Source organism: Scaptodrosophila lebanonensis, unplaced genomic scaffold (genome assembly GCF_003285725.1).
Source record: "Scaptodrosophila lebanonensis strain 11010-0011.00,11010-0021.00 unplaced genomic scaffold, SlebRS2 tig00000043-arrow-pilon, whole genome shotgun sequence".
Classification (NCBI taxonomy): domain Eukaryota; kingdom Metazoa; phylum Arthropoda; class Insecta; order Diptera; family Drosophilidae; genus Scaptodrosophila; species Scaptodrosophila lebanonensis.
Window position 1 is genome coordinate 11,520,038 of NW_022060545.1, and position 69,863 is coordinate 11,589,900.

At 39.1% G+C, this 69,863-nt stretch overlaps 8 protein-coding genes and 2 non-coding genes across 12 annotated transcripts; 7 read left to right on the plus strand and 3 right to left on the minus strand.

Moving 5' to 3' along the window:
- The first annotated feature begins 3,320 nt into the window (after nt 1-3,320).
- Nucleotides 3,321-7,795, plus strand: LOC115622489 (claspin). Its single transcript, XM_030516435.1, has 7 exons — nt 3,321-3,993; nt 4,062-4,309; nt 4,787-5,413; nt 5,468-6,724; nt 6,797-7,049; nt 7,105-7,443; nt 7,507-7,795. The coding sequence occupies exons 1-7, from the start codon at nt 3,322-3,324 to the stop codon at nt 7,624-7,626; spliced, it is 3,516 nt and encodes a 1,171-aa protein (XP_030372295.1). The 5' UTR covers nt 3,321; the 3' UTR covers nt 7,627-7,795.
- Nucleotides 7,796-8,279: 484 nt separating this feature from the next.
- On the plus strand, nt 8,280-9,936 carry LOC115622244 (peroxisomal membrane protein PMP34). The gene is made up of 3 exons (XM_030516141.1): nt 8,280-8,646; nt 8,724-8,784; nt 8,966-9,936. The coding sequence occupies exons 1-3, from the start codon at nt 8,575-8,577 to the stop codon at nt 9,781-9,783; spliced, it is 951 nt and encodes a 316-aa protein (XP_030372001.1). The 5' UTR covers nt 8,280-8,574; the 3' UTR covers nt 9,784-9,936.
- LOC115622243 (THUMP domain-containing protein 1 homolog) lies at nt 9,919-11,014 on the minus strand. The gene has a single exon (XM_030516139.1). It carries the CDS (start codon nt 10,958-10,960, stop codon nt 9,965-9,967), a length of 996 nt encoding a protein of 331 aa, XP_030371999.1. The 5' UTR covers nt 10,961-11,014; the 3' UTR covers nt 9,919-9,964.
- Nucleotides 11,015-11,109: 95 nt separating this feature from the next.
- LOC115622475 (bifunctional peptidase and arginyl-hydroxylase JMJD5) lies at nt 11,110-12,534 on the plus strand. The gene is made up of 2 exons (XM_030516419.1): nt 11,110-11,400; nt 11,451-12,534. Exons 1-2 carry the CDS (start codon nt 11,110-11,112, stop codon nt 12,378-12,380), a joined length of 1,221 nt encoding a protein of 406 aa, XP_030372279.1. The 3' UTR covers nt 12,381-12,534.
- A 127-nt stretch (nt 12,535-12,661) lies between these two features.
- LOC115622627 (B-cell receptor-associated protein 31) lies at nt 12,662-14,373 on the minus strand. The gene is made up of 3 exons (XM_030516634.1): nt 14,270-14,373; nt 13,556-14,136; nt 12,662-13,146 (listed from the first exon to the last, which is right to left on the minus strand). The coding sequence occupies exons 2-3, from the start codon at nt 14,057-14,059 to the stop codon at nt 12,964-12,966; spliced, it is 687 nt and encodes a 228-aa protein (XP_030372494.1). The 5' UTR covers nt 14,060-14,136; nt 14,270-14,373; the 3' UTR covers nt 12,662-12,963.
- A 104-nt stretch (nt 14,374-14,477) lies between these two features.
- On the plus strand, nt 14,478-15,212 carry LOC115622730 (protein DPCD). Its single transcript, XM_030516771.1, has one exon. The coding sequence runs from the start codon at nt 14,525-14,527 to the stop codon at nt 15,182-15,184; it is 660 nt and encodes a 219-aa protein (XP_030372631.1). The 5' UTR covers nt 14,478-14,524; the 3' UTR covers nt 15,185-15,212.
- On the minus strand, nt 15,197-16,040 carry LOC115622731. Its single transcript, XM_030516772.1, has 2 exons — nt 15,906-16,040; nt 15,197-15,853 (listed from the first exon to the last, which is right to left on the minus strand). The coding sequence occupies exons 1-2, from the start codon at nt 15,927-15,929 to the stop codon at nt 15,245-15,247; spliced, it is 633 nt and encodes a 210-aa protein (XP_030372632.1). The 5' UTR covers nt 15,930-16,040; the 3' UTR covers nt 15,197-15,244.
- Nucleotides 16,041-16,394: 354 nt separating this feature from the next.
- On the plus strand, nt 16,395-23,397 carry LOC115622623 (splicing factor 3B subunit 3). 3 transcript variants are annotated; one of them, XM_030516626.1, is made up of 12 exons: nt 16,395-16,508; nt 16,784-17,049; nt 17,305-17,670; nt 17,889-18,363; nt 18,426-18,760; nt 19,417-19,724; nt 19,986-21,966; nt 22,155-22,273; nt 22,464-22,521; nt 22,740-22,854; nt 23,049-23,105; nt 23,233-23,397. In XM_030516626.1, the coding sequence occupies exons 2-7, from the start codon at nt 16,824-16,826 to the stop codon at nt 21,963-21,965; spliced, it is 3,690 nt and encodes a 1,229-aa protein (XP_030372486.1). In that variant the 5' UTR covers nt 16,395-16,508; nt 16,784-16,823; the 3' UTR covers nt 21,966; nt 22,155-22,273; nt 22,464-22,521; nt 22,740-22,854; nt 23,049-23,105; nt 23,233-23,397. The 3 variants fall into 3 exon arrangements, with proteins under 3 accessions (XP_030372486.1, XP_030372488.1, XP_030372487.1); XM_030516627.1 differs by lacking the exons at nt 16,395-16,508; nt 16,784-17,049; nt 17,305-17,670; nt 17,889-18,363; nt 18,426-18,760 and adding an exon at nt 18,948-19,051; XM_030516628.1 differs by lacking the exons at nt 19,417-19,724; nt 19,986-21,966; nt 22,155-22,273; ... (2 more) ...; nt 23,049-23,105; nt 23,233-23,397 and adding an exon at nt 18,948-19,051.
- LOC115623295 lies at nt 22,001-22,084 on the plus strand. Its single transcript, XR_003995395.1, has one exon. It is a non-coding gene; the product is annotated as a small nucleolar RNA Me28S-Gm3113 (small nucleolar RNA).
- LOC115623296 lies at nt 22,585-22,668 on the plus strand. The gene has a single exon (XR_003995396.1). It is a non-coding gene; the product is annotated as a small nucleolar RNA Me28S-Gm3113 (small nucleolar RNA).
- Nucleotides 23,398-69,863: the final 46,466 nt, after the last annotated feature.

A 69,863-nucleotide genomic window follows, 5' to 3' on the forward strand; every position in this document is an offset into this window, starting at 1 on the left:
TATATTTCCTAAATATAACGCTTTTCCAGATATACATGAATTTAAAAATCTGATGAAACAAATATCTTAGGGAATTACTTCTTACAGCCTTTTTAAAATAACACTTATTTGTGGATAAATACATTCCATTGACCATTGTAAGTAGAAGATACAAAGTATAGTAGAAATAAATAAATATTAACCGCATATTAATCAAATACAGCAGCCGCACGGAACTAGAATCTCCCTAAAAACCACCCAATACAAATACTCTCAAGCCCCACTATATATAAAATATAACTAATTATAAACTTCCAAAAGATACAAAATTAATATAATAATATACGCGGATTTAAAGAATACCCCTTAAGTGTATAAATTACTCTTCGAAAACCTTTGTCGCTTACGGCTTTAATTTCTCTGTTAGCCCTAGGCTAGCTATAATAACTAAATAAATAAATAGTTCTATGTTTTGATTTTATAACAAAAACGCCGCAAACACTTCATTACATAAGAAATCTTTTCTTAGATTGAAACACATACCGTTTATAACATTTTTAATAAAGCTAAGAGCACAAATGAATTAATAGAAAATTAATCAACTGTATTGAATTCGCAAAAACTTGTAGGAGTCTATGAAAATGAAATCGAACTAATACAAAAGCTGTATTATTAGTCTTTGGAGAGGGAAACGAAAATTCGGCCAAAACTCTTGCTTGCTTACTTCTTTCTTTTTGGCAAATGAAAGAGAAATTTTCGCTCAAGTTTTATGCTAATTGATCAACAACAGAAGTTTACACAAAACGCTGCCTGTTTGGTTTATTAATAAGTATTATATATAAATACAAACATATACATACTTGTATGATAATAGTGCGGAAACTATAAAATCTATGGACATAATCGTCGCTTTCTATGCATATATGCATCTCTATAGACATATTTGGCTTAGTTTATGGCAAGATTGTGGCAAATGTTGCGCAATCTGTGCGATAAGCATTTGTCTCCGAAACTCAAGAAAGCAATGCGATATCATTAATCATTAATAGATCGAATAATCGACTCAGAATGGATAGCTCTACAAAAGTGAAATGCCCATGGAATTTCTGACTGACGCCGACGCCCATAAAAACGATTCGAGCTCAGCTTCGGTTTTCGCTTTCATTGAGAAAATATATTCTTGTATATGTGTATTGTTAATTAAATATTAAGGCTTAAAATCGCTTAGTTACACCTTAGCGCGTAAATATGAACCTAATGACGGCATCGTATATTATTTTGGTTTGGTTTTCTGTTTGTTTTTGTTTGTGTTACAGCTTTAATTGCATTTTAATGCTATTTATGGCTTTTAAATGGATACGTCATTAGGCAGCGCACGGGGTTATTTAATGACCCTAAACCGAAAACCAAAAAGCCAAAAACCAGAAAAAAAAACCTTTCAGCTGCCAACTGTGAACTGTGAAAGAGAAATGCGCATCATGGGCAAGAGAGAGAGGCGGAGAAAGCAGATCCACCAAATCAAACGAACTGCAACAATTCGCTAAGATGCGAGACAGAATAAATGTTCGAAACGCTGCACAGGTGGAATACACCTGAGCTGGCGCCCTCATGTCTACATACATACATACTGATGCATGTACATATAGTATGTATGTATGAATGGATATTTAAATGCGTTTGTGTGATTACTTTCGATTGTGCTGTTAAAAGGTTGTTGTTTTTAACGGTCAAAATTAAAAGCGCAGACAGACAAGACAAGTGAGCTTAGCGAGCTATGCAGCGTAAGGTGCCGATGGCTGCAGTGGAAAAAATTCTTCACGGTGCTTAAGTCTGATGAAAAATATATGCATACACTCAGCAAAAAAGTGCACCAAAACGCACTGAAGTTTTTAAAATACAACTAAATGAACTTCAATTGAAAAAGATTCTATCTTAGAACAAGTTTTGTTTTGTTGTATTAATATATGCGCATACATCAGTAATGAAAAGAGTATGAGCATATCTGACCAAAAAAATCTAAAAATCTTACAAATTTAATGAAACGACTGAGGCTGGAAAATGGGTAGGCAGAGGATATTTAAAAATCGGACTAGCATTAACATTTTGCTTGTTTATGAAACATATACACTATCAGCTCTATATTATTTTAAAATGTTAATTTTTCATGGCTTTTTTTATTTTTGTGGTGTTTTTGTAATTATTCTTGGTATATACGAGCATTTCTCCTTTAGAATCTGTAAACATGTTACTCTTAGAGTTCCGAACTCGTAACATAATCAAATTTGGATCGGTTATAACGACTTTAAATGCCTATTTTCAAAATGTATATTTTTGTATCTTGATGTTTCCTTTTATATTATTACTTATAAGAAGCACTTCTTCTTATTCTCGTACTTACAAGCGACAATATAATATGCTTGTAAAGCTTATTTAATATTAATGGCTAACAACTGTTATATTGTTACAACGTTTTTTTTTTAAATGCAACTATTTATAAGAATAAGAGAAATTGGTTCATTATTGCTTTATACGTATAGCCCTTAACAACTAATGTTCTTTCCTACGATCCATAATTATTACTACCAAGTTGACACTTAATTTTCATCAAATAAAAAGAAAAGATCCTAGAAAGAAAAATATACATACATATACATATGAGAGCACAACGCTTCAGATTTGGAAAAATAAGACTTAAAATGATAAAACACCCACAGCATCATTTTTAGCATCTATTGTTGGTTTGAATCATACCATAAGCGTACTTATTATTATTTTTTTAATATTTCAAATCCACATTTCATGTATGTATGTATATGATCCAATGATAAGTAAATTAAAACGAACATATATACATACATACTTCCAAATACTTATTATATACCTTACTGTAATTGGAATTCGGTAACTCACATCTCGTCCTTAATTTTCCAAAATATAAATTTTTTTTTTTTTTTGAGTGAATACCATTTTTATCTGTCTTTAAAGTCCCAAACACTGCTGTCTTGAGAAAGTCATAAAAATACATACGTATGCATTTAATGAATAGAATAGACATATGCAGTTTAAAAAATAAAATATTTCAAGTATTATAATATTTGGTGAGCGTTGAGCGATTAACTGCTATTACATTTTTTATACGCACTTCGTTACATTTAGCCAAGACACATACCCATTCACAATGGCTGCAATTTGTGATCTCGGTGTGGCAACGCTGTCGCCCAGCTGTGCCTTTCGCGCCATTTACTGCATATTATACGTGCAAGTGTGTGTTCCGGTGAGCGTTCAACTGCAGTTCATTTTTTTGTGTATTTTTTACAACGCATTTGACCTAGAAGTAGAAAAATGAGCGGAGAAGTTGCCGCAATGGACGAAAGTGCAGCGAGTGCAGAAAACCATGAGCCAGAAAACGACTCAATGGAAAAACTACAAGTCGATGAGGAAGGCGAAGACGAAAAGAACATTTCGAACGAAGACTTGTTAGGTGGCAAAAGTCTGCTGATGTCGGACGATAGCGATGGAGACGAGGTCACAGGCACTGCGTTCAGTAAGAAAATATCACCCAGGACTAAAAGTCGACGGCTGTTGGACAGCGATGAGGAACAGGACGCAGAAACAGCAAAAACAACAGCACAAGTGGATGCTAAATCAGAGCCTGAGGCTGACCAAAACATCGACGTAACACCAGTTAAAGTCAAAAAGAAGAACAAGATTTCTGCAATTATTGACACAGACAGCGAGGAAGAAGAGCAGGCAAATGCCGGAGCAGGCGAGGAATCAGATGCATCGAACACACCAAAAAAGCAAAAGAAGAAAAAGCTTTCAAGGAAAAAGAAACAAATTGTGGACAGTGATAAGAGCGACGAGGAAACTGCAGTGCAGAGAAAACTTAAGGGCCTTATAGACTCGGACTCCGAGCAGAGCCATGCCGAAAACTCAGGCAATGAAATGGAGCAGGAAGATGTAAATGTCGAGTCTATGGCAACGGACAAACCCCACAAAGCCAAGCCCATGAGGGTAAGAAACTATACACATACATATTTCTCCCCTTGATCTGAAGAACTATATGTGTATGTACATTACAGGCCTCTGCCAAGAAGGCACTGGATGAGATGCAGGTCATACAGAGCGAGCAGCAGCGTCTGCATCGCGAGGCACACATCAGTGTGCCTTATCATCAGCCCAAGCCGCGCACGCTGAAGGAATTCCTCAGTCGTCGGACTGTAAACAGACCAATGGCCACTGCTCTGGCTGGTGGCAGTCCCATGCCAGCCAAAGAGCCACGACAATCGATACGCCTGCGCATGAATAGCGAGGAGTTGCAAGCATATGCGTAAGTAAAAATAACAATAACAAAAATAAATAAAGTTAAAATAAAAAGAAGTTAAGGGAAATAGATTCTGAACATTTCTTTAAGCACAAACCTAACGTAATTATTTCCGAATTTTCGTTTTAAATAAAGAGGGATTGCGTTTTATTGTTAAACTTTATTGAAGTCTATTATTAAACTCTTATTGAGATTAATATTTTCTTAAAATAGAAAATTAGAAAGGCAAAAGAAAACTCAACCAAAGAGGAAATACATTTTTAAGAATATCTCCTTTTTCATAATCGTCCTTGGTCCATTGCTCATTGCAATATTCTCGACTTAAATTCTGAATTAAAGAAAATAATTTATGATTAAAATAGTAAAACTTTTTAGTTCTTCAATATGTTTCAAAATTCAAACAATTCCCTATATGCATGGTGAAATAAATACATTTTTAAAGTAAAGAGCTGAATCTAGTTAACAATTTATTGGTAATAACAGAAAGCTGATGGAAGAACGTGCCAAAGAAGCAGCAGAATTTTTCAAATCTGAATCCGAGAACGAGCAGGATACAAATGATAGTGATGACGAGGATGTTGATGGAGAAACAGCACCATTGGAACTAAAAGATAATGCAGCTGTATTTGATGATTTGCCGGCTATCCAAGACAATGATATTGGAAATATAGAACAGGAAAATCCAAAAGAAATAAAGGCTTTAAAGGCAAAAGCACTCGATGTAGATCCTACAGTACAGGGTCTTGAATCAATAACTGAACATATTGAAATACCAATTGAGCAAACAACCGAACCGGCACCGGAGATGGTTTCTCCCAAAATACCGATGCTCGTTACAGAAATTGTTGAGCTTCCAAGACTAGATTTGAGCACGCTAAGCATAACGCCACCCTCCAAACCCGCCACACCGCGCATTACCGAAGCCTTACGACGACTAAAGGAGGAGAAGAGCGCTGATATAAGTCCATCGCTCAAGGGTGATCCCAATATGGTCATAGATTTAGAAACTGGCGATATGTTTGCCAAGAAACCAACCGGCGTTGACGACTTACTGCTGCGTCTGATGAAGACACGCGAAGCTAAAAAGCACAAAGCCACCGAAACCGTAAAGTGAGTAAACTAATCCTCCACAGCTGACAATTCTAACTGAAAGCTTGTATTTAGCATTCTCTCCACCGATCATGGTAAATTGGAGGTATCAAAAGTCAACATACATCTGCACGAAGAGGAACCTGTGGCCAAGGAGCAAAAACCAGGGGCCGCCTACATAAAATTGCAACAAGAGCTTAAATCGCTCATCACCAAAAAGCGCTTGGAGGAGTTGCGCAAAAAGAAAGCTGAGAAATTGGAGGACGAAATGGAAGAGGAAGGCATGGACATAGACGAGGAATATGAGCCAGAGGAAAAGCCAAGCCAAGTCAAATGCTATGATGAAGACGAAAATGAGGTCACCATAAACGAAGAGGAGGAAATTTTGGAGGACAAAGAAGGTGATGCTATAAAAGATGATGATGAAGAAGAAGTAGAGACAGCAGTTGAAGCTGTAGAAGACGCTGAAAGCGAGCAGGACAGCGGAGCAGACCAAGAAACCGAATCAGACGACGAAAGTGAGGCTGACGAGCAGACAAGCACGGAGAAAACTAAACGTAAAAATCGCATAATACGCGCCTTCCAAGACGACGATGATGACATAGATTTGCTGCAGACACCCAAGACAGGAACCATTGCTCCAATCACGGCCACTCAGCTACAGTTATCGGCCCACAAATTGTTTGATGAGGAGGTGCAACGGACAGCCAGCGATGAAGAGAATGAATTGCTCGATCTCTGTTCCGGAAAATTCACGCAAACCCAGAAACCAGGTGCCGAAACGAATGCCATCATCAGTCAAATACCGATTACACAGCCTAAGGAAGGTGGTGAGATGACCGAAGAATTGGAGGCCCTCTGCTCTGGCAGCTTTCAAACACAACCTAAGCAACCTCCCCTGCCTATCAATAAAATACTATCCAGCGATGAGGAACAGCAATTGGAAAAGGAGAAGCCACGCAACAAAAAGTTGACTAAGAAGCGAAAGAAAAGAAAAGCGCTGGGTTTCTCCGATGACGAGGAGAGTTTGGATGAAGAAGATGATGATGTCGTTGATGGTGAAGAAGAAGATGCCGACGAACAAGCTGAGGAAGTGCCTGAAACATTTGTTGACTACGATTCGGAGGAGAATGAAATTGTTGTAGAAATGACCAAAAAGGATCGCAAATTACGTGCTGCGAATTTTCTGGAGAAAGAAGCTGAACTCTCTGAGTCGGAATGGGGTTCGGCAGACGAAGATGAGCAGAATTTGGATAAATACGATATCGAACTTGGAGATGAGGATCAGTTCGATCGCGAGCAACTGCGTAGCGAACTAGAACAGATACATGCGTAAGAAAAGGATTCTCGAGAATTTAAAGTACGAATTTTAAAACGCCTCATCATTTATATTTTCTTTTAAAGCCGCAAAATGCTTGATCAGGATATACGCGAGGTACGCAAAATAAAGGAGATGCTCTTCGAAGATGAGGAAGCGGGTGTACGTCAGCGACAATTTCGGTGGAAAAATTCTGAAAGCGGTTTCAGTTTGGAAGATCAACGCAATGAAAATGCTGGCGAGCCAAACGAAGGCAGTGGCGACGAGGAGAATGAGCATCTGTGGCGCAAAATACGCTACGAACGTGAACAATTGTTGCTGGAGAAGGGCCTAAAGGGGGTGAGCTACATAGTTGATTACAAATGAGCAAATATACAAGATTTTATTCCACTAGGAGGCATCTCCAAACAGCCTGCCACTTTCACCGGCTGTGGCCAATAATAGCACTCTGGGCGCTGTGCGAAAACTTAACATAATTACGGCTAAGAAATCATCGGTTGAGGTAAAGAAGAGCTCACCCTTTTTGATCTCAAAGACTGTCACCACAATGCAGCAACAACAAAAAACCGTGCGCGGCTCGTTTCTGGTGCGCGACAAGGAAACGCTCAACAAATTGGCGGGCATGACAAAGGGCGCTGGTGACGCTGGAGATGGAACAGCAGGAACTGTGTCCGTAAAAAGCGCCAAGGCCAAGAACTTTGTATTTGCCACACTCACAGAGGAGGAGCATGAGGTGCGTTTGATTCTAATTATCTTACTAGTGCATGAAACGTAATTAAACTTTTAATATTGACAGCATCAAAAAAGAAAAGCAGCAGATTTGCTGAACAGTAGCAATGAGACCGGCATTAATTTTATGAAAAAACCTCGCTTGGAACCGCGACGGGATAAGTGCCTTATCGATCAGTTGCTTTAGGGACTTATTATACATACAATGTTACACATTTTAATATTCATTTAGGATTAAATAGGTTTTTATTTTTTAAGTTAAACGCTAGCTAAATCAATCTTATCGGGAACAATTTTAAACATTGTTGTTCTTGTTATTGTAAAGAGATTTAATTAATAAATATTTTTTAAAACAATTAGAGTATCTGTTATTTTTGTTATTTTCTGACCGTTTCGTTCTTAGCTTATCGGTTGAGCATTTTTTAATCGTTTTATTTTAAAAGTAATCTTTAAAAAGATTTTTAAATATAATTATTATTATAATGTTTTTATAATCAACAAAATTGTCTGAAATAAAATGTACTTGCTTTTAAAAAATCGAATTATACTTATTAATACATAGGCAATACCAATATTATTAATTTTTATTTTATTAGTACACGGCAAGATACATTAGCAATTAACATATTTGATCCTAAATATCAGAAAACTTTGTTAACTTCTAATCGTGTTTTAATGTCGGCTTTTAAAAATTTGAATTTTTGCGCTCCTTGCTTCGTCCACTTCTTCACCATTTGTCAACACTCGCTTCACACATGTTGCTCAACACTGTGAAAAACAATAACACTTTTCTAGTAGCAATAGCGTCATTTTTGTACATACATACATAGTATGCATGTAGCAGTTTGCGTGTTACAAGCGTTTTAAATGGATTTCAATTAAAAGTACGACTACAGACTAAACTACATTTGGTTACGGTGGCGTCGAGTGGACGCCAACTTCGTAGCCGTAATCTAATCAAGCATCAGCGTCGACTGCGCTGTCTGCTGCACTTTAAACGCGACTGGTCAAGAAAACCAAAAAGCCCGTCCAGATTAGTTGAAACTTTCTCAAAGACCGCCGTGGGCAGAGCGACGGAGGACGGTGTGGCTAAATAAACAATCAAAACGAGACTAATTGAACAACAATAACAAAAATGGTTGCCCATTCAAAACTAAATCAGATATTTAGCTACCAAAATTGGGTGCACGCCGTCTCTGGAGCAGCCGTAAGTTTTTTTTTTTTTTTTGCGAGTAGTGCAAAGGTCAGGAATGCTAATATTGCAAATTTACATTTGACATACAGGGTGGTTGCATAGCAATGAGCACATTCTATCCGCTGGACACGGTGCGTTCTCGTTTACAGTGTAAGTTGTTAAAAATTCCCAACAATACACAATCACCTTTGATTGCCGGCTAATCTGAATAAATTGATAAGCTAGCTGGCTGACTGGTCGGCCTTTTTGGGTGTTAGTGTTGCGTATATGCAGATAAAATGCGGCCCAAGTTCAAACTCCAGTCCAAACTAATAGCCCTTAACTTTTGCAGTGGAGGAAAGCGGCGAGGTGCGCAGCACTCGGCAGGTTATCAAAGAGATTGTGCTTAGAGAGGGCGTGGCTTCATTGTATCGTGGCCTGGGACCCGTTCTCCAGAGTCTCTGCATTTCGAATTTTGTCTATTTCTACACATTCCATGCTCTCAAGGCGGTTGCTTCGAATGGCTCACCGGCACATCAAAGCGCCTTTAAGGATCTGGTGCTGGGCTCCATAGCTGGCATCATAAACGTATTTACGACCACACCGTTTTGGGTTGTCAATACACGGCTGCGCATGCGGGATGTGGCCGGCACCTCCGATGAGATCAACAAGCATTACAAAAATCTTTTGGCGGGCCTGAGATATGTTGCCAAAACTGAGGGTGTGAAGGGTTTATGGTCCGGCACCATACCTTCCCTCATACTGGTCTCAAATCCAGCACTACAGTTCATGATGTACGAGATGCTGAAACGAAATGTGATGAAATTCACGGGTGGGGAGGTGGGCAGCTTAGGATTTTTTGTAATTGGCGCCATAGCGAAGGCATTCGCCACTGTCCTGACCTATCCACTACAGTTGGTGCAGACGAAACAGCGTCATCGCAGTAAGGAAGCGAATGATGCTTCGACTTCACGCCAGGCGGCAAGTAGGAAGCAAGATGTTGGCATGATGGAATTAATGATCAGCATACTACAACATCAGGGTGTGCGTGGATTGTTCCGTGGCCTGGAGGCCAAAATATTGCAGACAGTGCTGACGGCGGCGCTAATGTTCATGGCATATGAGAAGATTGCGAGTACTGTGGGTTTGCTTTTGAAACGCAATGCATAAGAGGCTGGCGGGTAATTTTATAACCTACGTTTAGCTTTAAGGCACGGATAGGGTAAAAGACACACTACACTCCAAAGTTAGTCAGTAAGTTATAACAGAGAAGCTGTTGTGTTAAAAAAAGTGAACAAATATATGTAACAAAATTATAAGGAATTTTATTCGTTATTTTTAAACGCCAACTTCAATCAATGGCTGCATCCTTCTGATCCTCAGATTTGGAATTCTCAGACTTTGCATCTTCAGCATTGGTTTTGTTGACTAATTCGTCGGACTTTGCAACTTCAGCTTTTCCTTCGGGCTTCGAGTCTGCGTCTTCAAACGATTTCTCTGATTTGGAATCTTCTCCATTTGACTTCTTCTGCTTTTCAGTTGGATTTGCCAGCTCTGCCAAATTAAACTTCTTGCACTCCAAATAGTTGTCAATCACACTGATTAGACACCAACCACGAAGGACCTCGACAATAATGGACTTCTTAGCGTTTTGTAAATCAACCTTATTGCCAATGTTCTTCGAATGCACAAGATTGGCCAGCTGAGTAATGACTTCATCACGCTTGAGTTGCTGATTATAGCGATGATTGAAGATAATCCCATAAGAAGTGGGTTCTTTGAGGAAGTGCTTGTCGAAGAGCGGTCCGGCCGCATTGACAATGTCCTGAACATAGGCTTTGCAGACAGCCTCGATGGGTACCAATCGCAACACAAATCGCGACATAGACTTGCGGGTAGCGGTAATATCATCTACTATGTGTTTGCCCAGCTCCACAGGATCTTCTAGTAGTGTGCGTATGAATACGCAGTTGGTGGTTCCGGTGTCAACGTTTTGGAAACGCAGCTTCTTCTGAACCTGCACTTCACGACACTTGGCAGCAGCAGCTTCGAGATCATCGCTGTCGGACTCGGCATCGGGTTTTGTAGCAGCTGCATTCTCTTCTGATGACTCCTTTTTCTGCTCGGGCCCCTTTTCCTGGCCTTCAGGACCGTAGAGTATGTCAGCGTAGTGATTGAGCAAATTGTAGCATTCGCGCACACAAGCCTTCTCGTTGATGTTGCACGTGGCCAGAAAGCCGCGCTGTCCCACCTGGAGCACCTGCTTCTTGGACTGAAAATATTTTTTTTTATTCTGTTTAAATTTGCTGTGGTTCGTCATCCTGGCTTTTTTATTGTTCGGTTCCATATGACAGGATAACTGTAGCCGGCGATTTATAGTTTTCAGGGGGGCTGTTATCGATAGTATCTACATAAGTGTTAGCAAATATAAAATATGCTGTGACGTTTACAGCACTGCTCTCTTGAATCAGCTGCTGCCGCGCAAATATAAATAATATGACCGCCATTGCGGATACGCGCTTATTGGAGTTGTCTAAGTTGTTGCCAACATTTGAAAGCATTGAAAAATTGTTGCAAAATGAAGTCGAAGCTCGTTATATACTTAAAAGCGCAGCACAGCTTATGGGAAAACTGCAGGTGACAGCAAATCTCGGGACAGACACAGAACAAGTGGCTTATTTAATACGCGCGCTAGTGGAAAAATATTGGGAACGTATTCACAGCGGACATTTCAGCAAAGTTCCATTGACTACTCGCCAGATTTATGCACTAGGCTGCTACTATAAGGTAAAAATATTAGCAATATGTATTTATTTGTATTAATTGTTATGCTTTAGATATTTTTTTTGCTGTTCGAGGGCACTGACCCCTCTCATCTGGATCAGTGCAGCGCAATCCTGGACGAGGCTCAGCTTCTGGGCTGCACAGAGAATTTATATGAAGGGTCCGCTGTATTGCAAGCAGCGCTGATGCAGTATTTAGACGCCGGATTGGATCAGAACTTGAAAACTTTGCCTATACTGCCTGTATTGGCGCGCCGTCCGTGTCGCTGCGATATAAAACAACTTGATGGACCGTCCATAAGTGACTTTAAGGAGCAATGCTTTCAAGCGCTACAACCGGCATTGCTGCTAAACACGATCGATCACTGGCCTGCTAGGCGCAAATGGCGGGATCTGAATTATTTGATGCAAGTGGCCGGCAATCGCACAGTGCCCATAGAGATTGGTTCCAACTACGCCAGCGATGAGTGGTCCCAGCAGTTAGTCAAGCTGCGAGATTTTCTGCATCGGCAATTTGCTCAAAGCCGCGCTGACCGGGAAATTGAGTATCTCGCTCAACACGAACTCTTTGCTCAAATACCCGCTTTAAAGGCCGATATTTGCGTGCCTGATTACTGCAGCTTAGGTAAGAAAGCCACAAGCGAAGTTGACATTAAAGCATGGCTGGGACCACAGGGCACTATATCGCCCCTGCATTACGATCCGAAGCATAATCTGCTTTGTCAAGTCTTTGGCTGTAAGACCATTATTCTAGCCAAGCCAGAGGACACTGAGAATCTTTATCCCCACCAAAGTGAATTCCTTGGCAACACATCGCAAGTTGATGCTGTCAACTTGGATCAGGAACGGTTTCCACTGCTTGAAAAAGTTAAGTTTTATAACTTAGTTTTACAACCTGGCGATTGCCTTTATATGCCGCCCAAATGGTGGCATTATGTACGTTCGGAAACGCCAAGTTTCTCTGTTAGCTTTTGGTGGGAATAGCTTAGACTGATTTGAAATAAAGCCGTCCCCGGCACACTTGAAGAATAGCCTTCTACCGGGCCTCCTTTCCATTATTTCTCAACCTTAACTTCCTAAATAACGTTGCCAAACTAATCTGTCTGACGTTAGTTGTATAAAGGTGCAGATCATACTAATCCGGTTAGCTACTATAATTGTTGTTTAGGTGTGTACAGATATGACGTCATCCAGCATAGATAAGCATTTAACATGATGTGGACTTAAGTTGTATGGCCTTTAGCCTATGAATCATCGACAATGAATGTTTTTGAGTATTTTATGTGTGTTATATTTATTAGGAAATTAATTGTTGCTTGTTTGGACAAACAAAAGATTAATACGAAGAGTACAAATATTCGCCATTTTTTTGCCATAGAAACAATATAACTTGAATAACGACGACTAACATTATATTAAACAAACCGTTATCAGAAGGCGTGCAGACACTAAATGGTGATTTAGATTTATAATCTGTGAAATTCTTTCGTTTTCTGCCTTTGCCCCACCGCCACGTTAAAAGTCTTATGCATTGTTATCAGTTGGTTAAGCCCCTTTAGTTCGGGACTTAGTCATCCTTACTGTTGGAGCCCCCGATGGTGATTTGCTTCTGCAGTTTGCTGTACTCCTCGGTGAGGCGATCGTATTCGCGATTCAAGCTTTCGGCTTGCGACTTGACTGCCTCCTTGTCCTTCTTCTCACGATTCAAATCGGCGGTTAGCTGCTGGACACGCTCGCGCAGCTGGTTGAGCTAAAAACGAGTCAAGTTGAGAGAAGCCTCAAGATTGGAGATCGTGTGTGTGTGTGTGGTCGGTTGGATTGGGTGGGTGCAAGGGGGAATGTGTTGGGAGTGGGGTAACTTAGGATATTCTGGCGGTGAGTCCTTGTACACGTTTCCTCAGACTTGACAACTGTTTAAAGAGTTTACGAAAAATTTAACATTCGGTCTATGTGCTTGTTGTTTTTTTATGCATTGCCATATTTATACAGCTGGTAGTAGTCAACGAAACACCAACGTTCTATGGGTTAGCTTAAAAAAACCGACAGACATAAATGTTGTTGTTGCTGTCGTATATTTGGGTGCAAAGCTCTTTAAACATGCCTGGACTGGGTACTGTGGACAAAAACTCCAAAATGCCAGGAAAACGTAACCAACTTACCTCATTCAGTGTTTGGTCCTCGTCAGCCTCCTTGGCCTTCTCTGTCTTCTTATCCTCCAGCAAGGAGCGTGCGGCAGCAGTGGCGCTCTGGGCCTGCTTCATGGAAGCCTCGCTCTGAGCCAACAGATTGGCCTGGGCACAGATTAGTGTGACCAAACGACGAATGACCAGTACAAGGAAAATGGAAAATCCTGAGATGTAAAAATTGCGCTGAGCACGGAATAGGCGCATGCTGTGCTGCATCTCCACATTTAAATGCACGTCACCAGTGTGCTCGTTCACCGAATATTTGCGCATCTCACGTATGGCCTCCAATAGGAAAAGTACCAGTACACCCATAATTAGGAAGAAATATATGTGCGCCTGCTGTGCCAACATGGCTAAAAATTTCGATTTGAAGAAGCGATTCCATGATCTGGGACTGGCCAAAGGCAGCACCAGCAGCAAAACCACAACAATCTCTGTGTAGAGAAAGGCGGCGATCAAAGTCCAGACTAAGCTCATCTTTTCTGCGTTTGGACTATGCAAATTGTAGTTCGATTTTTTTTCGCGTTACTTTTTTCTTGCGACAATTTTGTGCGCTGCAAAGAAAATTAGGTGTATTATCGAAAAAATATTACTGCACACGGCTAATAATGCTGATGTACGTGTGTGCGTTGTCGTCGCGCGTATTCTATTTATAAACGAAGAATACCGTACTATGGGAGAGCTTACTTTAAGAAGTGATTAAAATAGGAATGTGATGAAATTTTCGTGTATATTTTTCCCGTTCCAAACGTCGTCATACAACCGGCCGGCCACGTCAACTCTTTTGTTTGTGGTTGAAATTGTAACTAAGTTGGCAGCGCTTTCCCAAAATGTAAACAAAGTTGCCAGCTGGGTTGTCAAGGAGAAAACGAAATGTGCTTTGCGCCATCGATCAAATTTAGTTCGTTAGATTTACAATTCCCACATCGTTAATAAGACAAAATGTCGTATCAGAACTGGCTAAATTATCTGCAGAGTGCAGAGAAGAATTCCATGATCAGTGGACGATTGCGCAAGGTACTATACAAGTTTCCTGATGGCAAGCAAATGGCCGAAGAGTACAACATGGACACTGGAATTGTGCAGCGACGTGCTTGGCGGAAATGCAAACAGCTCATGGGCGAACCGGAGTGGGAGGTTGAGTTGGGCGAGGAACCGAAGCAACTCAACTGGGGTGGCAACAAAGACAAAGGAGCCGATGCTGACAGCGCCACTGGCGAGGAATTTACAGTGCGCGAAAGCAATACAGCTCCACTGCTGACCAAGCGCGTAACTAAGAAAAACATAGAATGGCGCATACGTAATATGCCCTATCCACTAACAGTTTACAATGTCAAGGCGGATGCGGAGAAACATGCTATTGTTGTGAGCACGAGCAACAGAAAGTATTACAAGGTTATATACGTCCCCGATCTGGATCGTTGCGGATTACCACCTGTTCAGGCCAATATTACCATACACCATCAGTTCAATACATTAATTATCACATATCGCAAGCCGGACATTCTTTGCGAGCTGGACGCACAGGTTCTGATGCTGTTAAAAAACGTGGATACGGAGACTGACATGGATGATTTGATGAAGAGCCTACTTGCCAAATAAAACACACATGGCTTATTATATGAACAACCCTTATTCTCTATTAATAATTTAGTTAAGTAGCTACTTCTGGAAGTTTTCAGCCATGCCGGCGTAGCTTGCCAGCGATGGGGCCGAGGAGCTGGTAAACATGGTGAAGTCAAACGATGGTAGCTCTAGTGGTGCCAGTGACGGTATATCGTGGTCTTCACTCTGTTCACCTACTGCATGCATCTGGGCTACCTGCGGTTCGCTCTTGGACATGGCTTCCGTTAACATATGTGGTTCTATGATCGTTGGCGTTGTTCTTGCCGAAGGTATTGGAGTCTTCTGTCTAGTCATTGTGGACGTGAACTTAGCATCAAAATCTTGCACTGTCTTATCAATGGCCTTTGCTACAGATTGAGCGGACCCGCTTTGTTCTGGACGCAGTGGCAACAGAGGGCTGGTTTCCTTAAGCGGTGCATAATCCTTTAGTTTTGTGAGGCCGTGCTGCTTTTTACGAATTTCTATCTGGCGTAGTTTTCGCTCAAACTCCCACTTCTGTGTATCGAGTACCTCCCTCGACTTGGCTTGCGTAACATTTTTGTATGCATCTGATAAATATAATAGGGATATATCCAGCGCAGCGGCTGCCTCCTCATAACGATGACGCGCCATAAAACGCTGAGAGCGGCGTTCGTGAAAGTGCGCCTTTAAACAGAACTAAATTAAATTTTATAAAAATAGCGTCAAAAACAATTACCAAGTTCAGTGGTGCACAATCCATCTTAAATAGTCAAAAAAATTATGCTATTAATCAATCAGATCTTAAATCAGAAGTCTTAAAGCAAAGCAGAACATCAACATATGCCCCCAAAATAACAATAGGCGTCTTCTTTGAACCGATAAGTTCTGGTTACAAATCGAAAGGCAACAATCATATTATGTAGTGTTGTTTAAAAGTTTAGTTTGCCGGTATATTTTAAGCAAGGGTAGCACTTTTTTAAGTATTTATTTTCTTTTTTTATTGCAGATACGCTGCGAAAACCCTAGTTAAACAATTTGCCTTTTAGGATTTATGTGTTTGATTTTTCACGTTGTTTCTTTCGATATTTCCTAATATCAACACGATTGCTATTGAACTTGCTTAAAAATACCAATCGTCTCGTTTGGTAATTGTGCAACACTATTTTCGGCGTTCTAGTTCGCAGTTGTAATGACAGCTAGCTTCGCATCAATTCCGTCCATTTTTCTTTCATCGCTCGCTGTAGTAAGATGGCGCCGGCAGAGAAATTCTGAAATTAAAATATTAACCCAAGTGCATCGATTATAAAATGTGCAAAATACTTGAGTAAACCAATAAAAGGTAAATATGCATGAGATATATTATGCGTTTTTGACTTTATGGGAGCTAAAATATGTGCACGATGTATCTCCAGAAAGCAGAGATGTCTGTGATTTGGTCGCAATTTGAAACGTGCTAAATAAAAAAAAAAAAAGGCTGCTTATGTGCATCGTTAGATGGCACGAACCTTTACTGCCATCATGGTTTTCAAGCAGGACAAATTTTTCACGAATAAAACTATATTTTTGACATGTCTTGTGTGACTGTACATAACCACATTTTTTCTGTCTTTGCAGTTCTTGGTATTGAGTTTGACGGAACTACCAAAGTCACATCATGTATTTGTACAATTTAACGCTACAGAAGGGTACGGGAGTTACACATGCGGTGCACGGCAACTTTTCCGGTGGCAAGCAGCAAGAGGTGCTCTTGTCACGTGGCAAGTCGCTGGAGCTGCTACGGCCGGACCCCAACACTGGCAAAGTGCACACATTAATGTCGACTGAGATCTTTGGATGCATACGTGCGCTAATGGCGTTTCGTTTGACAGGCGGCACTAAAGGTTAGTAAAGCCAATGTAGTAGTATTCTTTAATTAGCACAAATCCCTATTGGGGCAAGGCTTCTGTAGTTGACCTCAGTAAGACTTTATATCCTAGTCTAGATGCAAGAAAAATTCAGCTTGGCGTCGCATTTGCCACCACCTTTAAACACGTGGTGTGGCGAACTGAAACTTCGAGCTACATGATAACCTAACCTCAAAAATTCTCCTACCTGTTGGAACCATTATTAAATTGCTAATTTTATTTTTTATTCAGATTACATTGTCGTGGGCTCTGATTCCGGTCGCATTGTTATTCTTGAGTTTAATCCGACCAAGAATTCTTTGGAAAAGGTGCACCAGGAAACTTTTGGAAAGTCTGGATGTCGGCGTATTGTGCCGGGTCAGTACTTCGCCATTGATCCAAAGGGACGTGCCGTAATGATTGGCGCTGTTGAGAAGCAAAAGCTGGCGTACATTATGAATCGGGATGCCCAAGCACGTCTGACGATATCTTCGCCTTTGGAGGCACACAAATCTAATGCTTTAACTTATCACATGGTCGGTGTTGACGTGGGCTTCGATAATCCCATGTTTGCCTGTTTGGAAATAGACTACGAAGAAGCGGACTTGGATCCTTCAGGTAGGCATTCTTTCACATTACCTTTGGCGCTGTAATTCACAGTGGCTTGGGATATCACACCAAAGACATTGCTGTGTACATGACGCTAGAAAAATGTGGCAACGGAACCATTGGTGTTGCTGTAAATGCCAAGCAACACTTCACTGATATGATTGCCTACATTTGCTTCACATTTAGATATAACTTTCATTAATTATTTAATAACAAATTCTTTACAGGTGATGCGGCACAGCGTACGCAACAAACGCTCACATTCTACGAACTGGACTTGGGCTTAAACCATGTGGTGCGCAAGTATTCTGAACCTTTGGAGGAGCATGCCAATTTCTTGGTTTCTGTGCCCGGCGGCAATGACGGTCCTTCAGGCGTACTCATTTGCTCGGAGAATTATCTGACTTACAAGAATCTTGGCGATCAGCACGACATTCGTTGTCCCATTCCACGTCGGCGTAATGATTTGGACGACCCAGAACGCGGCATGATCTTTATTTGCTCCGCCACGCATCGTACCAAGAGCATGTATTTCTTTTTGTTGCAAACAGAGCAAGGTGACATCTTTAAGATCACTCTTGAAACCGACGATGATGTAGTGTCTGAGATCAAGCTTAAATATTTCGACACAGTACCTCCCGCAACGGCTATGTGCGTGCTCAAGACTGGTTTTCTGTTTGTGGCGAGCGAATTTGGAAATCAGTAAGTACCATAATTAATTAATTCCTTAACTTTCACTTACCTTTATTTCCCAAACACAATAGTTACCTCTATCAGATTGCACATCTGGGCGATGATGATGATGAACCCGAATTTAGCTCCGCCATGCCCTTGGAAGAGGGCGAGACTTTCTTCTTTGCACCACGTGCATTGAAAAATCTCGTGTTGGTCGATGAGCTGCCATCGTTTGCTCCCATCATAACGTCACAAGTTGCCGATCTGGCCAATGAAGATACACCACAATTATATGTGCTCTGTGGTCGTGGTCCACGATCCACTTTACGAGTCTTGCGACATGGCCTGGAGGTCTCTGAAATGGCAGTGTCTGAACTACCCGGCAATCCAAATGCTGTATGGACTGTTAAGAAACGAGCTGATGGTAAGTAGAAAAGGCTTTTCTCCTTTGCTTAATGACTAAGTTAGTTGTAAGTTTGCTAGCAAGTGAATCGTTTCTAATCAAACAACTGGTGCATTGATGATAAAAACACAATATTCATATGTATAGCTTAAATACAAACACGATCCAAAGTCACAAGTTATCAACCACCAGTTCTCTCTTATTTCAGGCGCTTAAACACAGACGTCTGCTGTTTGTTGTGTGACACAATATCGAACAGATATAAAAAGTCATGAATATAAATAATTATATTTGTCTTTTGTGAAGCGATGGGTAAGGCAACATTTATGCAGCTTTTAAGACAACAGATACTACCACTACATACAAATTTAAAAAAAAATCTACGAATTTTATATAACTAAGTTCGTTCCACATTCAAGACATTGAACATGATGCGATAACTTATCAACCGTGTTTCAGCTGAATTATCCATTGATTACATTTGATAAACTGATTATTCAATGTCCAAATGGGTTGTTGATATTATCGAAATTATTAAAAAAAAAAAACAAACTTGAATATTTTTTATATAAATATCAACAATTCCTTGATCGATTTTTTCATAAGATAGACAGCCGAATTTGTAGTATAACTTTGATTTAAACCAAGCTTTTGTCTATATTTTGGATATTTTCTAGATGAGTTTGATGCTTACATCATAGTGTCTTTCGTGAATGCCACGCTGGTCCTTAGCATTGGTGAAACAGTTGAGGAAGTAACGGACAGCGGTTTCCTGGGCACTACGCCAACACTATGCTGTGCAGCCCTAGGCGATGACGCCCTGGTACAAGTCTATCCAGATGGCATTAGGCATATACGCTCCGATAAGCGTGTAAACGAGTGGAAAGCACCTGGAAAGAAGTCTATCACCAAATGTGCGGTGAACCAAAGGCAGGTGGTCATCACGTTGTCGGGTCGCGAGTTGGTCTACTTCGAAATGGATCCGGTAAGCAATTGAGAACGAAATCCATATAGAAAGGCTAGCTAAACTAACGAAACTTGCAGAAAAGAAACATTAGCTTTAGATAATTGCAAAAGTTGGTTATAGTTTAGTTACACCATGCCCTGATGACAAAAACACACAAAGAACAATCGTGTTGAGACACTATGTGTCCTGCAGTGCTGAGCTTAAATCTACCTATAACTTTAAACAATAATTTTTCCACATTCAAATTTTTCATTAATTTCTGCTTCTCTGGCTTTGCAGACTGGTGAACTTAATGAATACACGGAACGTTCAGAAATGCCTGCTGAGATAATGTGTATGGCGCTGGGAACTGTGCCAGAGGGCGAGCAACGCTCTTGGTTCTTGGCCGTGGGCTTGGCAGACAACACTGTGCGCATTTTATCCCTCGATCCAAACAATTGTCTATCGCCTTGCTCTATGCAGGCTTTGCCTTCGCCCGCCGAATCCCTCTGTCTGGTCGAAATGGGCCACACTGAAAGCACAACGAGCGCTGGCGGTCCGCTAGATGATGATGTGCCTCAGCGCAGTGGAGGCTCGAATAAGGGCACTATCTATTTGAATATTGGACTGAGTAATGGTGTCCTGCTGCGTACTGTCTTGGACCCCGTATCGGGTGATTTGGCGGACACACGTACACGTTACTTGGGCTCACGACCAGTGAAGCTCTTCCGCATACGAATGCAAGGCGCTGAGGCAGTATTAGCCATGTCCAGTCGCACCTGGCTCTCGTATTATCATCAAAATCGATTTCATTTGACGCCGCTCTCTTATGAAACGTTGGAGTATGCGTCTGGATTCTCTAGCGAACAGTGTAGCGAGGGTATTGTAGCCATTTCAACAAACACGTTGCGTATTCTGGCGCTGGAGAAACTTGGAGCAGTATTCAACCAGGTGGCTTTTCCGTTGCAATTTACGCCACGTACTTTCGCCATACATCCGGATACAGGACGCATGTTGATTGCAGAGACAGATCACAATGCCTACACCGAGGAAACGAAGAATGCGCGCAAGGAGCAAATGGCCGAGGAAATGCGTAGTGCAGCGGGCGAAGAGGAACGTGATCTGGCCAAGGAGATGGCCAATGCGTTCATTAATGAAGTGCTGCCGGAGGATGTCTTTTCAGCACCAAAAGCCGGTCTTGGCCTATGGGCTTCCCAGATACGCTGTCTGGATGCGATGCATGGCCAGACCATGTTCACCATACCGCTGACACAGAACGAGGCTATTATGTCGATGGCTTTGCTGAAATTCTCGATAGCGGCTGATAATCGTTATTATCTGGCTGTGGGCATAGCCAAGGATCTCCAGTTGAATCCGCGCATTTCGCAAGGTGGCTGCATCGATGTCTATAAAATCGATCCGACTTGCTCCAGCATAGAATTTATGCATCGCACCGAAACTGAGGATATACCGGGAGCTCTGTGTGGTTTCCAGGGTCGTCTTTTAGCCGGTTGCGGTCGCATGTTGCGCATTTATGATCTCGGCAAGAAAAAGTTGCTGCGCAAGTGCGAGAACAAACACATTCCCTACCAGATTGTCAATATACAAGCTATGGGACATCGCGTGTATGTGTCCGATGTACAAGAATCTGTGTTCTTCATACGCTATCGTCGTGCAGAGAATCAATTGATTATATTTGCCGATGACACACATCCACGTTGGGTAACGGCTACAACTCTATTGGACTACGACACTATTGCTATAGCCGATAAATTTGGCAATTTGAGCATCCAGCGTCTCCCACATGCTGTTACGGATGATGTGGACGATGATCCGACTGGCACCAAGTCGCTGTGGGATCGCGGTCTACTATCGGGCGCCTCGCAAAAATCTGAGAACATTTGCTCCTTCCATGTTGGCGAGATCATCATGTCTTTACAAAAGGCAACCCTCATTCCGGGTGGCTCCGAAGCACTGATCTATGCTACCCTTAGTGGAACTGTGGGCGCCTTTGTGCCCTTCACTAGTCGCGAGGACTACGACTTTTTCCAGCATCTTGAGATGCATATGCGCAACGAGAATCCGCCCTTGTGTGGTCGCGATCATTTGAGTTATCGCAGCTCTTATTATCCCGTAAAGAACGTCCTGGATGGCGATTTATGTGAGCAATACTTGTCTATTGAGGCAGCAAAGCAGAAAAGCATTGCTAGCGACATGTTCCGCACACCAAATCAGATCTGCAAGAAACTTGAAGACATACGCACGCGTTACGCTTTCTAAGGTGAGTCTTAGTATAGTTCTTGAGTATGAAGAACGTCTTCAATGATGATATAGTGATTTACCTTGGGACACCTATGAAATATTGTGATTAGTGTGAATTTTATTTATAACTGATAAATAAGATGATACTATTTACTTTAATGAGTTTCTATCATAAATAAGCCAGCATATTTTCTCTACTTTTTGCAGTTATCTTCATCGTACATGGACAAATTTTTTGGATATATCCTTTCGAATTTTCTCATCAATTCTCATAATTCCCCCGCAATGGCGTGTATATTTTGTAGCTGGTTCGTGAAGTCTACAAGGTGTGTTTTAAATGGCATTTACTTCTGTTTGTTAATATTTTCTCATGGCTATGTTATGATGTTTATTAATATATGTTAGACTAAAGAATTTCCTTGATTCAAACTTTTTGCTGATTACAAGTTCTTCATATAAACTACATCTTTGAATAAAACATATTCTAAATTTGAATTTATGCTTATTTTCTTGCAGCTGTCTTTAATGCCTACAAGTGCTTGTATTTCAAGTGTCTATTTCGTGCTACAAGAAGGTGAGTTTTTCTTTTAGCTTTTCACAAACAAAACTTTTTTTTTGTTCTTAAGTACGAAAGACCGTTTCAATGATGATATTGCTATTTACCTTGGGACACCTATGAAATATTGTGATTAGTGTGAATTGTTTTGTATAACTGATGAAAAGGCTAATACTATTTACTTCAATAAGTTTCTGTCATGAATAAATCAAAATGTTTTTCTTTACTATTTGCAGTTATCTTCATACATATGGCACATTTTTCGGACACTTCCTTACGATTTATCATATAAGTTCTCAATTCCCCTGCATTTGCGCGTATTATTTGCAGCTGGCTTGTGGAGTCTACAAGGTGTGTTTCAAGTTGCATTTACTTTTTATTTTGTTAATATTTTCTCCAATAATTCTGTTATGATGTTTTTTAATATATGTTAGACTAAAGAATTTCCTTGATTCAAACTTTTTTCTGAATTTAAGTCCTTGATATAAACCACATCTTATAATAAAACATATTTTAAATTTGAATCTGTGCTTCTTTTCTTACAGCCGTCTTTAATGCCTACGATTGCTTGAATTTCAAGTGTCTGTTTCGTTTGCTACAAGGTGAGTTTTTCTTTAAGCTTTTCTTTAACAAAACAGTTTAAAAATTAAAATGTGTTTATTTTGATTTGATGTATGTGCTGATTCCATTCTCACAATAATGATTAAATTTTCTCTTTACTATTTACAGATTGACTCATCGGAGCTCCACAAATTTCTCCTTTAGACATGTAGTTTTAGGTATTCATATAAAACACTAGACATTAAATAGCAATTGAGTAATTTTGCATTTTTCTATTAGATGCACATTAAAAATTATATTACACACAACCACTAAAATGACTGCCTATTTATACTAGATGTAATTTATGTGAAAATATTGCATTTGTACTATATAATATACATAAATATATAAGGTATAAAATATTTCAATAAATATGTTGGATACTAACTCGAATGTGTTGCGAATTTAAATTTGGCGCCTGCGTGGGTGGCGAGGGCTGCGACAGGTCAGTGCTGCCCACATCTGAACAGTCTGGCAACGCCAAATGTAACCTGTGGCATTCGCGTGACATTAGGAAAAGACAAAGACGGTTTTGTTTGGTTTGAAATTACAAACATTTGTTGTTTTATAAAAAGTGCGACGTTTTTCCATATTGAGTGAGTTTAATAAGTCGGTAACATACATACATATGTATGTGCATAAATAGTTTGCCTTACTTTTGTTAATTGTGCATTGCGCATCCACCGTTGTTTGCAATTCGCTGCGAGAAGTGCCGTTATGTTCCGAGCCGGCTTGCAAAATGGACGCGTGTGCGCTCGTTTTCTCTCCATAGCTAAATTGTTGTAATTTGTTATGTGTTTTAGTAGAATACTTATGCAAATTGTAGTTGCTGGGGCAAACATACATATTTATAACGTTGCGCAAATTGTCGCACACATGCTGCCTACCGGTGGTCGTCTTGGCGAACGAACGAGTTTGCTCATCTTTCGCTTCTTTAACGCTACGCTGCGTCGTCTAGTTAAACGATTTATTAACTTCATTTCTAGATCATTAGATCGCATAACACGGACATTCATCACTTGTTTGCTTGCACCACTTTTTGCAGCACGCTTGGGGCATTTTTTTCATTTATTTCGCTTTTTGCTACGCTTTCGAGCGCCAGCAGGCAACACATCACGCAAACCAACAACAACAACATTAAAGACAAGTACAACAATCTCTATGTTGTATCTACGCATGCAATTCACGCCACATGCAGCTGGCTGGCTGGTTGGTTTACTGGCTGACTGCTCTCCGATCGGTCTGGCAGACCCGGCTCCATGGAGCTGACGCGATCTGCCCAAGAGATAAGAACAATCAACGCTTGGCGCAAACACTTGGCACTTGTTGAACGCTGCAGAGAGCCCTACAAACACCCTGCCACGCCCACATTCGCTGCATGTCTGCACTGTGAACAAAAAAGTGTACGTACGTATTGCTTAACTCGAGCCTCCATTGGCAGTAACATTTTAGTGATTTCCTTTAGAGACTTCTTTAACGTTATTTGGTGATTTGAAATGTCCAGTATATTCGAAATATGCTCAATAGGATTTAGGTCTGTAGATTAGTTACACATATTTAATTGTAGAGCAGCCGCTCGACTACATATGAGGTGTGTTCCATATGAACCTGACGAAACAAACATATTCTCACATTTAACGCTGCCTAGGACGCACTCTTGTAATATCTAAAGGTACAGGTGCTTGTTCATTATACTCTGTACATGAAATGTACAGAAGTATATTAGGTTTGCGGGAGCTGAAAAATGTAACAGGCAGAAGGAGGCGTGGCAGACCCCACAAAGTATATATATTCTTGATCAGCATGACGAGACGAGTTGATCTAGCCCTGTCTGTCTGTCTGTCCGTCTGTCCGTCTGTCCGTCTGTCCGTCCGTATGAACACCTGGATCTCAGAGACCATAAGAGATAGAGACACCAAATTTTGCACAAAGATGCGTTATGTGTGTATTCTATACGAGTTTGTTTTATTTTTTTGATTTTCCCCCTCACTTCCCCCCTATGGGGGTTTTCCCGATTTTCCATTCGTATTATCACCTATATCTCGGAGACTATAAGACCTATGGTCACCAAATTTTAGTCCCAGATGCCTTATGTGAATACGCAGAAAATGTATATTTTGGAATTTCCCTTCCTCCCCCCTCTACCCCGCAAATCGTAACTCCCGTAATTCTTGGAATTTTGAACTAAAATTTTGGAAATACCCCCAGTTGGTTATTATATGTCCGTATACCAAGTTTAACTATGATAGACCGATTTAACGAGAAGTTATAGCCATAAATATATTTGCTGCTGCAGCGCTGCTCAAGCGCTGCCCGCGGCTGTTGTTGATGTTGCTGTTTGGTTGACTGCGAAAATTCTTACACAGACACGAATAGATGCGCATAGGCATACATACACTCACACAGACGCAATTGCTATGTAAATGTGCAATTATACGTGAGTTCGAATACCGAGAGAGGTAAAATCGATCAATTTTTTTTTTTTATTTTCTTAATTTTTTTTATTTTCTATAATTATTGTAAACATATGTACAGAGTATTTCAAAGTCGGGACACCCGACTTTAGCTTTTTTACTTGTTTTTGTATTAATTTACCGATCCTAGCTCTGAAGCCGTACACCCCCATCTTCACAGTTACGCCTTCGTGCTTCACAGCTGGAGCCATATTTTTGGTGTTCATAGCTTCATTTTTTAAAGCCAACCGAGCTAAATATATTTTATTTAAGCTCGTTACTCTTTATGGCACTGTCTCAGAATATATGTATGTACATACGTAGATATACATATGTACGAGTATGTGTTTTGTTGCCTTTCGAAATCAGGTGCTTTTTATTTTGTATTCCTTTCGATACATACATATGCCAATAAAATATATTTTTATGTTCTTTAATATTTCTTCAATCATATCCTAATCACCCACTTTATTTTCAATAAAGACCGATTTTTATTGATATTTGTCACGACACTATTATACAAGTATATGTACGAAAACTTTTTTCTTCACTGTATGTGTGTGCCTGGAAGCTGTTTTTGTTGCGTTTTTAGTAATGCATTTTTGAAAATGTTTAGCGTAGATCGTTAGTCGTTGATAAAAAAGAGCAAACGACGCCATCACCTCACTAAAGGCTTTTGTTTTGGGGCGTGTTTTCTGCTGGCGCGCATTTTGTTGCTATCAACGATCTCTGTTTGGTCCGATCTAAGAATCTGACTCCACCACCAGCAGCAGCAGCAGGCTTCTCTTGCTTGATGCTTATCATAAGAATGCCTTGCGTGATAAAATTTCGTACGAAACGCAAACGCGAACGCAGAGCCCAACCTCTTTGGTCGTTCGATGTCGATCGGTCATGGGTGTTAACTCGTCAGGCTTGTTGTTGCAGCTTTTCAGCTGTCCCGCTTGCGTGTAAGAATTTTTCTGCGAATTTCCCAAACCGCGGTGCACTGCTGAGATTTTAATCATGTGTATGTCTGGGACTGCGACCGACACTGGGACTGGGACTCCTGACTAGGGGCTGACACTTTCGCCGTAGATTAAATGCTCGTTTTCGCTTGGCCACGGCTCGTTTCGGGCAGTCACGTTGTTTCACAGTTAGCAACTTTATTAAAACTAACGGCATGGCAAAATAATTAAAATGCAGCAAAAAGAACGAGGAATTGCAAATTGTGCGCGCCATGTAATAAATAGAATCATCAGAGCTAGCCAGGCATAAAGAATCAGCCAACAACCTCCTCTTTAGCTTCAGCAACATCCAACCAACCAACCAACCAGCCAGCCAGCCAGCCTGCCAGCTAGCCAGCAAGTTCCATCATCATTATGATCATCAGCATTATTTTAATTCACTTAGCGTCTTTTGCTTGCCTGCTTCTGGCCAAGTTTGCAGTGGCATCGGCGGCTACGGTGGTTGCACTGGCCACTGCGCACAGCCTGTATGTACCGCTTGATGTTGGCAGATCGACAAACCAATTATAAAGCACCGATTTTGATGTGCACGTGCGATTCCTCTCGGCTCCGTAAAAGCTAAGCCTATAAGTTATGAGTTTAGTTCGGACATGGATAAGACTGCTACCGAACTGTAAGGGGTTCGAGGCGCCACATTCCATATATTAATAGATTTCTACCGGTTTTAAAAATGTGTCTTTTTCGTAACTTGTCGGGCATACAAAAACTACCGATATGATGCTGAAAAATTTACCAAAATCTATCCGTCGGGCAGATAGTTAAAAAATCGGCAAACCTATTTCATGAATAAAAATGCGATATTTTAACGGAACTGGAACAATTACAGAACTTTAATTATTCAGGTGAGTCCAGCATTTCACTGTTGACCAGATTTGAAAAAATTAATTAATTTATATTGATTTAAGATTACAATAAATACTGATATAATATAAGTATACAAGTATACATCGGTTCTAACTATGATTCGGTCGGAATCGGTAAATGCACTAAATTCCGATAAACGTTTGAACTATTCGGTTTCAAAATTAAACGATGCACTTTTTTAAATGAATATTTCAATTTCAGTTTGGATTCCACATACCTCGCTCTTAGTTAAGATAAGAGGTTTTAAAGTTGAATATAATTTTCTTAAACTTAACCCGATTGAGCTATAAATTATTGATCCGAAACAAATATTTTAAGAAAGTCAAGATTTGCCATATTTGTTATGGGTCTGTGCGACGTGTCTGTTATAACTGCTTGAGCAGCTTCTTTTTCATTTATTGTTACATTATAAAAAGAATTGTGAACGTCTCCAAAAATAATTAAATTCTTAACAATTGAGAGAATTTTTGAATTTCTGAAATTTTTAAAAATCTTTTGTAGATTCGAATGTTTTTGGTATGCAAAGCTATACATTTTCTTTTGCCTACTTTGGGACTTTCTACAGACAATTTTCTTATTATTTCAGCTTCAGGTTTCCAGAACTAAACTCTTCATTATAAATTGTCTTTTCTTAACCCTTTTGTAGATTCGAGAGTTTTTGGAACCAAAATTCCGCTTCTTATGTGATCTTTTTTAACTCATGTGCTGATTTTCCTCTTCCAACTTTGAATATAGTGTTTAGTTAAGAAACTTTAGAAAATATTTGGTTGTAGCGTCCCAAACTAACTATCTAACCGTCGCTGCCGACTGCTTCATTAAAATTGCTGACGATTTGAATGCCGTCAGTGACACTCACATGTGGCCAGGTTCGGAGAAGACAGAAATTGTTGGTAAGCAGCGTCTCGCTGTCAGCAGTGTTGGCTAAAAGCTAGACCCATACAGCTGACCCCATTCAATGTCATTAACTCAAACCAAGGTTTATTTGTTTATCTTTCCGAGCTTCTCTTCGCCTCTTACTGGCTGTCTTTCTGTGTGTTTGTTTGTTTGTTTTGTGCAGAACATTTTCGCATAATTGGCTGAAAATTATGAAATGTGACGAGGGCTCTGTGGCAAAAGAGTCGACAGCTTCTTGGGAGCCTAAAAAGCTGAACTCAAATGAACTGGGCTGTCTGTCAACAGCTCGTCCAACTGTTGCCAATTTCTCCACATATGCCTGGAGGCGATGTCTTCATCTGAAGATCTCTTTCTCTTGGGAGGACAAAACGTCAACTGTAAACGTTTCAGTCACTTAGTCAACAATCTGTTGCATCTAATTGTCTCTGCAACAAATTACTCAATTCCGTGCAGATTGAGATCGGCACCTGGTTGGTAGATTGCTGGGTAGATGGAGGAATGGAGGAATGGAAGGATGCCTCTCAACAGGTTTGACATAATTTTCACTTTAGTTTGTTTTTAAAAGCACAAATTTGCACGCAGCCGAAACGATGGTGAGTAACTTAATCGCAATCTTTTTGAATGGTAGGTAGAATGTATGTATGTATAGTATGTACCTACCTACATGGAATACATGCACTTTAGTGGGCGTGGCACACTTCCGTAAGCAATCTGTTGCAGTTTTGTGGGACTGGGGCGGTGGCGGCGGCATAATTGAACATTTTAATGCTGAAACCGGTGATTAAAATCAAAGGCTAAGAAAACTAAGAGAGATGATGACGCAGATGTTGTTGTTGCAGTTGAAAGATAAATATGTACATACATACAACGTTGATCATTCATTCAGTCATTCAGTCAGCCGCTAAGATTATCATCAACACGAACATGAGGAAACTGACGAACTGAGGACGCCAGACGGCGACAAGCTATAAAAACGGGAGCAGCATGCAACATAATTGAAAGCAATTTGTGGCTGACTAAGTTGACTGGGTCGGGCGGTTTGGATGCTTGGCTGCTTGGCTGTTGGATGCTGATGATGAGTAAAGGGGCCATAGCCTTATATGCATTGATTTCGCACACACACACACACACATACAGACTCACACACGCAGTACCAGTTACACGCACGTGTTGTTTGTCAAACGTGTCGAAACTGTTGCCTTGTCTCCATTGATGAGGCCTCTTTTATTGAAGAAAGGGGTTCCTACACTCAGCCAAAATTCAAATATTTCGTTTACCAATCAAACGATTAGTTCATAATCGCTAAATAAATTTTATTATCTAATTCAATTTGAAATTATGCTCTGAATTTTCAAAATCTGAATGTCTCAAACCTGTTCGTCTGACCATCGGTCTGTCTGTTTGTTCATCCGTCTGTATGAACGTCGATAGCTGTTCTACTCTGATAGCTAGTGACACAAAATTTTCCATGTAGACTTGCCTTTTTCATACACATATCTAAATATCTAGAAATATCTAAAGCAGTATTCTTTTATAAAGCTGCCATAGTAACGATCGATGGAAAAACTCTAAGTATTCAAAACGTTATTTACTATCATAGCCCAGATTAATTAGAATGTTCAAAGAAAAGTTAACCCTTAAGTATTGTATTTGAGCCACATCCCACATCACAAAAGCAATCATAGGGGAGGGCGACTTAAAAAATACAGAATGCGGGACTGATACAGCGCGGCCTTAGAGAGAGAAAGAGTTGGTCTACCAAGGATTGCCCTTTTTCTGAAATCGGGAAAAAAGTTTAAAAATTGTAATGTTGAAAACAGAATAAATTCAAGCAATATTCGTTTGATTTTCTCTGAGTGTGGGCTCTCCCTTTCTCACTCTTTCTCTGTTACAGCTGAACGGAAGTCGCTTAGTTCCGGCAAATGGTTGGTATAATCTTTCTTCGACTACACCTGAAACACATTTGACGCTGTCCCTCAACACAGCCTCCTTCACACCCTCGTCCGCTCCCTACTTGGTCGTTTGCTTCTTTTACGAAATTGTGCAATGCCTTTGATTTGTATCTGTGGTGCTCTTGACGTTTTTCGGCTTTTGGTTTTTCCTACTTAATTGCAAACAGCTGAGCCACATGTGCCACACACGCATTCACAAGTCTATTTTCGGCTTAAAATTGGGCAAGATCTGTGAGATCTGTGCGATCTGGGGGCAAGTGGCAAGTGCAGCGCTGATCTTTGGCCTCAAGGCCTGCAATTGACAAATTTTTGGATCCCCCATACAGCCATGGCTGTGAATTATAGACTGTATTTGACTGCAATTCTTCTCTCAATTTCATAACACATTTATTGAGATGGGATGGGAGTGTCACTTACACTTTTTGAATGAAACATAATCACTCTTTGGTTATTCTAATCATACCGTCGTAAGCTAAATGAAATTGGAAATGTTATTTGTAGACTTTATTTAAGATTAATTTTTCTTCTACATAAATCGTACTATTATAAATTATATTTTATTATTAAATAATAAAAAATGTTTACAAAGAATTATCTAAAATATACAAATACTTGCATAATATGTACATATTTAAAATATTCCATACATACATTTACATTTACATCAGAATCGTGTGCATTACATAATTATGTCAAAGCAGCAACAAATACAGCTTGGACCTATCATAATGAAACTTGGTATACGGATATTAGTTCACTAACTGGATGTGACTAACAAATTTTAGTTCAAAATTCCTTTCTCCTTTCTCGGGCTCAGGAGAATCTGTATACCAAGTTTGGTTATTCTAGCTCTTATACTTTCTGAGATCCTTGCGTTCATACAGACAGACAGACGGACAGACGGACATGGCTATATCGACTCGGCTTGTCATCCTGATCAAGAATATATATACTTTGCGGGGTCTGCCACGCCTCCTTCTATGTGTTCCATGTACACTCGCACAAAACAAATCTACCCTTTTACCCTTTGGGTACAGGGTATAAAAACTATACATACAAGTATTCGCGATGAAGTTTGTTGGTATTATTACTTGAATTTTGATTGTCCACACATTTCGTATCGCTTTGAATATTTTTGTAGCGATAATTAGCGGGCACTTTCCATCTTTCCACTTGAACAAACGTTGATACAATTATAAATATGGGCTTTGGAGTAGAGTGGGAGTATATTAGATTGACAATTTAAAAGGTGGGTCTTTAGTCTAATATTAACAATGGATGTCATTACTATACTTAAGTAATCACAGATATTACAGGGTGCGCCGTCTTTTATGTCGGTATGTAAATATTGAATAACTTTGTCATTAGTGAACCGATTGACTTGAGTAGACCAGTGTTGAAAACCTCAGTTCAAGGAATTGTACAGAACCAAATTAAATAAAAAAATCTCATACTTGAAAATCGGTTGTTTATTTTCAAGGATATTCAATGTTTACATACCGACATAAAATATGGCGCACCCTGTATATAGTTTAGATCTTTTATCATAAGAGTTTATAATTGTAATTAATGAAAAATGAAGCCTTCGGGTATTTAGTACACTAAGTAATCTTAGTGATGTATTTGAAATTGGAGCTTTAATCTGACATGTCTTAGTTAGCTGTGAGATTTTTGCATATCTCTGCTCACTAATGGGGAGGTAGATTCCCTGAACATTCAATTGCCACATCGCAGACATTACTGTCTGATGTTTGATGTGTGAACTTCCAAAGGTCATTTCGCTTAAGACAATCTTCGTTGGGCAGCCAATTGTGAAGCAATATCCACATGAGGGGGCACTTAACTTCCTACAGCTGCTGTTGTTGTTGTTGCTGTTGGAACTTGCAACATTGAAAAAAAAAAAACTCAGCACAGCCGGTCGCCAAGTGCGTTGTTATGGTCTTTATTTTTTTCAACTTTTTTTTTTTGCTTACATTTGCAAAACAATGAATGAAAAGCGTTGTTGTTGGAGTTTTATCATAAGAAACTGCACACTTGGTTGACTGCTTGCATACATACATACATACATATATAAATATCTATGTAGAAATGTGTTTTTCATAGCTTAAGCTGTCGGGCGAAAAAAAAACGCACAAGGTAAGCAAAAACAACAACAACAGCCGGCCAGTTGGGCAGCTGTTTAAAGCAAATCGCTCATACGCCTCGTTGTGCGACGAAGCGTTGCAATTAGTTTGTTATACATTTGTGTGTGTGTGTGTGTGTGTGTGTGCATCTGTATCTGTGTGTGTTTCAATATTCAAGTGCAATGCTCATCATCAATAAAGTGAAATTGATTTTGTTTGTTAAATTTTTGGGCGACTGGGCATATAAATTTATGTTTAATTGCATGGGTGTGTGTTTGTGTGTGTGGAAGCTTTGCAGGGCATTTCTATATGCTACACATATGCCAAGGCAATTACAACAACAACAATAACAATAATAATATTGTGCAGCTGAGTGTTCAGTCAAGGCAGCTGAGGCAGCTGAAGGCAGTCGAGGCAGCCGTCGTTGAGGCAGCAACCAACCGGACGCACGTGTTCATTTTCATTTGGCGCAGAGAGAGAACCCAAACGATAAACAGCGGCAGTCGGCAGCCACAACAACAACAACAACAACAGTAGCAACAATAACAACAGAATCTTTGTAGACGATGACTGCGGAAATTATTCATTCAACCGCGCTGCTTGGCTTGGCTGCCTCTGCTGCCTCAGCCACTGTCTCTGCCTCTGTCGCTGTCGTTGTTTTTTTCAATGTTGATGAGCGGAAAAATATCAGAAAAAAAGAAAGAAATTTGAAATTCATACAAATTGCAAGCAGCGACGTCGATGTCAGCGTCAACGTCCGCAGCCAGCGGAACAACAATAGCTCCGACGTCAGCAAGTTGTGGCGGGCTGTGGGGGTAGGGCAACAGTTTGGAGCCACCCATGCAGCTCCAACATGTCCGGCAGCAGCAACAACAATAACAATAACAACAATAACAGCGCCAACAGCAATTGTCCATCAAAACGTCAGCGAAGCATGAGCAAAGCATTTTTTGTGTGTATTTTTTTAAACATCTTTTTATTTTATTTGGCACTTTTCAATGTTATGTTCGCGTATTTTTAATGACTTGCAGTGCAAAATTTTACAAGTTGCGTAGCTCTGAAATACAGTATTTAATATTTAAATAAATTATTGGACTCATTTAAACATATTTACGATGTTTGGTAAACCACTAAATAATGATAACAAGAAATACTAAATAGAGGCGGCAAGTTGCAGTTTTTAAACAAACAACAACGAATTGTTGAAATTAATAATTTAGTTCAATATTTAAGCAAAGTGTGAAATCTAAAGTCTTAATAATAACTATACATATGTTTATTGAAAATGGAATTCATATAACTCATCTGAGAAATACAGTTCTTATATAGTTTTTGTTTAGACACATACATATTCTTTATGTGATCTTTTATATTATGCATGTTTGGATGAAAATGAGCCGATTTTTAACAAGACATACAATAAAAAGTATTACTATTAGAATGATCAGCGACAGTAATTTTTAGCGAAATAAAATACTTTTGAATTATCCTTTTCCAAAAAAATCTTTTCCACAAGCCCTAGTTTTGGCAACGACTTAACAATAATATTAATTTTTTAAATGAAGATTGGAGGAAACTCAGTTCCCAAAACTCCTTGGGCTAAATAAATAGTATGTGCTTATGAAAATGAGAGACTTGCATGGATATATGACTGTGAACGACCTAACACGGGACTTGCGATCTGTAAACACATCTTTTTTTTTTAATTTCTCAGCTTACAATATAAATATAGTATTTATTTATACTAAATGTTCCCACTATAGAAACAAGCAATATTAGAATTAAAAATTGAGTTAAGAAAACTTAGATACATTTTAAATCATTGCTTGGGGGACTACATAAATTTGCTTTTGTGGTGTTATATCAAATGTTTAGGTAACTAAGACTCCCTAAGACTAGCTGAAAGCTCAGCATTAGCGTTAATTCCTTCAAATGTTCACATAACCACCCATTGTTCACGTCATTGGCGTTTGCACCACATTATCCATAATTGTGTGTATTGTTCACACAATCGAGAAATCACAATAAAAACGAATCGGACGAAAGCTCAGCGATACTTTCACCCCATGAATTGTGACGGGCAATCTGAAAGCGTGTGTTGAAGTGCCACACCAATCCATCAAAAGTAAAGACAATCGCCAATCGGACCACTGAGGCAGCTTTACAAGACAATAAAACAAAAAGTCAGCAATAACGAAAGAGAAGAGGTTGAACAAGAAAAATAAAAAGAAAAAAACCCCAACTTCAATCGAGACAACGCTCAGCAGCTCAGCAGCGGCTCACAGGTGTGCGCAATCAATCAACCTGAGAGATCACATTTAACCAGCAGCAGCAGCAACAACAATGAGATAATCATCAAGCCGCACATAAAAACCAAACTGCGCACCCGCTACGCATTTTTTAACAAATATATTTTTTCCCCCCTTTTTTTGGTCCACGCACATGCGCGTTGATAGCCTCCCGGCAATGGAGTGGTTGTGTTGTTGTAACTATTGCTGTTCTTGTTGTTGTGGTTGGTGGTGCTGTTGCTCATTAAAAGTGGTTGCGGCGGCAGCGGCGGCGTTGCTTTGGGCAACATACAAAAACAAAATCCAAATACTTATCGAAGTCTGTGTATAGTATAGCTGTGCACGTTCATTGACCATTTTTGGGTCGGGGGCGCTACGACTTGGGCTGTTGTTGTTACTGGTGTTGCATAGACAAAGGCAAGCTGATTGCCCCAACATTCCACAGTTAATTAGTGGGTTGCAGAGTAAGCAGCATTCCTCAGGACGGACATCTTTACAAGCTAACATCGTATCGTGTAAAAAATAAAGTGATCGAATACACAAATTACAGGTGTAATCTAAGAGAAAAACATAATGTTGATCAACAGCGATATTTATTTATTTGGTATTCAGCTGATCATTATACCACTGCAGTCTATCAGCATTTACGAGTCGATGAGACATATCTGCAGTAAATTGGTATTCGATTTAAACTGTATTTAAAAATTTCATTGAAGTTTTAAGCAATTTATTCCCGAAACATTAGGGCTATAATCCGGAGTTGTTCATTCTTAATCAATATTTAAACACAGTGTGAACTTTACTATTTACTGTATGGAGAATGTAAAAATTGGGGAAAAGTTTTAATTATTATATGTTTAATGAATATGGAATCCATATTGAGCATATCTGATTTTAATATAGCTCATCTGAGAAATACAGTTCTTATTGAGTTTTTGTATAGACATTTTTATCTCATGGAAGTTTCGATGAAAATGTTCCCTCAAAAGGGTGAACCGATTATAACAAAAAAAAAAACATTCCCTTAAAGAAAATATTTAAAAAAAGATTACCATTAGAATGTTCAGTGAGAGTAATGTATAGCGAGTCTATGAGACATTCGATTCGTATTCGATTTAAGCTGTTCAAGTTCTGCTTTAATGATTCTTTAAGCATTTTTTGTTATTGCAAATTCTTCATTAGCATCCCCACAAACTTTACTTTTAATAAAAAGACTAAGAACCTATATATGAACATTATTAAATTTTCCTCAAAACTATTCAGTGTTTGGCATTCCTCTTAGCCCGTAGCCCTTGGATGTCCCCCCGCAAACACCGTCAAAGCTAATTCGTTACATTGTAACGCGTTCCCTTCTCGATTTACACGTAAAACCCAATCACCTGGGGTGCACAGTTAGCGGCTGCTAGGAGACTTGGGTGTGTGTCCCCCACCTACAAACCGCAAGTAAAATTGTCGCAACGTTGAACAATTTTAATTGGATATTTGTTTGTGGAGCTACGGTACCGCGCCCCTAAAATTTACCGCCAGCCCGACAAGTGCGACTGTTCGCTCGATCAGTTGTTGTTGGGTCGAATGGCCATATTTTTTTAACACGAAGCTAAATTAGCATATGAATAAAGTAAGTTTTTGGTGAGTGTGTTGTGGTGTGGTGTGGTGTGTGTGGCGGCTAGTTGACTTGAAGGCGGCACGCATCAAAGCTGACCACACCAACAGCGACAGCCGCAGCAACATGTGCACTTTAACGCACATGAAACCGCGCTGTAGCTGAAATTGGAGGTCACGTAGTCGTCGTCATCGTGGCGTCGTCATCATCATCGTCCCACTTCTCCTCGTCCATAGCCTGGGTTCGCGGCACTGTACGCAACGCCTTCATTTGGTTTTGGCGCATATAAATTACACAATGCAGCGGTTGGTCCGACCAACTGAAACCTAAAGCCAGCCAGCAGGCAACAGCCAACAAATCGAATTGCAACGAACCGCAACATTCACGATGACATACACTGAAAAAAAAAACCAATTGTTTTTGAAGGAGAAATCAAACTAAACGCTAGCGAAATGAGCACAAACCTAACGATAGTAGGTCGCCAAATTATTCACCGCTGTGTAGCATTCGAATCTCTACAGGACACTTGAATGTTTAAATTTTAATGGTTTATTTGTTTCAAGAAAATTACGAAACAAACAACCTTTTAATGGAGCAAGAAGGTTCAGTAAAATTTGTCCAAGATGGGAGCAGCTCCTCACCATACAGCAATTATTTGATTTACACTTTTATCTTACATTTTTTGATTAATTATTTCATTGCTGAATTATTCTGATCAATTTTCTTTGATCTGCAATTTATTGACAAAGTGCATTAATACTTGTAGCTCTTGACAGTAAAGCTCTTGAGTTTTTTCTTTAAATTAAATAAAACTTGAAGTAAATTAAATTTATTATTATTACAAGTATTTTAAATTTATTTATTTTAAATTGTTGTTTACTTATATTTTAAATCTTGAAACATGCACACGCATGTATGTATGAGTTTTTTTTTTTTTTTTTTGAGTGTAAACACTGTTCGCATTGCTGCAGATTAAGGCGGCGGCGGTGGCGTTACCGGCAAGTGAAACCCTGTAAATGCAATGAAATGGTTTTTAACTTTTGCAATTTTTCAAAAAGACTCAACCAACTCGTAAAAACAAAAAAACAATAATAACAACAACAACGAGAGGAACAATCGACGTCGTTGCAATAATATGGTTTTTGATGCTCAAACAAGGTCAGCTGTGAGCATCAAAGGTCGCCGCTTCGCGGTGCATCGCTCGCAGAACGATAAGCAAACAAAGCAACTCGAGCACCGGCTGCAGTCTACAGTCTTCGGTCTTCAGCCCAACTGTCCGATCTGAGGTAATAACCATAATGCGATGCTTCACGCAATATTCGAGGCGGTGGTTGAGGTGGTTACGATGGTGCCCGGCCACAAAAGTTCGAAAAGTTTGAGGCAATCGAATTTGGCTTGACTGGGATTGGCGGGTTTTTGTATTTTTTTTTTTGTTCTGGCCCCAATGCCTTAGATTGGATTTTTATTTCTTAGCCATGAGTTTCAATTTGGCATGCTTGAGTGCTGAGTGCCACATGAATTGAATATTGGCTGCAGGTCAGCACAAAAACAAACCCCGCAGAGATTGCAATTTAAGAAGAAGACACTGCTTGAAAGTCGTGTATAATGTTATTCACCAATTCAGTCTTAACTGCTCTCAGAATCAATACAAATATGAACTTTCAATTACGTTAATTGTCTGGGGAGTGTTTAAGCTTAGTGCTAAAAAATAAACCAATGAATAATTTAAAATGAACAAACTTTTCAAACTTGACAAAATGAAAAACTTCAAGAGATCGCAATAAAGCAGGCCCCAAGATAAACTTCGGATGCAGTTTACTATATATTCTTCAAGTTTAAAAGCAAATTGGATAAAAAAAGTAGACACTTCGTTCAAACATTGCAGCTCGTTTTCCCCCTTTGTAGTTCGAATTTTCAAAGCCTACTTCTTATTTCTTTCTAGCTTTAACCATTTCAGCTGTGCACCCATCACCAATCAGTCAGTCATTCAGTCATTAAGTTAAGGAAAAAAGGTTCTATATACAAACATCCATAAGGATTTCGTTTGTGTGTCTTTGGACCATAATGGCACAATAGCATGAATAGTGTTAAGAATTCTTTTACCTATCCATGGTAGAAGACAGAGACGTTTTCCAAAGCACTCCCAAGATAGAAAATATGATTCGATTAACTTTTTTGTTTTACAACCGACTTGTGTGGAAAACGCCCTTCCTCTTAATTTTGGTTTTGGAAACCATTCTGTTTTGTAACAATTTAAATATGTTGAAATTAAGTAAATAATACTTCACAATTATTATTATCAGTATTACCAAATGGCGCGCATTTATCGTTGCGATTTTTTCCCATCACTTTGTAGGTAATTAACATATAGCAGTATATTTTTGTTGCATTTTTCCACATCCTTTTTCCCAATTAATGAAAAACCAATAAATGAAATTTCTGATCAAAGACTTTTGCATATCGTTGCTATTGTTTGTATATCGGCGGCAGTGTATCAAAAAGTATAAATTTTATTGACTACGGATGCAGTTCATAAACAATGCGCTGCAGCTACCCGTAGCCACCGGTTGCCCCCCAGTCTCCGTAGTCAATGGAGCCACCGTGCACTGCCGCTGTAGCCACCGTAGCCACCGTAGCCACCGTAGCCGCCTTAGCCGCAATATGGCGCGCATCTGTTACATGTTAATACGCGCCAAAGCGAAATATCAATGCATGTCGCGTCCCCCTTTCGTTCCCGCCGATGGCAAAAGCGCTACAACAATAATGACAGTGGGATCTCAATAAGATTCACAGTAAAAGAAAAAGGTAGTGACACAATTACGATAAGTCGAAGGTTGAAATGTGTTTTACCTGTTTGCTCATGTGTCGATTTTTTAATCCTCTTAACTCCATGACATCCGTTAGCCTGATTCCGAGCAGTCCATCATTCTACTTATTGTAGAAGAGGAAAAAGTTTCAAAATATTTACCAAGGTAAATATTTCCCTTGATATCTTGTTCTTTTCCAACTCCAAGGACTTCTCCAAGAAGAACCTATTTAGTTTGAAAGGGAATAAATTCTATCGCATGGGGCCAATGCCTCCTAACAGTTTGATCCTTCTCTCTTCAGAAATACTCTCCACTGAGATGTTTAAAATTTTGCAAATTTCATTCGAATATCAAAATAACTTACTCGAGGATGTAAAGAAACTAAGCGGAAAGATCTAGTTTAGTATTTTTCTTATTCTTTAAAGAACCGTACTTGTTAGTTACGGTCTAACCCAAATATAATCAAAAATCTCGATTCCAAAAAAAACTATAATTCAAGAATATAGAACGTACATTTTACTGCCTTGTCCGCATTAACGAGTTTTTACGGTAAATCAACATGGGAAACATTTGTAGAAAGGTGGGGAGGAAGCGGGCGAAACCGGGGGAAACCAGGACCAGACACACAAAAATATTGTATATGGCACGTTGAAAATATTTATGAAATCAAACATAAGGTATGGCTGGCTATACACTCATCTATGTAGTATGTTTGTATATATCACATAATATGTACATATGTATATATAGACGATACAACTGATCGTCTGTTGCACATTTGGCACACATGACAGCCGCATGCTTCAAGGCGAAAGCGGAAATTTTTGGAAAAATAACTAAAAAAAAAAGAGGGTTGGGGTGAGGGAGGCAGGGGAGGGGTGGCCGTCGAGCAAACCACACACATGCAGCTGCCTTCAAAGCTAGAGTAGAAAGAAAAAAAGAGAGAAGCGGCAACAATTTTTACGCATTTCCAGTTAAATCGGAAGTGGAAATCACGACGCCGCCGACCCTAGGGAGGCAAGAGGCAAGAGCGTGCCACAATTAACACGCTATTTCTGTCAACTCATAGCCAAGGAATGGAACATTCTGAAATGATGGGGTGGGGCAAGGGGTATGGTGGGAGGGAGATGGGGTACTTAGAACAGAGGGCTGCGGCCATATGAGCTGCTAATGATGCCAACGGGTTAAATGCGCGTTCTCTCACAGGCGATCCAATGTTTTGTATTTTGTTTGTTCTCAGCTGCTATTTTTGAACGGCTTGGCCATTTTTTATATTTTTCCAAGTGTCTTCCAATAATTTAGCTTTGTTTATGACTTTTTGATTCTACGTCTGTGTCATCTGTTATGGCAGCTGTGGGACGTGATGGTCCGAATGGGCGAACTGGGAGCACTGCATTATAATATTTTGCCGCTGCTATGCTCGATTTACAATGTATTTATAAAATCTTAAATATATTTTGATGGCTTTTGAACAGCTCCCCAGTCATAAAGATTGCATCAACTGTAGGAAGACAAACCCATCATTGCCTTCAGATTGAAATGAACGTAACTCGTTTGTAATCAGAAGTTTGATTAATAATGGAGTGTTATAACGTGGAAAATCCACTGAATTGACGAAAAAATTAAATCTATTTAAAAAAACGAAATTAAAACCCCACCTAGAATTCAAACAAAGCAAAAATATTCAAATTTTGATATTTACTAAGGAACATTTGAAACGTTCATTAAAAAAGTGTCCAATGAATTTTCTCCATTCTTTACTTTCACTTTACTTTAATACTTAAACAAATAAATGGATAAACCAATTGAATAGGGATAAACTTGTAAATTAATTCCACCTTCTACGTGCCATACTATATTTCACGAGTACAAAGTTATAAACTGAAGGATTGATGTTTTCATCTTCATTCTGAAGATTCGCAAGGTAATCTCTAATCTGTTTGTATTGATTTTAGTAAACTCAACTGGACTTTGTATATGTATTTTAGTACAATTTAAGACGAATAAATACATATCGTTCACAATTCACGGTTTTGGGCTTCCCTTTTTTGGATTTCCTTTTAGAGTCTTTTGGACGCATAGAAAGAAGTCCATCAGCTGTTGTGAGGATCCCTTCGCTACGTATTTAGAATTTGAAAATCAATATTAATTTTACTTATTTTAATATTAAGCAATCTTTGCTCAGCTTTCAAATGCATGCATATCTGTATAATTTGATTTGCTTATGTTTCCCCACAAATGGGTCGTCATGTCAAGTCTCTTCGTTCATTCAAATCAAAATTCAATGTCAACGGCACACTTTGCCAATTGCCAATTGGCAATTGAGTTAAAATGTTGTCAACTAAGTACGCTCGCCAATTTTCTAGAAGTCAAATGCATTTTGACACAAAATTGACATTTAACAAAGTTGCCGGCCATGTTAAGCGGCAGAACCAAAAACTGCAACACTCGCAACCGCAACAGCAACAGCAGCAGCAGCAGCGGCGGCAGCGGCAGAAACTGCAACAAGTGGCAACTAAACGCAGTGCATAAAACACGCCTAAGCGACAACTAAGGCGACAGGCGGGCGACAGTCGACTTTGGCGATTGGGCAGCAACAACAATAATAACAACAACAAGTGCGTCGAGGCGCTGACGATGCAACCAAATAGGTAAACATTGAGTGAGCGAGCGAGCGCCGTTGCAGTTACGTTGTTTTACACTTAAAAAAACCACGAGAATATCAAAACCACTTAGAATGAAATAGTGTGTCCATAAAATTATAAGAGTTTGTATGCAAAATATTTGCGTATAATATAAACTTATTTTGGTAAACAGCATTTTTTTGTCATATTACAGAAAATGTTTGAACTTTAAAAACAAATAAATACATTTTATGGTTCTTTCAATATAAATAGCTGTTTATTCCATAAATTTCTTTCTAAAACCTCAATCTGATTGAGTCTTTCTCCACTTTCAATAAAAAACAAACTACCACAAGAAACGTTAAAGCTTTTATTTAACCTTCTGAGTCTTTTTTGTTCATCCACAAACTCAATTGCTGCTCCTTTCGAAATTAAAAGAAGGCTTTATAAACCAATCAACCTCGAATCCATCAACGCTTTCCTGAAGAAAGCCTTAGAAAGATATAGAATGGGGTTTTCTTTCATAATACAAAAGATACAACCGGTCGAACCAAAAAAATATCAGGATTATGTGTAAATTAAATTAATATTTTCGAAATTATTTGTTCATACAATAAATTAGTCTTTGAAATCTGTTTCCAGTTCGAAGCCAACTTATCAATATGAAGTTGTTATTAAACAGTTTCAACTGAATATTCCCATCTAGTTTAAATGAAGTCTGTAAAGCATATTAATATTGTCTTTTTAACACGTGTTATTTTTCTAAAACATTACAGTATTGGTAGCGCTTGAAAATATTCTCTCGAAAATAAGAGGAAAGTGTTGAATAAGTGAATGCTTAAATAAAAACCCAGTTCCGATATTTAAAAGAATTTTCTTTGAAATATTAACTGAATTGGTGGAATTGGAGCCATAATTCAATTTTTCCATTTCTTTCCTAATGGGAAATTTAATTCATATTATAAAAATTATATCATAGTCAAAATTTATAGGTTTTCATTGTATTTGTCATATACTTATATTATTCGAGTGTACAATTTCTAATTTAAATGCCGCGATAGAAGTTTAAAAAGTTGATTCCGGGCTATCTCTGTTGGTCGTTTTTCATTTCGATCTTTAAAAATGTAAGAATTATGGCCAATTTTTTCAAAGAGATTTATTTTCTGAAGAAATACTTGTATGATAAGTATATGTATATGCATTGAAATGGATATGTTTTATAATAACTGTCTGATCACAAAATAGTATTACTATATTCTTAAAAATCTTGCTTTATTTCTTATTAGAGGTTCTTCTAATGAATGGTTAAATATGGTTAAAATATGAACTTTTATTCTGTGTGTAGTTGCTGTTGTTGTTGCTTTTGGTTGTGCCTACTTTTTGCTCAAGTCTATATGCTATATGTGCATAGGTGTGTGTGTGTGTGCGTGCGTATGTTTGTTGTCATAACAGCGCCATTGGGGCGGCCCGGCAAACATTCTGAGCGACCATATTTGGATGGTTTGGCGCGCACGCCTTAAACGGCGATCAGCGACCGATATTTGAAATTTTTGTGCATGGACCATATTTGGGCAATAGGCCGCCAGATCGGGCAGTGAAGCAGTCAGGCAGCCAAGCTGCTAACCAGGCAGCCAGCCAGCCCGCCAGCCAGCCCGCCAGCCAGCCAGCTGGGTAGAGCTTTTGGGCATTTCCTTAGGCGAGTTCATATATTTTGGCGACTGGCATGCTTTACACCTTTCGCTGTCAGACACATGTTGTTGTTGCTGTGTTTTTCTGGTAGTGTGTTGCAAGCATTGCAGGTGTTTTTTTTTCCCTTGCCAAGATTTGTCACCTCATTGTGCAGCAAAAGTCGATGCTGAGATTGTGGCATCTGCACGTTTTTTTTAAAGCTGCCGCCTGCTGTCTGCTTGCCAGCCTGTTATCTTCATTTTGGCATCGAGTAAATCATATTTTTGCACCTTCTTCTCGATAGAGGTGGACATGGGACGTGAATACACGTGTTCGTGTTTGCTTTTTAAAATATATATCTACATAAAGCAATCAAATCATTATAAAAATATCTTAATAAAACCTCAGTGTTTTAACAAAAGTGGTGTATGCTTGCATTACTGGGAAAATCTGACAGAAACAGGTTTATACATATACAACTATATATCATATTCTTTAAATTGATTGCATACAAACATCATTATTGTCCTCCAATGTTGACTCATCTCTAACTTCTTGAACAGACAAGCAAAAACAAAAGCAACACGAAGTGCTACAACAAGCAATGCTTGTTGTGTCGCTTTTGGCCAAATGTTGTCAACATGACAACAAGCAGGGATTTATCTTCCATCTGGCACAATATTGCTGTTGTTGCTGTTGTTGTTGCTGCTGCTCCTTACACCTCCGACTCTCCCCTACCTCGGCCCGAATGTTTAAACTGCCCGCAAATTAAATTTCAATTAAACGCTCGCGCCAAAGATGGCCAAACAATTTCCTGCCCATCCGACAACGAGTATAAAAAAAGCCGTCTATTTTTAGTTGTTGCTGTTGTCGCCGCACCGGTGTTGTTGGTCTTTGGGGTAATTGCGCGACGATTTGTTTTATGGCCGCCAATCAAATCACAAAACAAGCGGCCAATACATAAAAGTCTAACCAAAATTGTTGGCTCGCAAAACCAAATGCGCATTCAAAGCAGGCACCAAAACGACTCCCTGACACTGAAACTACTGATACTACAAGCTAACAACGTAAATACAAGGCACGCATGGCTATAACAAAAACTAAAACAACAACAACAACAAAAGCGAATAGCAACAAACAGTTTGTCCAAGACGTTGACATCCGGCGTCGCTTGTCGCATGATAATTAGAAATGCCTGCGACTTAGGCACTCCTACAACACTATGGTTGGCTGTATAGTAAGTAGACGACGTCGTCTAGCTATAGTCTGTGGCAGCACATACACACATACATACATCCAGACATAAATATATAACATATAGACAGACCCCAGCCATAACCAACTGCCAATGATCGTTACACACCCACAACATTGGCTAGACAATTTTCTATTTATAAAGTGGCTGAAAAGGTGTTCCAAGCTATGGAGCGACTGTGACTGTAATTTTAAAAGGCTATCATTCAAACACAAGTCCCAACATATCACGAGTCCAAATTTTCAACAAAATTGTAGAAGGCATTTGTTGTCGCCTCATACATACATACAATGTATCTTGAAGTAGAAAAAGAAGCCTGAGAAGCTGTGCAGAGCAGGGAAAGCAATGTGTGACCAAAGGAATCCATCTCATTCGTCCACTTACTGCAATGCTAGGACTACAAGGGGGTAGCTGGATGACGATTACTGGTACTAGAGAAACTGTAATTTTGGAAACCAACAGCGTTGATTGTAAAGAAATTAGAATACCATTTAATGATAAATGTAAGGAAAGAAAGGCACTATGGTAGACCACAAGTTATAGGTATATTCGAATATACTATATATGTATATACGTACGTTTGTCCATCGGTTCGTTGTAATTGCTAACCCTCCCATCGTTTTGGAACTGTCACGTTCCGACCATGTCAGAATTGTATATTAATTGAAAGGATATTAATTATAAGAAGTTTCTGGATCAAAAACTTGCTTATTTCTTAAGATATTGAAACCAAAATGCAAGTTGATATCATCAGGGTTGGGTCGAGAAAAAATGTGAATACAAGTTTTTTAATTCTTGTATTTGCTTGATATTTATTTTGGAAGAAGATGAATTATAATTGTTGTAATCAATGGGGCAGTGTCATTGAAAAGAAAGGAGGGGTCTTTTGTGACCCAATTCAAAAAGTTTGGTATAACGTTTGTGTAAAGATTTCTCAAAAGTTGATATCCTTTATGTCGGCAGGAATCGAAAAATCATCAAAAATAATGGCGGATATTCAGGGTATTAAGTGTGCTCTAATCAATATATAGTATACATGAAAGGCAAGCTTTTTTGAAAAAAAAAATGTTCTCACGCCTATTTCCTTATAAAGAAGAGCACTTATCTTCTCGAGAAATGCATTATTTGTACAGAGGTTAATGTCTCTGGAAAAAAGTTTTCTCCTAATTCAGAACAAGGCTCGAAGAGATGAAATGTGGTTAACTTGACGTAGTCCTGTACTTCCATTCCAAAAGGTATTCCTTTTGGAATTAATAAAGGTTTTCCAAACTGTTATTTTATTATGATAGCGTTCATACTCCATTTTGTATTATCAAGTTTTATTTCCATTTCAGAGAAATACAAGTATAGATGTCAGTAAATGTTTTTGGCAATTAGTTGGCGCCTGGACCAATGCATTTACATAAGTAAATAAATAATTTGCCCAGCTAAGAACAACAATTTTAATAAAAGCTGCACACTTAAAGTGTCAGAATTTGTGACAACCGCGCCCCCACACGCATTTAACAAGATCGTCCAAATTAAGCCATAAATTTAGTTTCTGCGGACCACCACGTCGGAGAAGGTGGGAACTGAGTTGGAGGCTGTGGACTAGGCAGCGTTAACGGGCACTACGAGTTGTCTAAAACGCCTCTGCACGTGTCTTCCACTTGAGGCGCGATGACGAAGACCATGACAAAGATCAAGTCGAGACGGGGCGGCAGGAGGTGGGAGTCGGCATCTGCAGTTGCAGTTGCAGCTGTGCATGAGAAGGGGCATGCCCCACATGCATGCAACGACTTTGGCGACTCTCAACAGCGCTCGCAGCTCAACAGCCTCAGCTCGTTTAATACAAAAATTCAAATTTAATTAGTCTTCAAGTGAAGAAGTAATATTTGTACAATCGTAAATTTTGCAGCTGCAAAAACCAAAAACAAAAAGCAGAGGGAAAGAAGCAGTGGAAGGAAGTGGGCAAATAAAATGAGATTTCTTCTTTTTTTTTTTTATTCGCCATGGCAATCAGTGGATGTAGTCAGTGGTGTTGCCGCCTGCCTCCATATGCAGTTGTTGATATGAAAATATGAGCAGCAAGTGGGCCGCCAGTCGTGGCAGTTCCAGCATCGTCTGCGCACATCTGCATTCCAGACGAGTCAACCAAAGCAGCGCACACTGGTTGCAGACTACATTAAAACGTGTATTTTTGAAATACTTGTACATATCAAATGCAAATGTGCAGATATGTTCTGCTTTTCGATGCGGATTAATTTGTTATAAACTGTAATCGATTAGCGTTTTGCACATCGATTGCAAACATAACTTTTTGATTTTATAGATTTTGGATATTAGTCAAGGGGTTCAGAAGTAATTGGCAAATTGTGGCAATCGTTTTTATTAAGACTTTTTATAATAATAATAATAATAATAATATTTGAGGGCAAACAACTTATTATTGAGTACATAACATATAAATGAGTACATGTTTGCAGCCATTCAGTGTTGGTCCGCCTAAAAAAGTTAGTAGCGAAGCAAATGAATCCAAATTTTTTCAGTTTATTCTCTCAATATAACTTAACAAATCCATGTATAAAACAAAACATAATCGTGTAGAACTTAGCGTACTCATTTTTGCACGCCACTGTATATATTCTGGATCAGTGTGCAGTGACAACGGCAGGGAACAGCATGGATACCATGTGGGATTATGACGAGACAGCACTTAAGCGTTGAGTCAATTGCAGCGGCAGCTGAGGAAGAAGGATGGGGATGGAGAAGAAGAAGCAGAAGCAGACGCATCAGCAACGGAAACTGTTGATCTCGAGTGCAGCGCAGCGCAGCGCATTGCTGGGCTGTTTAGCTTGTTTAACTGGCCTGCTCATCAGTTGGGCGCAGTTGTCAGCTCATCGTCCACAGCTGAGCAGACGACGCGACCGCGGAGCGTCGTGCGCTTCATGAGTTCTTGATTGGCTGCGACGCGTCGTTGACGCCTCCGTTTGTTTGTCTAGGCAGCGGTCGCGACCTCCACTGCCAGTTGTTGCTGTAGCTGTAGCTGTCGCTGTCGCGTTGCATTGCGTGTGACATTTGTTGCGGAGGCTGCCTCGACATCGGCTACGGCAACGGCAACGGCAATGACAACGGCTTGCAACTTCAACTTCAACATCAACTTCAACTGCACCACATTCATTAGCAGCCGTTAAATGTTCACTTAATCATTCTGTCTGATTGTCTGTCTCTCCGTTTGTCCGTCTGTTGGTCTGCATGTTTGTCGCGCTTTGCCGAACGACACATGCACTGGAAAAAGGCTTAGATCTCAAGTGGTCTGTGTGCACAAACGATGCTTCTGTTGCTGCAGCTTCTTCTGCTGATATTGCTGCCACAAATTACCAGCGCTGGTTGCAATCTTAAGTGAATTTATGTTGCAATCTGCTGCCGTAGCTCCTCTCCTTTGTCTTTTGTTATTGTCTGTCTGCCACAATTTATGATGACTCCAATTAATCAGCATTATATACGCACTAAATGTGCAGACTGAGATTGTGAGCAAATGCTGTGAAGTGGGTGGCAAGCAAAAATTCTCTGTCGATGCGTACATATCCTTGGAATCCTTTGCTATACAAACCAAATCAAATACTATGTGCAATATATTGTATTTGCTGGTATATTTGCCAGCGAGAGGTTCTATCATTAATTTCATACAAAATTTGGAGCAAAATGTCTTAAAGTTTAGAAAGTTTGAAATCGGTTTAATTCAGCAGTTCAGACTTGGAATGTTTTGCATATACAGAAATGAATTATGTGAATTATGTATTCTTCTAATTAAATTTAAAACTTTAATAAGCAACAAAACAATATCAATAATATACATACATACATATGTCCAAGATTACTTTTAAAAACTAGAATAATTGCATTCAAAAAATGTTCCCATGCCAATTAGTTTTAAAGTTCAAACCAGCATTTATATTTTGATTATTTAAAAAAAATGATATAGCCATACTTTTTGCTGAAAATGAGAAACCTTAGGACCAAATGGCGAAAGCTTTTCAAAAATTGCAATTCAAAATTAATTTTAGTTCAGTGATGGCTTTATACTCTTTCTTTTTGTATAGCTCAGTTATTAGAAGGTGCCTTTCCTTTCCGCCCCACAAACGCCTAGAATTCTCTAACATAAGAAGCATAAGTGTTTACAGGACAACATGTTTGAAACAAAGTTTGTCCTTAAATAAGTTTTTATACTTACAAAGTGACTTTGTCACTTTCCATCGAGCCCTTCTCCTGCAAACATTATCTTTGTTCAACAAATTTATAGTTCGACAAAGAAAACCCATTTTAAATCCATTTTCATAAGTTGGAGAATACTTCAGTCGTTTTCAAATTTTTGGTTACCAGCCTAGCTGTGTAAAATATTTTCTAATAATTCAATTAAATAGAATTTAAAAAATGAATTCCATCCATAAATTACTGATTCAATCACAAATGCGTTGTCGTTCAAAGAAGCTTCGTTTAGACAGATTCTAACTTAATAAGGAAAGGAATGATGACTTCTTATTGTACCTGGCATACGACAAGTATGCTGATTTCCGGGTCGTAAATTATTCCCATATTACTATAATCACTTGCTCTGTATTTTCCCCCCACTGTGTCATTCAATTTATTTTATCAAGCAATTTGTGCACCATTCAAAGGCCTAAACTAATCAAGCAAATTGATTACGCGCTGGCGTCCATAAAATTGTCCATTCGAAAGTATAAATGAATATATGCCGCCCTGCATCTATGTATTCCCATTTATTCTTATAGAATTCACACAAATGGTGCAATTAAATTTTTATATACTCGTACGAACATATATTGTTAGATTGACACGCGACCCACAGTCGCCGCTGCCGGGTGGAAGTTGTGCGTCAATGGGTAGTCGTCTCCGTCATCTTCTTCTCCAGCACATTGGTTGCTGCACACGCCCCGGAATGCAGCGAAAACAAAGACAGCCACGTGCCGTGCCGCTGCCTCCGCTCTCAGCTCAACAGAACCACCGTGGGCTGTGCCTCATTAGCGTTCAGGTAAAAGTTTAACAGCCCGGGGTCGGTCAGCAGCTGCCCAAATGCAAAAGCCACGTGTCGGAGTATATGCCTTTCATAAATGAGAAAAAAATGTATGTACATACTATATATATAAAATATGGTTTCATGTTGTGTCACAACAACAACAACAGCAACAAAATGTCGCCACCGTCATGGGGCAAACAGCAACAAACAACAACAACTCTTTGGTGACCCAATTGCCACGCTGGGGTCATGATAATTTCAGGAGCTTTGGCTTTGTTGTAATTCGTGCGGCTGTCGATCGTGAGCTGCCGCCAACTAGGGCGCTCTCGCTCCCACCACCCTTCCCACTCTTCTCCCCCCAAAGTAGGCATGCACGTGGCCTAAAGCGCCACTGATGGTGGCGTCTGGCTGACATATGCAAAAAATGCAAAACAGCGCTCCGAGGTTTTCCTCATGGCTGTTCATTCTTACCAAACGATTGCCGTTGAGTCCGCGTTGCTGCGGCTGCTTGTCTCTCAAAAATATTGCATTCAAAATGTGGCCAATGTGCGATTTGCATGAAAATCAAGGTATGGTAAAAGCAGGAAAACTATATACAAATATGTCAAATGTTGAGATTTATGTCATGAAACTTGCTGAAGCGTGGGTGCTAAGGAAATACTCGTATGTTGTTAAGATGATGATGACAAAAAATATTCGAAAGAGCTAAGAAGCTAACTGCTATAGTTGGAAAATAATTTCTATGAAAGAAGGCTGCCATTCCATTCTACCATATCTGCATAAGGAATTTTTATAGTGGATGAGAAGTGAATAAGTGGTTGCTATGAAACGTCTGATTTCCATAGCGTTTTAAATAGACATAATGCTTGATGATCAATATTTTATGCTTCAAATTTGTGCACGTTAGGTACTAGACAGAGAGAATGAAATGAAGATTCGGTCCAAAAACATCAGATATCTGTGCATCAGAATATTTTGTCTACGCATCAGATGACATTACTTCAACAACAATTAACCAACATTTTATTAAAGAATAATGAACTTGTTTGTTATTATTTTTGACATAACAGTATTAATATAAGATGAGATAACTCTTATTCTGTGTGTTATTATTCTGCAAATTGGTATTGTACAAAGTTTTGCTTATTATCTTTCCGTCAGATATCTATGCGTCAGATTAGTGCACATTAGATATATGTTGTATGGAAAGTAAAGCTTTCATTTTACACTTTACATGGAGAGTAAAATAGAAAACTCGCTCATAAAAGTGTTAGTTATTTATGGGTCAGATTTTATAATTGTTTATTAATTTTAATTTTCTTAATTAGACGTCATTAGCTTTGATTGTAGATGGTGTCCTTTCTTTGGGGCCCATTAGTTGAGAACTTAAAAATGATTTAACATGAAGAGGTACCAGAAAACACTACGTAATTTGAATTCAACACAACTTAGTTAAATGGCTATTTCTGCAAGGGTTTTTCTTGAGTTCCTTTCTAAATATTTTCTTTTTAATTTTGGTGTATTTATATAAGTAAGGTATTTAACGATATTATTAAAAATATCTACAATTAGGAATTTTCCATGCAATTCAAAAAAAAATCATTATCGTTTCTGCTTTAAAGCTGCTTCAGCATAAGTGTTAAAAAAAACGTTAAAGGAAAGGACTAGAAGTCTGCCATGTGGATGTATGACAATGTTATGCTAAAAACTTTAGGGGTTTTTTAAATAACAAGAAAATCGATAAGTCTACAAATTGTCTGAAGCCACAGGGCATGGCTATAGAGCTACCCCAGTTGCCTCAGTTGCTCCAAAATTTTGGGCGTTAAGCTTTTGCTGTGCTCTCTCAAAAAATATAATTGCGTATGCATAATAAAAAGCGAAGCCACTCAACATAATGAATTCAAAATGGCCGACTTCAAAACATGTGGGTTGTGGGTGTCGTAAGCTAACGCAACAACAGTGTGTGTGTGTATGACAGAGAGAGAGAGACAGATAGAGAGAGAGAGAAAGCACGGAGTTGAGCTTGAGGGAGTGCCAGAGAGAAGGAAAGCGCGCATATAAGAGAAAGTCTCCAAATTGAGGCGGCTGCCAAGCAACGAAGTTGACACACAGACGGACAATAAAGGACAGACCTAGTTGGGGGTTGCTTGGCGCTTTGTTGGGGGTAAGGAATACATATTTTCAGCATTTTAGCCCGCCGCTAAATTATGGGAATCAATTGCAATGGGCACCAGATGCAAGAAATTTCGTTGGCTCAGCGAATTTAGCCAGACTTTGTCTGATTGGGTCTCTCACTACGAAAGTAAGAATGGAAATACAAACATATATCAGCATTTCTAACCACCTTACAATGCCTGCTAATTCCCTCTTGACATCTGGGCTTTGTTCGACTGCAATCGAAATCATTGAATCGAGGGTTGGGGTTGCAATCAGCGCACGTGTCTGCGACACGAGGCAGCGTTCTGCTCATTAAGAACAACTGACAAGCGTTTGCAATGTCCAGATATGATCATCAGCAGCGTCTACGAATCATCCAAAATCTCAGGCAAGCTATTATTAATGCTGCCTAAATGCGTTCGCTAAGTCCTTAAGCGCTTGTCGCACAGTGGGAAAGTCACGCCATTGCCTCTCTACGAATCCCACCTCCACCTTCACTCCCAGCTCGTTGCATTTTTTCATATACTAGTTGGTAGTTGGCATATCCTCAGACCACGTAATCATGTTACGACACAAAACTGACATGACATTTTCAGCAAAAGCGATTAATATCGCACACGACTTGGCCGGAGTATCATTCGCTCGATGACGACGACTGCTGCCAAGACTGTGGAGCATGCGCACATGACTCGGATTTCGTTTAACGTCTGGTCCCGAGCTCTCTATTGTTGTCGTCTTTGTTGTTGTTGTTTTTGTTGTATTGTTGTTGCTGCAGGCCAAGCCAAAAAGAGTCTTTTAAAATGACTTAATGGCGCACAGCTCATAAATTCACGAATTTGCATAAAACCAACTCTGACTATTTGGGCAACGTCTCGGTAATGTCGAGAGAGAAGCGCCCCGAGCCAAAGTGACTGAATGAGTGAGTCAGCCGCGTGCTGAAACACGACTGTCCATAGTATTTTTGGTTAGGTTTTCAGATTGGAATTTATACCCTGTACCTGTACCTGTACCACTCCACCCCATGTTATACATATGATTACATAAAATAGTCGTATGCCGAGATCAACCATCAACTTAAAATGTATTAAAATTATAATAAAATAGCCATGGGAGAAGTTTTGGGATCATAATAATAAAGATGTGAAGCTATTGGGTTCTAAGTAAGACCGGCTGATTTAATTCAAGCTGGAAAGAAATACAAATAATTTGATTTTTTCAGTAGAATGATCTTCTCTTTGTATAGAGTGGAAATGGGTTTTTTTTTTGTTTTTTTTTACAAAAATTTGATATTTAATAATTTTTAATATTAATGGAACCGAGTTGTTTATACATTAAGAACAAACGAACAATGCGACTAAACCACAATTATATAGCATATGACTGGTACCATTGCCTTTAGCTTGAAGGGCATTCAAGCTTCAGGCTGGCGGGACTCTAGCGTTCTACTCGTTTCGGCTTCGGTTTTCTTCAGTCTTGTGACTGCAACTGGCAGGCTAATAAACACAATTAACTTCATCATTTTGAACTCAAATTATTTCATTTCATTGCGATAAAATCGCAAATCACGAAGCGGCAGCCAAAACTTGCAACCAAACCGAACTACACCCTCACCTGCAGCGAAAGCTGGGAACACAACAATGGAGTGGCAGGGTGAGAGGCCGGGCTAGGTACACGGTGAAAATTAAGTCAAGCTGCTATTGCAAGCGTTTACCAATCGAGGCGAGAGCCATCGAATGATCGAGGGGTCGGTCGGCCTGTTTACCTCTGTTGCCCTCAACCACCCGCGCCACTTTCAATTGGAGCTGGAGCTGGAGCTGTTGTGCAGCTGCTTCGGCCAACTTGGCTGCTGCAACAATGTCTGATCTGGTCCATTCGGTCGGTCAGGCCTGCAGAGAATAATGTTGCATGTCGCGCCAATTGTGTACACGATTTGACTTGGCAGCCTCTGACAGTGTGCCCACTCTTGGCTTTGCTTTGTTGTTGCTGTTGTTGTGTCAGCTAATCAGCCGGCGAGTATCTCATCTTCGAGGACTACTAGCAACTGCCAAAACAACAGCAAAGGCAACAACAGAGAACAGGCAACAGGCAACAGACAACATGGGCAACAACATACACACAAAAACTACCAAGTCATGTTGCTAGCTATACACTTTCAACGTAGAGTCATGCACATTAACAAATTGATATACGGCTACCTAGTATTATGAAGGCCAAAGAGAGCATTTTCCGATAGTCACTCATCTAGAAGTGTCCAGAAATAAAGATCCGTTCAGAGACACGCCTGTTACGGGCAATGTGAAAACCATAAAAAATATATATTATCTTTTAATGATGCCGACTTATTGCTTTCAAATAAAATTTATAAATGGATTATATCTAAAAATAAACTTAAGCAAATAGAACCAAAAATGTTTAATTGCCACACAGAAGTGCTTTGGCCTGAAAGTAAGTTACCAACATTAAGGGCAAATATGCCGGCTGTTGCATTATTTATGTCAATAATCAGTATCGTAGAGCTTTGCCAAGGAACCACTAGAAATAATCTAGAGTTACGCTAAACGATCGTCAAAAAAGATACCAAAAGCGAAAAGCATAATCTGTTTCATAACAATTATATTTTTGATCGAAACTAAAAATAGGACCAACTCGGATGAATTGCATAAAAAGAATAGAGAGAACTAGTAGCGAGCTTGTTGTAATCCAGTATTCGTCCAGTATAGACCAATGTTTAATAAGAGAAATTAATATGAATAGAGCTCATGCTCTCTCTTTATCTAAGTCGGAAGACTGATGTTATTATAGTTTGTACATTAAACATATGCATATTATCCATTCTGTTAATCCCTTCACCTACAATATGTCGGGTACCATCTCAATCATCTGCCTTCTATCAATGTAAAGTTATCATATTATTGTAGGATGATGATATTTAGGAATAATTGAGTTTCAAGTTTTATTTCTTATTGGTTTTTTATTTTAAGAGAACGTAATATAATATTAATTGCTCCATTTTACAGAAGCGACATATGTTAGTATATAAAAGTTATATTCGGTAGGAATCTGTATGAAATCATGTCAGATATATTAGCTATTGCCAAGTTGCGAATTTCTTCACAATTTTTCTTGTTCTAGAGATATTGCAAGTACCAGTTGTCTTATGCTTCAGTAACAACTCTATCACTAGAGCATTATATCTGCTGATATAATTCATAGAACAGTCGAACATTCTTGAGATCTCAGAAAATATGAAAGTAGACTTTTGGCGGTCTTTTTAGACCCAATTAAATTTTATAGAAAGGGTTTATGGCATAAGCTCTTTTGCTTGAAAGGGGGTTGTTCATTTTGGTGGACAATTCCTATTAATCCTCTTGCATCATCGAAGTGTATTAGGGCTTCGGCGAAGCAGAAGAATATTGCATGTTCGCTTGCTTGTTGTTTTTGTTGCCTTGGAAATAAATCTCTTGGCCAGAGCTGCTGTTGCCTGTTTGCCTGTTTTGCGTTGTCGAGTGCTGCTAGCCTGGCACCCAAAAGTAGTCACCGAACTGGACACAATCAGTAGAGGCTGTTGTTGTTGCTGCTGCTGCTGTTGCTGTTTCCCGGAAAGCGTTTCCTCCATTTAGTTATAACTATTTGCAGTTGTACTCGTACATAGTAGTAGTTGGAGCTTGTGGTCTGATTCGGATCGTCGGCCGAATGAGGGGGAGTGGTTGGTTGGGTGTCACAGCTGGCAGTTGGTTTTATGAGGGTCAGCTGCAGGACACTCTCGGCTAGATCGTTGGCATCCATTAGTGGAGCCAGCACTGATTACACTAAACGACTTGCGAGATAGCTGCCAACTGAGCATTCCACAAGCGCTTTCAAAATGCCATAAAAAATAAGAAAAAGGTAAAACAAAAGCTGGCCAACAAACAGCGCTCGTGTTGGCTTCGAAAGAGTTCAAGTCACAGCTGGAGACTGCACTGCTTTTGGCGCATAACTGCTGGCCGCTTGGCTAGCCAGTCGCCAGTGTTGAATAACAGACAGCAGCTGAGCTCGTGGCGCGGTCTTGGCCATAAAGAAAAAAATGTACGAGTATATACTATACTCGTATATTGGAAAATGTTGCGTTAATGCGACGTTTGTTCGAACACAATTTTCAAACAGATCGACTCGAGCAATTGTTTGGACAGCCCGCCGGCAAATACATGGCATAGTCTGGTCAACCCGTCCGTCCCTCTGTCCAATCGTCGGGACTGTCTGGATGGCGTACCGCCAGCGCTCTGTAGACATTCATTTCAGGGCGTTTGACTCATGAACTCGACGCAGATTGTGTGCGCAGATTTTTCTTGTTTTTTTTTTTTTTTTTGTTTTTTTGCACGTGTCTCAAGGAATGTGCCCCGAAATTGGGAGCGGCCGAGGCCAGCTCTCTAGCTCGCTCGCTCTTTCTCTCTCCCACTCTCTCTTTATACATCTCTCTCGGAGTGAAATTCATTGCGCAGCAATGGCGTCCAAGTAGTGAAGCACCTCCCACCAAATGGGGGACAACAGGATGCGTGGCAAAATCGATTTTCCCAATGCGATAAGGTTTCACATAGTGTCTGGCTGTCTAGCGGTCTGGCATTTTTATGGCCTTCCGGTATGCGTATAAGGCACGAATCCTTTCAAGCTGCATGAACACTCACACGTGCATGCATTATGGGTTCTATGGAGGGTTGCTCTGCAGTTTCTTTCTCTAACACGTGTCGCGGCATCAATTGAAAGCCGCACACGGCTGCAAATCCATCACTCAACCAAAAAAAAAAGAGACGTCGGAAGTCGGAAGTGTGTCGACGACGTCGGCGAGGGTGGCTCGATGATGTCAGCATGCGGGCAGACTCCGAAAAAAAGGACAATCGATTGTTGTGACATTGCACTGTGCCTGCCCATGGCTTTCTTGCCAATTTATCCAATTTCATACACCCGGCCAGTCGCCATCCAACTGTGCCTCCGCACTCAGCCTACAAACGTTGCCTAGTTGCTTGCTCAATTAATTTGGTCTCGGCATTGGGTCGGTCACACGGTCAGCGCTTCTCGTCGCTCTGCACACACGTGCAGCTCAGGACATTTATTGGATTTCTGCCTTGTTTTTATTTGTTTCTATATTTGCTCAAGATTCCAATTAAACGCCAGTGTATGTCTTGGGAATGGGGCTGTGACGGCCGCTGTGTGGCTTCCATGTTGCGAGGCCATGCTGTGGGTCTTCATTAATACAGGGTGTGCGAGCAAAAGGGACTGCCCCAAGAGAATTAAATGTTGCCTCGAAATTGTATATTGAACTTCTTCCTTACGAGCAGCTTTCCAACTGGATTATTTTCCTCATATAAATATTTGCTGACGTAAATTGCTGCGGCGTCTCAAGAGCTTCAGTTATGATTGCAAGGCTGTATTGAGTCTTTCCATGGCTACAAATACTTGTACTTAAACAGATTTCGTATACATCTTTCAAAAACTTCTTTGATGTATTTCAAGCTTAGGAAAAATATTAAAGCAATTCTTTAGTAGTGTTGAACAAGTTTAAAACAATACTTTAAAAATTGACCTTAAATGTTTTGAACAAAATTTCTACAAAATAGATTTAATACAGGGTGCGCCATCTTTTATGTCGGTGTATAGATATTGAATAGCTTTGTCATTAGTGAACCGATTGACTTGAGTAGACCAGTGTTGAAAACCTCAGTTCAAGAAATTGTACAGAACCAAATTAAATAAAAATATCTCATACTTGAAATTCAGTGTTTACAGTGCGTTCAGTTCCAAACAAGTTTTGAAGTTATGAAGGTTGGTACCACTGGTTTTTCAGTAAATATTTGCGCTGTTGTCGGTATAACTTAAGAGCTCAAAAATTATCTGAAACTACTTGAATCCATTTTAGACCTCTTTCGAATCGGTTCACATGTTCCAAATAAAGCCTGATTAATACTTACACAATACCAAATTTTAAACCTATTGACCTAGGACCTTTTAGGACTTTCTAAGGAATGTTTTAATGAAAGTTTGTAATTTATTGTTAGCTTAAAAATATTCAACTTACTCCAAAATATAAATATATTTTGCAATATTATACATTCTAATTCCCATACTTTGTAGATATTAGGACCTCCATATACCAAAACTTTTGAACAAAATCTTAAAGAAATTGTAAAATGAAATCCAGATAATAAACTAGTATATCCTTTCATCCTTTGGATACAGGGTATTAAATGAGGGAAAATTAACTGTCAAAGAGCGAGCTATTATGAATATTACGAAAATTAAATATCAAGATTGAAAAAACATCGAATAGATTTAGTAAATAAAAGTGATATTTTTTAAGGCGGTTCAGAAAGACCTGTCTCAAAGATTAAAAAACAATCTGAAAATTAAATATTTCATCAATATAAATGACAGCTGCGAACGGCCCAGGAGGCTGCTCAGGACCCATCCTCTGGACCTCCCCAGGGACTCGCGGGATGTTACAACCTGATAATAAATGAAATAATGAATTGTCAAGTTTATTTAACCAGTTTAATGATTGTTCACGATGGACAGTTTTAAATAAAATACACTTAGCTATTAAAAAAAAACAATTCCTTTTACTGGAAATCTTAGTTTAGTAATCAAAAAAATATCAATTATTAATGTGAAATCTCTTTTTACAGAAAATTCTTTATCATTAAATAAATTGCATAATTTTTGAATAAATTTAAGCAAAATTTTTTGGAATTTATTTATTTAATATTCATATGAATTATTTTTGTAAGAATTAACAAAAAATAAAAAGGCCTTAATGATTAAAACCTAAATGACTTTAAGAGCTCCACAACCATTATTTTAAATTGCTAATGGTGTAATAATAATTTGCAATAAAATTTCCAAATTTGTCATAAAATATCAATATTGTAAATTGGTCCTAAGAAGGGTCCTCGAAGGGCCAGTTCTCAGTATTAAAATGCGTAGGGCTTCCCGTTGTAATCGTACTGGCGACACCCTGTACGCAATTAGAGACCTCCCAGCCACCCCATTAAACGACAATATATTGCCCATGCATATGGCAAACGGCAATCGAATGAAAGCCCCCACCCCGTAAACCCCTACCCCAGCCCAACAGCAACAATAGAGAGGCAAAAGAACGGCGTCAGCTCGCGCAGCGCACACGCAGCGGATTAGACGTGTAATCAGCATAAATGTAGCCAGAAACGTTGCCATAGACTTGGATGTGGTCGTCATCATCATCGTCGTCGCAAAAGTGGCAAACATGAAATCCAATATGCGATACGGCAATATGAAATTGTAATAAGTGGCGAGCGAGTTTGAAGCCAGAGGCCGCAATGGCAACGGCCCGACGCATATACGCATGTCCTTATCCAAATACATACAGTTCGGAACACGTGCAAAGCCGCGGGGGACTTGTAAGAGTTGGCCAAGCCAAGCCAAGCCAAGCCAAACAGAGTCGAGTTCGGATTGGGATTGGGTTGGGTTGGGTTTTGCTTTAAGTGTCTCGCCACGCATTTTGTGCGTCGAACACAAAAATCTCATGCGCGTTGCCTGTCGCATTTAATAACTGTTTTTAATAAGTGTCCCTTGGGGCCAAATGTGCGCTTGTGCGTCATTTGCATGAGCGCCAATCCCAAGTCTTAAGCCAAAACTCAAAACCGAAACACAAAACCAAGTCCAAGTCGATGTCGAGCCGAGCTGAGTCGAAGCTGTTGCCATAGCTTTGCTCTAATTGCACGCCCCGTTGCCAAGTTTGACTCACGCGTGCACTTTTCAGGTGCATGTGCACTCAGAAAAATAATGTAGTCAAAGTACTTTCTGATATTCTACCACAAAATCGTATCACTATACAAGATTGATTTGAAAGTATGATAGTACTAAAACATTTCCAGTTTAACTGAAGTTTATCTTGCTTAAGAGAGAAGCTGAAATATATTATTATCTAAAATGATATGAATCTTTTAAAATAATATAATATAATAGTATAGTATTGATATTTTGCGAAAATGAGTTTATTTTTATAAAAAAAAATCGCCATTCTACTCAATATAATGTTTTGAACCATTTAGAAGAATTTCGATCTAGAGTAGCTGAAATGTCCTTCAAAAGCTTTTTCAGATAATATTGGTGGAACAAACTACCGATGAATAGTTTCAGCTTTTTCAAAAGGGGGCCCAAAAACATTTAAATTTTGATTAAATAATGCACGATGCGTTTAAATAATAACATATGATCTATACAAAAAATATAAGCAAATCCAACTCAGTTCCATTTTAAGGCGAAATAGAACGCCATAATAATGAATGTGTTGTCGACTTCATATGGCGAAAATTTTTGTGTTTTTTTTTATCGATAGCAGACTTTGTGTGTGATCTTCTATCCAATATGATACGAATAAGAACATAATATCGAAGATAGGAAAAGAATTCCATTTAGAAGGATATAATATGACAAGGACAATAACTTGTTAAGTTTTGGACCATTGATATTTTTCTGATATTGAAGATATTGCAAGAATTGTTGGAGTATTTAATTCGCGTCCGTTTTTTCCTGTGTGGTGGCGTCGGCGTCGTGATCGTCATCGAGTGCCGCCTCGTGCAACATGCAACATGTTGGCTGCAATTTATTAGTGCTGCCATTATCGTTTTTCTTCAGATTGCACTGAGCCGCGTGCTGGCTGCGTAGCGTCGGTCCAGCGTCCCATTGTCCCAGAGTCCAAGCGTGTATAGCCGCCTGCAAGTATTTATTACTATAATTTTCCATATGTTTTCCTTGTGCGTCGTCGTCGTTCTGCTCGTTGATTTTTTTTCGGCAAATTGCGGCTGGAAATTGCGGTAATAATTTGCAGCTTACTAAATATGAAGATCAGCGGACCGGGCACGGACAGCGGACGGACGAGGCACGATCTGCTGGATCCGCTGGATCCGCTCGATCTTAGCGTTTCTGTTTGCGTTTGCGTTTGGGTTGGCGTCTGTTTTGTTTCAGAAATTTATTAACTTGTGCAAAATTAGTCGCTTACAGTCGTTTAGTCGTTGCAATTTGATTTTTATTGCAGCATTTGCCTTGTACGTGTACGAGTATATCTCTGGGTATGTACGTAGTATCTATGAGATACATTTTTTTGTAGCTCTGCTTGCTTCCCGACCGTGCTACATGCAGTCGCAATTAGTTAACGCACGTGTGTTCTTTTTATCTGGCTCTCTGTCTAGTTTCAGCGTCGGTTTTTATGGCTTTTTATTAAGTTTTATGACCCTGAAATTGTTGCACTAATCAGCTGACAATTTACGAGGCATTTGTATTTGGTTAACGAAATAATGTTTTTAGTGTTCATAAAAACCGCCAGCAATGAAAATTACTTAAAATATGCTAAGCATGTGAAGAGATTCCTACAGAGAAAGAATTTTGATTGGAAGAAAACGCTGAGTGGCGGCTATGAAAAAACATTACGCCTAAGAACGTATCGTGCTAGTGGCATGGGAATGTGGCAAGCTGTCGTTGCACATCAGCTAAGACTTTTAAAATGATGCCCAATAAAAATCTAACTAGAAGATGATTTATTAAAATTAGACAGCATTGGTAGACAGGTAGAGATCTCAAACCACTTAAGTTATTAGAAAAGATGGGACAAAAGGTATGTGAATGAACTCTATTTCTGCAAATAATTGTTGTCATATTATGTAGTAAAATAAGTAACAATTGAAGAATGTCTGAGGTGGATTGGGGATTAATGAAAAGGAAATTATGTTCTCTAGTTTTTTAAGGAATATATTTAAGTTTTGATGTATAATAGCGATGTTCTTATTAATTTCACAATGGTAATAAAAAAGTACTATAAATAATAATTCAATTAATTTCCCGAGGCGGACATTCGAGCTTCGACATCGAAATGGGGTCACAAGATGTCAAATCTGCCGAATACGTTGGCCGAGCACTGACTTTTTTTTGTCAGCTACGTTGGCAACCATCTTTTTGCGACCTCTATTCAGGTATTATTATTGTACGACTGTTACGTTCATCCATAAGAGATGTTGAAGCCTCTGCTATTTTATGTCAACATAATTTCCTTAAATTCCTCATGTTATCGTCGCCAACAGCGACGGACAAAGGACTTGCATAAGAAAAGTTTTCTAGGACCTCACGACCATTACTGAATGCTTTAGGCCACTCAAACGCTTACTTCTCGATAGAGTTAGCTCCCCAGAACATGTCTGCAACATTTTCGAATGTACAAAAGTTTCAAGCAAACTCTTTGATAAATAGATTTTCCGTAGTTAGATTTGCCAGAATCATACAATAATTGCTATATCTAGCTCAAACAAGAATACTATCGGTTAATGGCTTAGTACGGATCAGAAAGTATAAACTTTATAGGGCAATGATAGTCGAATATCAAATTGGGATTAAAGGAAAAAATTGTTTAAGAAAATTTAACTGATAAAACCAATTAATAAACTTAAGTTTCAGAATTTTTTACCAATCTATTAGTAACATATACACTTATGTATAGCTCTTTGTTCTATATAAGCTATTTGGCAGCACAAGAGTTTAAGGAGAATTTTCATTTTAAATAATAATTTTTGGTAAAAAAAAGTACTGGCCTTTAAAACTGGAAAAACAAAATTCTAGGCTTATTGTATTGCTTGGAGTTAGAAGCAGATGATGTGGTCATAAGAGTCGTCTACTTAATAGATTTTAGTAGAGAAATGGCTTAACAATAACAATAACTCTTATGTGCAAAGAACTTTACTTGAAATTTAGTAAAATCTTATTGACTAATCTATGAGTAAATCTACCTATGGCGTTGGAATCAAGTATTTGCAGTTCCTATTTCAAATTATAAATTGTCATAAAACTGGTCTTCCTTTTATCACTCGCAATCAAAGATTAAAAATGCTATTTAACTTTATTCCTACTCTGATTTTATTGTTCATTTATAGGGAAAAAAATAGAGATCTTAGATAAGTTTTCAGAAAGAGCAGACTTGTCTTTAAAGTTACAACATCTGTTGTAGTTTCGCTAACTTCGACTGCAACTTAAACTGCAGCTACTGCTACTGCTTAGTGTTTGCCTGACAATGTGCAGCCTGTAGCATGCAGCAAAGACCCATAAAAGCTGTAATGATGGCCATAAATTTTTGCTCAGGCAGCCGAATTGAGGAGAGACTAGGAAGGCCTAAGCAACCACGCATGTCCAGCCCTCTGCTCTGACAAATAATTTACCATAAAATCAACGACAACTGCCAATTTTTCAGTAATTAGCTGGCACTGCACCCGCATCCTGCACAGCCAGCCCCCACCCGAATCCGAGCCCCTCTGCACAACACTTGAGTGCAATTAATAAAACATAACCCCAGACCCGACGCAGTGGCAGCAACTGTTGCAGTGACAGCCGCGCTGTGGCAGTGGCAGTCGCGCTCATTGTTAGTTCAAAAATGCGTCTCAAAGTATTTGCAGAAAATTAATTGTGCTCCACACAGATTAACACATGCGTGGCACTTTTGGAATGACGACAGCGATGCCAAAGACAATGAAGATCATGATGGTGATGGTGATGATGATGATCAAGATGGAGATGGAGATGGAGATGATGAGGTTGGCGAAGGAGATGACGATGTGGAAGTGAATTTAGATGAAGATGAAGACGCCGGCGCGCTCTGCGTTTTACAAATTTGAAAATTTCTTGCTGCATTTTTATGACTGTTGACATGCCGCTGCATGTCTCCATATTCCCCACTCCCCCTTCTCTATACAGTTTTTATGTCGTTCGTGCAGTTGTTGTTGTTGTTGTTGCTGCTGCTGTTGCCGTTGTTGCTGTTGCATGTGGCACGCGCGTCGCATAATTAATTAAAAATGCATTTAAACGAAGCTTCACGGCAGTCAATCGTTCGTGCACATTTGGCAGACGGACAGCGCACGTGGTGTAGTCCAACCTGCCCCCCCCCCCCCTCCGCTTCCCTGCCCTGCCACTCCTTCATCCCTCCCGTCCACATGATTTTCTTCGTTTTTATGCATTTTTCTAAGAAGCCTTTCGTCGCCATGGCACGACTGCAATAAATATAAATAAATGTGGAGAATTATTTGGCTGTTTTAGAGAATTTCTGTAGCTGCTGCTGCTGCTGCTGCTGCTGTGACTGTGGCTGTCAATGCAACATGTGTTGTTGGTATTGTTAGTATTGTTGTTGTTGTCGTGTTCAATGTGTAGGTAGTCCGTCAAAGATTGTCATGTTGATGAAATGTTGACAACATTTGTGTATTATTTGGGCGCACGGAATTAGAACTATCGGTGCGTTCATGCTTGAACTCTTTTCGACCTTACAAAAAAAAAAACCTGCATCAGACTCTTTTAAAAGATATCTCTTTTAACATTCGAGTGATCGATCGATGTTGTTATTCAAGTTGTTCTTTGCGAGGTCTGCTTTTTTCTAATTTATTCAATTCCTTATAACAAATCTGTGTTTTTTTAATCTTAATTGTAAATATTTGATATTGATGGATTGGAAATATGGAATTCATCTAAATAGTAGATCTTAACTTTGTAGTAATGTACATTTGTTAATCTCGATAAGATTTCACGCACAGATATATTTTACTTAAATTTCGCTTTTCTTGTCATACAATATCAATAAAACACAATATAACGTTTTATTTCAACATCGAGGCTGCTGGTTTGACTATATTTTGAGCTGGAACTGTCGTTTTAGGCGTCGCATATATTCTTATATATATACGAGTACTTCATATTGTGTTGCAAGTACACTAAGGACTGTTTTTTTATTGTAAATAAAATTGTTTTAACATACTTATTATATATAGTATTTCCAATATTTGATTCTGTATTCTGTAGCTTCCCCCATTTTCCAAAGCTCTAGTATTGGGATTGTGGTTCATATACCTTTGTTTATCCTCATGTTCCCTTTCCCTTATTATTGACTGGCAAGAAAATGTTATCGTAATTATAAATTCCACTAAAAAGTCAGAGTCCATACAAAAACCCACACACATTTATGAATATTTTGTATTTAATTTGTTTTTTTGGCGTCGGGAAAATTAAATAGCTCACTGAAAGCTACTTACCAGTTGATTTCATTTGAATTTAATGCAACATTAGCAGCTCTTTTTACCCAAAACGCAGCCGACAGCTGATGTGATAGAAGCGTACAGCCCATGGCAGCATCCTCGGCACCACTCGACGGACCACCGACAGTCTCTGTGGGCATACTTCTGGGTGTGCGTGTGTAGCCAGCGCCGGTGATAGGAAACAGCTGACCAAAATGTACAAAAATATTTTATTTATGCTCAAGATAAATAAAGTGAAATATCTCAGAAGAAAAAATGCGCCCAACAACATTTTTCGTTGGAAGGTTGGGTTGATTGGCAGCGCAAATGATTTAAGAGAGTTTTTTTTCTTCATTTTTTGACTGTACTTGGTAGGTAAGCGAAAGCGAAAAAGCCTAGCCGGTAGTATGCCATAAATCATTTGAACAATGCCAAATGCTTTTCATGTGTTTGTACTTTAGCGTTTGCTGAAAATTGTTCTTAGTAAATAAGCGATTGAAGATCTGAAATTCGTTCTAAATATGTCAAGTACAATATTTTCACAAGTTCCTTGCCTATTGATTTTCGAATTTAAATTTTATAGAGTTTATAATGTTTATAAAGTTATTAATGAAAATCAATCTATATACTCCCTTGGTCATAATTGTTTATTTTTCTCATATACTTGTACATATAAATAGATCAAACTGTATTTTGTATTTTTGTAAAAAAATTAAGCTAATGATTTCACCCAATTGGCGGTTGAAGCTTCCAAACATTTCTCTTAAACACAAACTTGCTTTTAACAGATTTTAAATTCGATCGCAATCAACAAGTGGGTATATTTTCATTTATTTGCAGTAGATATAATAAATAACCTTAAAATATGTCGATTGTGATCGATACAAAAAGTCTGAGAATATATGCAATCGAAATTTGTTCTCTATTGAAGTCTCGTTCTACATTCACTTTTTACTCCACAACTTCTACTATATATCCAAGCACATAACAACATAACACCGAAAACAGAAGCCAAAATCGCCTCATACTCATAATCGTAATCATAGCATTCAATATTGTGCTCATGTCTCAGCGGGTTGCCACAGCTCCTAGCGGCCATAGTGTTTAACTACTGTACGAATGGCAAATTTGGCAATTGGCACTCACTATTTTTGTGGTTCATAATAAATTCGTATAAATTTATACGTTTATACGTACATACGTACATATTGAATGCATATGAAATGGGCGATAACTGTGCGATTTGTGAGCGTAATGAAGACGATTTGTTGCGCCAACAACTGCCACTAAATTAGACATGAAAATTGATGGGCTATATGGAGATCAATTGCCCTACAAAACTCGCACTTCTAGGTATCGTTGGCCAACATTTAAATGAACATTTCAGTGGAATTGAAGATATCTGGCAATTCGTTGGTTTGCGCCTATCGACGGTTAACGAGCCGCCGCTGATATTCCACATAAAAACATGCGCGTATTTGGATGAAAAATGTGATTTGAAAATGTATGTGGAAATATTTTATTTTATATACTTCGCTCAACTGTTGATCTTTGCCTGTCGAGCGATCGTCCGCCACAGAGGCTTCTGCACAACATCAACGCACAGCTAACACTTAACACTTTTTTTTTCTTCATGTAGCTTTGTATCTGAATCGGAATCTGTAGCTGTTGGTGTCTGTCTGATCTGTTTGTTATCACCTCATTGGGTGTGAAATGTTTGTTTTCCCATTAACTACAGTGCTTACGCACTTTTCACACAAACACTTGCACAATTTCCTCAGCAGCGTCTGTGAAATGTCTACAGATGGCCCAAAGAAACACCTGCAAATTGCATAACATCAATGGATTCGTAGAGAGATTCGTCACAGAGTTTGAAAAGGCCGACGGGGAAACGTCACCGCATTTCGAATGCGAAATTCATGGCAGCAAGTCAGGCGAGCCACACCCTCTCCCCCCAAATAAAAGTCCAACAACCCCTCAGGCTAGTCTGCGCGCCCCAACCTCAAGCTGACTGAGCTGACTGGTATAGCCAGCTCATGAATACATTTGAACTCGTTAACTTTAACACACCATCCCCCACATTTGTGGGGGTAGTTTGCGCTTCGCTTCCTGCCAGTGGCGTGTCTTATTTCTATTGCGAATCTACACTCAGAAAAATACATTTTCTGTACCTTTGAAAGTGGTTCTAAAACTGAAGATTCGAAATTTATGCATAGTTTGAATTCAGAAATGTCACAGCACCAATTTCGATTTTGGAAACACTAGTTTCTTAGAAGACCGATAAAAAAACGAATAAAAAAAAGAATATTTAGTTTTAAAAAATAAAATTATTTTCGGTTTTTTTTTTAATAATTCCCAACTAAATTTTCACTGGAATTTTTTAATAAACATATAAACAAGACAATGATTAAGAACTTTTACTCTGCAGCAAATGTTTTCTGATTTCAATGAACAAGTTCCAATTTCGAGTGCAATTTTTATACTATATTATAAACGAAATACCTATATTTAGGAAAAAACTTTCTCCCTTGTTGATTTGTATTTAGTTGCATTTTCAAGTCGATTTTCTAAAGTTCCCAAATTCCATAAAAGGAAGCCGTCTTAAAAAAATGCGCAATACTTTTAGTTGTATTTTATTTCTAAATTTTAGGGTGATGTCGGATTTTTGAGAGTGTAGAACTTCCTGAACCACGCCACTGCCTTAACTTTGCACGTGCACATTCAAAGCGAACTTCATCATCAAGAGGAATTTGGTTTGTCTGCGTGCCGCACATTTTCGCTTGTGGGGACTGTCTGACATTTATTAGAATTCTTTTTTCCCCGCTTTCACTCTCACACCCTCGTCTCCTCTCCTCTTCCTTGTGGGGGGCTTTTACGTGTATGACTCTTACTTTGGGAGGGGGGTGGTGAGGAGGGCTGTAATAAATTTGCTTGGAAAGCTTTTAGCCAGGGCCTTGGCATCGTTGCTACAGCCTTGGCAAGTACTTCGTTTCGGTTTGTTGATTCTCAGTTCGGTTGCCATTAAAGTTGGTTTGTCGTCTCGGTTTCGTTTGTTAGCTTAGTCAACAGAAGTTTTGGGTAGGGTTGTGGGTGTTGGATGTCTGTCTGTGGTGGATTTTCCAGCCTTAAAGCCATTTGTTAGGCATTGAAATGAGAGCCCTATATATTGACATTTGTATGTTTTAGCCTAAAGGAATATAGGAAATCTAATGGAATATGAAGTGCAGAAGTAGAGTAGAAAAGTAAACTTACTATAATCCTTTGCTAATAAATAATTATTAATTGCTTTGTAAAAATATATCCAACACGTAAAACGATTAAATAGGCGAACAAGGACGAGGGGTGTTAATAACACTTCATATACTTATATACTTGTGTGTATGTATAACGCATATATTAAGTCGTACCTTTGGTACCTCGTACACGTTACAGACATTGACATGCACATTTCGTACCCAAATCGAGTGTACAGGCATACCTTTCTGAATAAATAATAGTAACTGAGAAATACTAAAACCATACAAACTACTATAGAACTATAAAAAAATCGATTTGACTAGATTCTCCGATTCTTCAAAAGTGAGCCAAAAACTATTCACATCCATTCCAACAAAATTGAGTAAAATAGAATAAAATAGTTTTTATTATCTTGGATAGAAATCTGTATGTTTTCAAATTTTTTTATTTTTCGTCGATTTTAAATTGTTAACCCCTTTATCTAAGCTCTTTTTTCTCCGACTCTGGTCGGTCCCATTGCAATTAAAAAGCAAACCGAACAAGATAAACAAACTCTCTTATTTATGTACATATGTACATACTTATTATGGGGCCCCCACATTATATTTGTTCAGCAATTTCGTTTCTAGTAGGTACATAGACAAATTAAAATTTGTGATTACTATTTGTACAATGCGTAAACAAACTTCGTCAACATCAGCCCGAAAAAGTTGACATTTGTTTGAGCGCATAAGCAAATAACATAGCGATGTCGCTATAGCCTATAGAGGGGCCTTCACCGGCTGGTCATCATCGTGGCTGAACACTTGTTATTCCAATTTAATTAAGTTAATTGCGCAGATTTCGTGTCATTGGGCGATTTACCATGAACACAGTTGGTCGCTGAGCACTCGAGGGTTGGTGGTGTGAGTGAGTGTGAGAGTGTGTGAGAGTGTGTGAGAGGTCGGGGTAATCGATTGATGGCATTGGCACCTCTATAATGCCCACTCATGCACTCGGTCACGCACATACTTTATGAACATTTGCACTATTGTTTTTTTTTTTTTTGAATACCCTTTACCTGAAGGGTGGAATTGGTATGACTAGAAATTCGTGAGGTATGTAACAGGCAGCAGGCGACAAGTCCTTCTGATCTTCGGTGTGTTTGCTCATGCATCCGTCTGTATGAACATCAAGATCATTTAAACCATTAGAGCTAGGTACCTTAAATTTAGCAAATGAACTTGTGTTAACTTTAGGCAGATAAAGTTTATTGCACACTGTATAAAGTTTCATTATTTTATATAGTTGTCATAGGATTTGTGATAAAAAAAAAACCTCTCAGTAGCAAAAACTTGTTCATAAAAAACGTTATCAAAGTTAGACCAACATCGTTTTTTATAATGCACTACAGTATTCCGAATTTTTATTAAAATCGCTGCACATATAGCTGCCATTGGAACGATCGGTGCAAAAATCAATCAATTGAATTTATTCATCAAGATATCGAATTCTAATGTGATGCCTAATTGTGTTTAGGTTGAATTATTGTATTATTTAATTAGTGTCAATTTTCTTAAAATTCTTTATATAGGGACGCGTACAGTGTGTACAAAAGTCGGTTGCACACGATTCTCAATTATTTTTTGTTTCAACCCCCTGTTGCTACAACAACTACAATGTCTATATTGGAGGCAACGTAAAAATGTGGACAGACTTGCGTGCGAATTATTGGCAAATGTTCTGAAAAACGTACTGTTCTGTAACAGAAACAACAGAATGAAAT

What these genes read in the sequence shown, in the direction of transcription:
- LOC115622489 (XM_030516435.1), top strand. Translation starts at nt 3,322, where the DNA reads ATGAGCGGAGAAGTTGCCGCAATGGACGAAAGTGCAGCGAGTGCAGAA. An exon ending in TGGAGAAGGGCCTAAAGGGG is followed by an intron (nt 7,050 to 7,104) that starts GTGAGCTACATA and finishes TTATTCCACTAG; the next exon opens with GAGGCATCTCCAAACAGCCT. An exon ending in TCACAGAGGAGGAGCATGAG is followed by an intron (nt 7,444 to 7,506) that starts GTGCGTTTGATT and finishes TAATATTGACAG; the next exon opens with CATCAAAAAAGAAAAGCAGC.
- LOC115622244 (XM_030516141.1), top strand. Translation starts at nt 8,575, where the DNA reads ATGGTTGCCCATTCAAAACTAAATCAGATATTTAGCTACCAAAATTGG. An exon ending in ACGCCGTCTCTGGAGCAGCC is followed by an intron (nt 8,647 to 8,723) that starts GTAAGTTTTTTT and finishes TTTGACATACAG; the next exon opens with GGTGGTTGCATAGCAATGAG. An exon ending in GGTGCGTTCTCGTTTACAGT is followed by an intron (nt 8,785 to 8,965) that starts GTAAGTTGTTAA and finishes TAACTTTTGCAG; the next exon opens with TGGAGGAAAGCGGCGAGGTG.
- LOC115622243 (XM_030516139.1), bottom strand. Translation starts at nt 10,960, where the DNA reads ATGGAACCGAACAATAAAAAAGCCAGGATGACGAACCACAGCAAATTT.
- LOC115622475 (XM_030516419.1), top strand. Translation starts at nt 11,110, where the DNA reads ATGACCGCCATTGCGGATACGCGCTTATTGGAGTTGTCTAAGTTGTTG. An exon ending in CACTAGGCTGCTACTATAAG is followed by an intron (nt 11,401 to 11,450) that starts GTAAAAATATTA and finishes GTTATGCTTTAG; the next exon opens with ATATTTTTTTTGCTGTTCGA.
- LOC115622627 (XM_030516634.1), bottom strand. Translation starts at nt 14,059, where the DNA reads ATGAGCTTAGTCTGGACTTTGATCGCCGCCTTTCTCTACACAGAGATT. An exon ending in AGGACCAAACACTGAATGAG is followed by an intron (nt 13,147 to 13,555) that starts GTAAGTTGGTTA and finishes ACTCGTTTTTAG; the next exon opens with CTCAACCAGCTGCGCGAGCG.
- LOC115622730 (XM_030516771.1), top strand. Translation starts at nt 14,525, where the DNA reads ATGTCGTATCAGAACTGGCTAAATTATCTGCAGAGTGCAGAGAAGAAT.
- LOC115622731 (XM_030516772.1), bottom strand. Translation starts at nt 15,929, where the DNA reads ATGGATTGTGCACCACTGAACTTG. An exon ending in ATTGTGCACCACTGAACTTG is followed by an intron (nt 15,854 to 15,905) that starts GTAATTGTTTTT and finishes TTCTGTTTAAAG; the next exon opens with GCGCACTTTCACGAACGCCG.
- LOC115622623 (XM_030516626.1), top strand. Translation starts at nt 16,824, where the DNA reads ATGTATTTGTACAATTTAACGCTACAGAAGGGTACGGGAGTTACACAT. An exon ending in AGCGGACTTGGATCCTTCAG is followed by an intron (nt 17,671 to 17,888) that starts GTAGGCATTCTT and finishes AATTCTTTACAG; the next exon opens with GTGATGCGGCACAGCGTACG. An exon ending in GCGAGCGAATTTGGAAATCA is followed by an intron (nt 18,364 to 18,425) that starts GTAAGTACCATA and finishes CAAACACAATAG; the next exon opens with TTACCTCTATCAGATTGCAC.